Raw genomic sequence first — 72,089 nt, 5'->3', positions numbered from 1 at the left:
ATTAACTCATCATCCTCATGAGAACTCTATGAGGTAAATATTATTATTCCTATTTTACTGGTAGTGTTTGAGAAAAAAATTATTCTGACACTTGTTAAAATGGTAAGGAAGACAATTTGGGACAATTGTAATAGGTGTCAAGACTATTGCAATAGGTGAGAGAGATTGTACTCAACTCCAAAAATAGCAAGAACACGTGGGGATTTATAGCCAAGGAGCTGTGGATGGGAAATTACTAAGAGGACACATCAGGGGTCAGGGGATTCTTGCTAAACTAACTTAACAGGATTCCTGCTGAAGGCAGGTCAAGGATTTAGACATCAAAGGTGGAGGTAAAGAACTTGATCAGATTAGACAATGATCAGATATCAAGGGTGGGGGGAAGCTCCCTAAACTGACTTAGCAAAATGTGTGCTACAACTGGACTAGGCTGGCCCAAGACAGTACCCAAGAATGAGGCTGAGATGAGAAGCAGGCTCATAGGAGCCTGACTAAAGTTTAATCAAGGAAACTCTTTGTCAGTAGGCAATTGCATGTGAAGCCCTGATCATTTGGTTCTAGGCTCATTGCTTTCCATCCTTCTGATATGATGGGCAGTATCGCTGGCTGTGGGGAGTCTTCTTCCTGATAGTAATGGGAATGAGACTCAGTCTGCACTATTTACTGTGATATTTGCTGAAAGTTTCGCTAAATACCGTTTATGTAGTTAAGGAAATTCTTGTACATTGCTGATAAGTTTCTTTTTCTTAATTTGAAAGAAATTTTAAATTTTATTTAATAATGTTTCTACATCCATTGAGCTAATCTTATGACATTTTCCCCTTAATTCTGTTAATGTGGTAAATGACACTGATAGATTTTCTGATACTGAACCATCCTCGTATACTTAGGATAAACCCTAATGGGTCATAGTAGAAATAAATTTATTATAAATCCTAAATATCTTAACCTAGCTTTGATTTTTGAAACATGTTTCCAAGTTTTTTGTTTTGTTTTCCTTCAAGAAAAGGAAAGCAAAACTTGAGAAGCTGTTGACTAAGTATTTTTGTGGCTGCAAGACACTAATTTATCCTTATCCATTGCTTAGAAAGGTCAGAAAAAAAGTCATTGATTATTTACAATTTAATGCTAAGGTAATATTTAGTGTTAATCTATGTTGATTTTGTCACCATCAATTTGAGTAAAAAGGCAAAGAGCTTTTCTCTAATGTTTAAAGATTTGCTTGATTAGTTCCCGCATCTGTTGATGGTAATGCGGGAACTGTAGGGTGTTTTTGTCATTTTCTTTGTGGAAATTGTACAAGCATGCTGGGTTTGTAGGTCCTGACAGTATATTAAGGTCTGAAGGTCTGTTGCTTTGTGTCACTTGTTGGAGAGGTCCCTTTAGCGGCGGGCCAGGAGTCCTACAGTTTGGGGTTTAGGAGACCTGGATTAGAGGCTTCTTTGCCAAAACTATGAACTATGTGTAATCTGGTGTAACCTCGAACACTCAGCATTGTTGGCTGTAAAGTGAGCACAGCAGCAATCATCGCCCAGCCCAATGCGTGGCATGTTGCTAGGAGATCGGCATGTACATAAAAGCCCTTCGAAACTCACTCTTCAAATGTAAGATGCCACCTTTACCTTGGACATGCTCAACAGGAGGAAAAGCCAGCAGCCTGATGACCGAGGATCAGGTGGACAGACAAGAACCCTCCCATCCACATTCCTACTGACCGCTCTCTGCAGCTTGCTCCCTGCTGCAGAATCTCTGCTCCTGGGCAGTCAGGGGGTTGAGACGTGTTTCATTCATTTCGCAAAAATGGTCCTGAGATTGAAATCCTGGTCAGACTCTGTTTGCTCTTCTGGTTGGATTCAGATCCTATGAATTGAGTTGATCAGTTTCCATACCCTATGATTACCTTTCCTTTCCCCGATTCTCTTTCTTTTCTCCTCCTAAGGCGTATTTGAGGGGTGCATGTGGCCCTGTTCACAGGAAGTTCCGCCTTTGAGCTGCCTTCCCCCGGGACCCCAACCCTTCCTAGGTCCTATTCCTGTCATCTGAAAATGTCCTACTCTGATCTGACAACTGGGACTCTTATAAAGGGGCTCAATTGTATTAATTCCCATGCTCTGGTCTTGTTTGTTCAAAGGGAAAGAAATGAAAAGAAACTCACTTTCCAGTCGAAAAGCGCGACGAGATCCTGAGTCCAGAAGCCCTTGGCACACAGCAGAATTTCCATCTCTGTTTAGGTGTACGTAGACCAGGCTTCTCTCCACTCACCGCCATGCCTGTCACTTTCCAATGGTGAGAATCCTCTTCCCAGAAGGCTGCAGTGCTGGAGAGTTACCTGCTACCATGTGAGCCTTCTCCTAATGGCTTTTATGATGGTTGATGTCGGCACAGTACCCATGTGTTTTAACGGGGATGTTTGTCTTCTCGCTGTTTGTCTACATCACAGATCTGAAGGGGAAAATTACAGAAAGAGAAGGGCGTGTGTCTTTACCAGTGTGCTTGGAGCCAAGCCAAGTGGTGCATTTCTCTTCCGATGCTTTTGGAGGGGGTGGCCTGGATAATCTAAATTAACGAACAGCCTAGAATACATTCTACTTTCCCCCCTAAATTCATCAGGATTGCTGTTCTAATTCTACTACATGGGGCTAATATTGAAGCGATCATGAAAGTTGATTTTGGGGAGAGCAGGACGCTAGCACAGGGAAGAGAGGCCATGCCTGCCAGGTATGCATTCGGTACCTTACCTTGTTAGCTTTCTGAAATGTCACAAATACCTGTGAGGAAGATACCAGGAACCATAGTATAGATGAGGAAACCGGTGCAGAGCTGAACGACTGTTCAAGGTCATTTCCTAGAAATTAGTAGAATAAGTGGTTGTATGTTCCACAGCCCAACCCACATGCTGAACAGAGGAAAAGATATGTTTTAATGAAAATTGCAATGTGTTTTACCCTTAAGAAAATCGTGTAAATTCTCTTCTGAATGTATGCTGTTTTCTTTTTTAGCAAAATTCTTCTGTGGGATCATAGCATGGCTTGGAAGGAAACAGCAAAACAGAGATAAAAGTACACTATTTTGTGCAACAAAGCGATCACTGAGGCTGGGGGCTGGGGTGGGGCAGAGAGGCCTATGCAGGTGAGGGTACCATAGCTTTTATTCCAGCCTCCATAGAACTTCTGAGAACAAAGGCATCTAAGGAGTCAGTGTTTATGTTACTAGCAGGGAAGTTCACTGATGTCACAAAGCATCCTTCACCCCAAATCTTCAGCAAAGTGCGCCAGGCACAAATACCGGGCGTCGGTGGAGACAGTGGATTTGCCCTGAGTCAGAGGACTCTGGGAGGTCTGATGAGGCGAGGAGTGGACAAGAGCTGCATGTGAGTCAGGCTTCTCTGGAGAAACAGAGCTGATAGGGGGTCGGTATATATATGGAGGTTTCCTATGAAGAATCGGCTCACGTGATTATAGAGGCTGAGAAGTCTCACCATCTGCTGTCTGCACGTGGGAGGCCAAGGAGAGCTGATAGTGCGGTCCAGTCTGAGCCCAAAGGCCTGAGAAATGGACGGAGGGGTGATGGGGTGAGTCCCAGTCTGAGGGCAGGAGGAGAGGGGAGGAGACATCCCGGCCAAATCAGGGAGGCAGGAAAACAGGAGCAAACCCCTCTTTCCCCAACCTCCTGTCTTACTCAGGCCCTCAGCGGATCGGATGATGCCCACCCACACCGGGGAGGGCCATTTATTTTAGGGAGCCCACCCATTCAAATGTTCATCTCACCCGAAACACAGACACACCCAGAATAATGTCTAACCTGGACGTCCGTGGCCATTATTCATGTTGACACATACAGTGAACCATCCCAAGCTGCCTGGGAGAATGTGAGCCCCAGTGAGTTAGGAGATGCTGCAAAGAAGGTTCAGCTACTGTCTGGGCCGGCAAGAGTGTGGCCAGGGCTCCTTGCTGTAAATCTTCCTGGGCAGCATGCATTCGGCAGGCACGTGGACTGCACAGTATAGACAGCCTGACAAAGTGACGGGTTACCTGTAGTTACCCCCTTACTTTCAGCCAGCAGATTTAGAGCCATGTAGATACCACCCTAGTGCATCCTAAAACCTCGCTACTTCAAGTGTGGTCCCTTGGCCAGAGCAGGGGAACCATCTGGGAGCTCGTTAGAAGTGCAGGATCTCAGACCTACCGAGCCTGAATCTTCATGCAAACACATCCACTGAATATTCCCAGATAACTCATCTGCGCATGAAAGTCTGGCGGGGAACATGCAGATGTTGGGGTGAAACGTGGCGAGGGGTGAGTGGAAGGTTGGAGTGAAGGTCACGGTGGGGGGGGACAGGAGTTGAATTGAGGTTTTAAACATTTGCCGGGTGTCCCCTCCGGAACTTAGGCGTTACTCAGAGCTGAGGGTGGAAGGTGCAGCCCCTGAGTCCAGCCAAGCACAGCCCAGCACGTTCACCTTTCCCTTGTCCTGAGCCCCCTGCCTCTGGACTAAAGCCCTCACTCCGGGCTGGTCCGCGTCTGGGTTCCCTCTCTCCCCACGTTCCTCTCCAGCAGCCCAGCCTGCGGGGGGAAATATTTGCCCTCTTTCTTCCTTCTCTTCGGCACCTTTGCATTCAAAGTGTATCTGTGTGGTCACGTGTACTGTTCAGCTCACGTCGTGTCATGTCAGGGGAAGTCAGGGGGGTGAGCACGACCCGGGGAGAGTGGACCCTCTGATGCTAGAATAGTGGGGATGGGACGTTGCCTCGGGACCTACTTGGCTTTCCTCCATCAGGGAGGGGAGTGTTGCCATCACTGTTTCACGTTCGGTAGAGGTACCCCTGCATGCACGGGAGAAGGTTGTGTGGTGTGTGTGTTGTGTTGTGCTTCCCACGTAGCACAACGACAGGAAGCACTTGACTAACTTTTGGGGTGCTTCCTTATTTGGGGGGAGGCTTCATGGGGCACCGAGGATAGGCCTGTCCTAAATGACCCTCCTCCTCTGAGCAAGGCCAATTCGCCCTGACCTTATCTGGGGCACACGCCCCCCTTGAGGGAGGTGAACCGTGGAACGAGAGGCCCTTTGGGATGATTGCGCCAAGCGCACCCATCACGTGATACGACTTCTGTCTGAACAGCCATCGGGGCAGGACGACAGTTGAGAAGATCCTAGTGGACCCTTTGTGTGCCAAATAGACTGGGCCCTGCATTTTCCATTCAAGACATAGTTCTGCAACGTTTACTGCAAGCTGGTTCCTGTGCTAGAACCCAGACCTGACCTTTGCTCTTCGGGAGCCTACTGTCCAGTGAGGAGCATGGATATTGATAAAAAACCACTGAAACCGGCAGGGGCGCTAAGTGACATGAAAGGAAGGGTGCACAGAGCTGTGAAGGGTGTAGAAAGGGGAGTGAGCCCGCAGGGAGACCCAGGAAGCATCCCTGAGGAGGTGGCAGCTGAACTCGGTCTGGGGGGTGAGTGGGAGTGTCCTGGCCTGGACGTGTGGGCGGGGCTGCAGCGGGGGCGGGTCTCTGTGTATCAGAAGGCAGGACCCCTGGGGCCGAAGCCCAGACAGCCCAGGGCAGTCAGTGGGAAGGCACTGCGATGGCAGGTGGGGCCGTGCTAAGGACTTTTTAAAAGCAGCAGTTGGTGGCTAAGGGTGATGGGTCAGATTTGTCCCGAGATGGGGAGGATTAGGAAGGAATAAGTAACTAAATATATAGGGTGGCTTTAAAGATCAAGGCAACAGTGTGTGGTAACTAAAACAAGCACTCACCTGGGGTGTTTATTGCTAGAAACACACTTTACACAGGGATGGAAAGATGAAACGCTACGAGCTGCTGGTACAGGTTCCTAAAAGGCAAGTGAATAGCGTTTTCAGTGAGAGATGGAGTTTTCAGTGTTAGCAAAATCACAGCTATATGAGGTGCATTCTTCTTTTTTTTTCAAGTAAAATAGGAAGAAATTTTCTTTCGCCAGGAGATCCACAACTTCATTTTTCTAAGCAAAAGTCAAGGTTTGATCATCGTTTCAGGATGATTATTTACGGCTTAGCAGACAAGCCTGCAGTGCCCTTGGCTCTAGCATTGCCTCTGTGCTATCTCTGGCTGTCTCTTGAAGTTATTGATTTCATTAGAAGATAAGAATCACAAGAATGGCCTCTAATACTGGGGAGAAATGTAAAACCATTAGCAGGTCCTTGTTGAAGTCGGGACATGCCCTGGTAAGGTTCTTAGGAAACCAGTGGCAGCCAATGATACAGGGATTAAGTTGGCTGTGTGTGTGTGTGTGTGTGTGTGTGTGTGTGTGTGTGTACAGGCCGTGCACTAGGCCTGCCTTGAAGGACTTGTGTAGGATAAGTCGTGACACAGAAGGGATGGATCCATGGGTTATTGACATGAACAATTACTTTTTCCTTGCCTTTCCTCTTTCTTTCTTCCTAAGTTTGAGGTTCCAGATGCATCTGTTGGACGTGAGGCTGTGTTACGGTGGGCAGGGGAGGAGGATCTGCCAGCTTGGCCTCTGCTTACCAGCTGGGGTCACAGGGTGTCCTGGGAGTGACTACTGGCTGCTCCTGCCCAGTCCGCCCCAGGGGGTCAGTGGGTGGCACAGTGGGCTATAATGTGGCCTCTGAGAGGTTGCCTCCGATGCTGTCCCCTCAGAGTAGCAACTGTGTCTTCACCTGGTGAAAAGACCAAGAGAGGTCTCCGGAGTCTCTTTATGGGGCACTAACCCCATTGCTCGGTCTCTCCTGACCTTTCTTCATGGGACAAGACGGGGAGGCAGGCTAACAAGTGTGGAGTTAGTCACTGTTAAGTCCTGGGAACTTAAGGCTTTAGAGCTGTTAAGAACTGTTAAGCCCTTAAACAATAGAGAAGCGATATTTTGTCAGGACTGAAGGTGATTAGTGCTTGTGGTGAGGTTGGAGAACAGGAAGGGGACTTATTCACCTGTCTCTCACTCTTGTGCTTTCCTCTTGGTGTCGGCAGTGTGACAGTTTGCTAGTACCTCACTTGGATGCTTCAGAAGATCACGAGGTGAAGGGACTTTAAAGGACTGTCTGATGCAAATATGTGGAGGTGGGGTGGGCAGCTGTTCGCTCATGTTTCCGAGGACGGGGCAAGAGGGAACAGACCCGCAAGGACGGCAACCAAACACGGAGCCCTCGTGCAGAAGGTGGACAAGGGACGTCTGCCTCAGTCAGCTCGGGGCTGCAACAACAAAAACACGAGGTGCCTTACACAACACTCATTTCTCACAGTTCTGGGGCTGGAAGTCCAAGATCAAGGCTCCCACAGATTCGGGGTCTGGTGAGAGCTTGCTTCTTGGATCACAGAGGGCTGCTTCTTGCTGCATCTTCCCCTGGTGGGAAGGGCAAGAGAGCTCTCTGGGCCCTCTTTATAAGGGCACTGATCCCATTCATGGGGGCCCCACTCTCATGACCTAATAAACCCCGCCTCCTAACACCATCGCTTTTGGGGTGAGGCTTCAACATGAATTTGGGGGATACACACCTTTCGTCCATAGCACACACATGGAATCCTGGCTGGGGGCTCCTTGGTCCGCCTCCCTCCTCACCTTCCTGAGTGAGGTCAGCTGAATGCAAGGCCAGGATCCCAGCTTTCTGAAGACCTGTCTTTCCTTAGGGTGTGATTTTATAAAAGAGGATTATTTTAATTATTCAGCTCACCACTCATTCACTGGCATTTTTAAATTGCAGACTTTAGATATGAGAGATTGAAAGCTAAGAATAAAGCTCCACCATAGCAGCACTGAGGACACATCAGCATAGAAGCTGAATTATGTGGCTCCCAGCCCTGACCTTTGCCATGGGACCTTCAGTAATTACCACTGTGAGTGCTTGTCTTGTCTGCCTGCAAACTGAGTAATACCAAGCCCTTTTCTCCTACATGGTGCTTATGAGAACCAAGACATCACAGCCTCTAAAATGCACTGACAAATCTCCGGTGCAGTGCCAGGCTGGACAGGTAGACTTATTAGGCAGTTAGGAAGAGCCATTTTCTGGAGGTCTAGAAAACTCATCTGTCTTTATCTTATGCACTGTGGACCTTCTGCTTGTTATTCCTGTTACATAAGTGACTCTTGCAGGAAAACTGAGCACAAGAGGCAAATCTAATGTAATAATTCGAAGGCGTTATCTAGGAATTTGCTCCTAATAACATAAGACGGCTCTAGTCTTCAGTTTGGCATATGATGATTTACTAGAATAGGGTAGCCAGAAAAAATGCAGAGGGTCAGTTAAATCTGAATCTCAGATAGACAACAAATAATATTTCAGTATAAGTGTGTCCCATGCAATATTTGAGATATACTTATATTAAAACATTTTTAGTTATCTAAAATTCAAATGTAAATGGCTTCCTGGATTTGGTATGTCTGGCCATCTTATCCTGGAGATACCTCTTCCAGCAGACATACAAGGGTGAAATTCCCTTCCCATATAAACTAATTTTTAGCCTTTTTAAAGTTTTTTGTTTTTTTAACATAAATAGGAATTCCTGAAGTAACAGCTGCATGTTAGATAATTTCCTTAAGCCTCTCTTTCTTTATCTGTAAAATGGAGAGAATGGGAAGATGTGGGCCATATGGGGTCAGTCGGGGTGAGGAGTGGTCAGTGGGATGTAAAGTCCCCATAGCAGGCATCTCATCCATCTTACCCATCTTGCTCAGTGTTGTATCCTCCGTGCTAGGAACTGTGCCTGGAGCATAATAGGAGCTCAATCAATGGTGCTGGTTGAAAGATTGCATGGAAAAAACAAAGGGAAAGCACAACAGTGGCAGCGTGGCCTGGTGGGACGGGCAGCGTGGTGAAAGCAGTGCTGTCCAGCCCTGTGCTGACCTCAGGTGCTGCTGGACAAATCGTGGCCCCTTCGAGGCCTGTTTCTCTTTTCTTGAATGGAGGGCATGGCCTCCTAGTGCTAAAGTCCATTGAGAATGAAATTCTTCTATTCCTGAGTGAGTCAGTGACTTTCTTATTGATACTGCACGTCCTTGGTGGAAACTCCCTTGGAGCATGTTGGTGTTTCAGTGAGTTCTGGAAGCTGGGCCCCAGACTGCAGAGTCATGGTTGCTTGCCGGGGCAGCTGGAGGAATCTCAGCCCACCCTGAGTCAGGTGTCCCCGGATGGGCTGTGGATGGACCAGATTCCCAAGAGTCATTTCTGGAGTGTAGGTAAAAGCAGGGTGCTGGTGGGGAGGGGTCTGGGGACACCGTGGGCAGCCGAGGGGCTCCCGCTGGGCTCTTGTCTCAGCTGCTGGGACTCGGTGCTGTGGCTCCCAGCAAGCTGTTTCAGCTGCCTGCGTCTTAGTCTCCTTAGTTGTAAAATGAGGCATTAGTGTTAACTCTACAGACCATTTTCAGCTTTCAACTGCTATGATTACATACTGTGATCTTGGGTTTCTTTTATCTTTATCTCTGTGTACCTTTGTTTCTGGAAGACCCAGGCCCTGATGACCTTTTCCCTGCCCTGTGCCTGCAGAGAAGAGGGTGGGAAAGCTGACCCTGCTCCTCCGTGGGTCCTGAGACTTTTACTCAGAAAGAAGGGAAAGCTGGATGGGTTGTTTTCTTTTTTTTCTTTCTTTCTCTTCTTTAACAGATATTTTTAGCTTTTCTAAAAGCTTCTCACTCTGAGCCTTAAAAAGAAATAAGAATCTCTTCCAAAAATGCAAATGCTCTGGCCAGAAGCTAGAGGGGTGCTTTCAATCTTCCCCGAGCAATTGTTTTCTCCTCCATGGATGCTCACGGTGTAAAGGGGTGAAGGCTGGGGTGCAGAGGGAGAGGTGTCAGGGTGTTGTGACAACCACCATGACACCGGGGCCAGCAGGAGCCCTTTCCGGGGGCTGCCCAACGGTATGTGTGCTCTGGCCGACTTCCCTCGATCAGAGGTTTGTTCAGATCGCTCCTGAACCCTTCTGGGCTGCCTAGTGGGCTGCTGTCTATGTTCAGAATGTTGTGAGTCCTGAGAGCCCTGCAGTGTGGAGGGTTCTTCCTCCCCAGCCAACCCCCAGACCGACACAGGCTTAGGAAGTCAGCAGGAGTGGTTGGTGATGCCCCAAAGGGGAAATGAGAGCAAAGCAGAGCTCCGGTTGGCTTCGTTTGCGTCCTCAGCTTTCAATGTTCCTCACTTGAACCCCACGGTGTCCCTCTGGCTATCTGAGGTCTCTTGTCCCCCACTGTGCCTTTTCTTCCTTTGTCTCTCCTAGCACAGGGTTCACACCACAGAAGAACACCGGCCAAGGAAGAAATGATGAGTTGTAGCCCATCTATTTCCTGAGGGGAGGAAAGAACAGGGATGAGGTGTTGACCACTCTAACTTGGTGAATGCTCTGCTAAGTACCTTGAAGTCTGTTGCTTCACTTTCTCTTTACGATAAGCTTCAGTTATGCCTAATTCATATTTTTGATTCCTTGGCATCTAGCTTAGAGTATATACTCACTATCTGTTCAGTTGTCTGATCTAAGGCTTTTTATTTATATCTTTCGGAGCTAATTCAGTTTGCTTACATTCTGAAATAATGAACTGGCCCAAAACAGTGTTGAAAAAACACCCAGTTTGGTTCTGTTTATGTTAAATTCACAGGACATTTGTGAAGGCAGCCTCTTTAAGGGGACATTCAATACACTCCAGTTTGCAATGGGATTGTGCAGAAAGTGATTACATTGACATAATGATCTAAAAACGAAGGGTACACCCTCCCCTCCTTCCATACTCAGCCATGAGTCCCAGGATGTTAATGGTAGGGGTAGAAACCATCTGAGTAGGGAAACTAGGCAATGTGGCCACTTTTGTATACAGCAGCTTCTGGAAGCACAGCTCAGCTTGCCTGTAACTGAACCACAGGCCTAATGTCCATGGCCAGAGAATCATGGGTGAATCAGGAAAAGCACACAAGAACTTAGACTTTTCACTCGTTTTCTTAGAGAGCCTGGAGCCCCACTATTACAACAAGGAAACTGATGGCTGCAGAAGGAAAGTGATGACTCAGATATTAATGTTGTCTTGGCTTCTTGGTGGCTGGGACCAGAGCTCCTATTTCCTCTCTTCTGTCTTCTGCTCTGCCCACCGTCATTGCCTGGCCCTGCCATTGACTTGGATAGATTGTGTTGAATTGACCTTCCTGGTATTGCTGGCTTCTAATGTACTCCCCTGTATTAGAAGGCTCTGAGAAGACAGACATGAACCCAGGCATCTCTGAGTACCGAATATGAGTTGAAGCAACCCTCCCTCAATAATTTGGAGGCATAATGGACAAAGATGTCATACTCATGCTGGGTGACACACAGATCTTTTGTTTCTGTCAACAGTGCCTTCATTAAATTGGAAAGGAACCATGAGAACGAACACAGTAACATTCAAACACTGATTCCTTCTTTTTTTTTAAAAAAAGTGTACTTCCATAATGTGACACCATAGTGTTCTAAATAACGATGTGTGTAGAAAATGAACGTTGACTAGTGGGAAAGGAACATTGGCTAGATGGGATGAGAATAAGTAATGGAATTGGAAGTAGAGTCAAAAGTATGTATTGGACATTGAACAGTTACTGTGAACTGTTCACAGTAACAGTTCTGTAGCTGTTCACAGTAACAGGCTTTTATGCATGAGCTCATTAATCCTCTCACGACTGAGAAGGGTGATGCAGTTATACCCATTGTACAGTTAAGGAAACTGAGGCTCAGAAAAGTTGAACATCTTCCTCAAGGTCATGAAATTAGTGTCAGACTCACAATTGGAATCTAGCTCAACCTGACACCAAAGTCTGAGCTCCTTCTACACCTGAAGAGAAATACTCTGGTGTTCCCATGGGCACTCACCTTGATCAAGGTTAACCTTAGCTCATCACAGGGCCAAGCACTTTGGGGCTCCAGGAAGTATAAAGCATTGTCCATGGCCTCAAGGAGCACAATTGTGACCTAGCAGAAAGTGGGCTAGATCCACATGACACATTCAGTTGTAGTTTAGCCAGGTCATCATTAAATGCTAAATTTTTGGTCCCAGACAGTGGGTTCAGAGAGGTTCATGGAAATCCCAGTCAGGAGATGTGGCCTCCATTTGTTGGTATAATTAGGGTCTGGATCTGGACAGGTGCGTGGTGGAAGTGATCCTTCTAAATGGGCAGTGAGACCAACCCAAATAAAGGAAGCGGTGGCTAAAAATAGGGCTTTTATTCAACAAAAGGCCCCCAGATTTGTTCAACGTCTGCTAGGTGCTGGCTGTTTGGAAGGCATGGGGGGAGAAATGGAAAAATGTGGCTCTTGAAACAGTGCAGTGTGAGTCTACAGCCCTGGACTCCTCACCTTTAGATGAGAAAAGAAAACCCTTGGCAAGAGCTATTCCTCATCTTCCTTGAGTCACAGGAACACACTCAGAAACTGTAAACTGCTGTGAAGGTCAGTCTTCCGATGACTGGTATCACCACAGTATCATTACTGTCATTTCATGGTAGTTAACGCCACATCACTTTGCCTTTTGGGACTGTATTTTACCCATGAGAAATTTAGGGGAATAAGAGATTTCATGTTCTTTCTATGATTATCCAGACTTTGATCAGTTTTCACAGTTGTATATTGTTTAAATTGTGTATCACTACTAGAAAATTATTTTTGACCAAAGGATCCTATATACGTATAATAGTTTATTTATAACTTATATGCTATATCATTGTGTTAATATATAACGCTTTTAAAATATATGCCAAAATAGAAGTCTTAAACTAATGAGATACAAAGGAGTCCTAGAGCTTTCTTCCTCGACCTCAATGAGTCTCCATGTGCATCTTTGGAGAATATGGGTCTAAACCCTAAGCCCTAGGAGAACGTCTTCTGAAGTGGCAAGCCTGGTGCGCTGGTGTTCTAGACCGCCATAACAAAGTGCCACAGAATGAGAGTCTTAAAGTACAGAAATATATGGTTTCACAGTTCTGGAGGCTGGAAGTCTGTGATCAGTGTGTAGGTGGGGTGGGTGCTTCTGAAGGATGTGAGGGAGAATCTGTTCCAGGCTGCTCCCCTGCCTTCTGGTGGTTTGCATGCAATCTTTGGTGATCCTTGGCTTATAGAAGCATCATCCTGATCTCTGCCTTCATCTTCCCATGGGGTTCTCCCTGTGTCTTTTCACAGTCTTCCCTCTGTGCACCTCTGTACCTGTCCAGATTTCCCCTTTTTATAAAGACATAGTCATACTGCATTGGAGCCCACCCTAATGACCTCATTTTAACTTGATGACTTCGATAAAGACCCTATTTCCAAATAAGGTCACATTCCGAGTCCTAACTAGGGGCTAGGACTCCCACATATCTTCTGGGGGAACATAATTCAAAATCTGTAACACCTGGTAAACCTATACTTTGTTTTAAGCAGTTAAGTCGTGCCTGAAAAAGTTGGATGCAATTTATGTATTTACAATCACGTGCTAGTGTAAATCACGGACGTGTTCTTAGAAGCATTATTTATAATCTGGTCTCTGTGAAGCCACTCCAATTTTTTTTTCCAGTGAGAATTGTTTCTTCCTCTACCTGTCTACAGAAAGTGTCTTAAACTTTTCCTTAGCTTGTATTTATTTTACCTTTATAACGGTTGCCATGGCAGATTCTCATATAAAATTGAAAGCTTATCAGGGAAGGAATGTTTTCATTGACATTTTTGTCCATTTCCTTTTATAACAACTTCCTACCTTCCCACTTGCCAGCTCCAAACATTTTTTTTTAGAATCTTCTTAGACAGGGTGGATGATCAATAAACACATCTTGAGTTACATTGACCTTTGTGTGAAGTGTGAAATCCTTGTATAAAGTTAAGGGTAACTTCCTGATCAATTATCTTTTCATCAACTGCCTTCCAGTCAAGCAAGGTTGTGAGTGTACAATCCCTCCCCCACGTCTATCATTCTTTTCCCCACAGTTTTTAAAGGAGAACTGAAAGCATTGCTAGTACGTGTTCAGGCTCACAGAACTTTACTTAATTAAGCAGAACTTGGCTAACATCTGGGGTGGAGACACATCTTCCCCACAGAAAATTGCCTTGTTCCCTCTGGATGAGTCATGCCCCTAGGTCTTGGCCCGGGAGCGGATGTTCAAGAGAGTTGTGTCCTGGCCTCCAGAGACCATGAACTGCTCTTTCTGTAAGTGGCAGAGTTTCTGGATGATGCAGAAGCACCTGCATTTCTTTACCAGCTTTAGAGGAAGTTGTATTTTCCTGAGTGTTACGGAGACTTTATGTTTAAACCTTCAGAGTTCCTGCTTATCTGCTGACGTGGCTACAAGGCAGTGAGAGAATATGTGATGAGTACCTATGCTGTTTGTTGGTATTATTATTTATTTTGGCTTTATTAAATAACTCTGGTTGCTGCTCTGGAAGAGGCTCCAATTTTCTAGCCCACTATTGATTAACTGTTTTTCTAGACATCAGCCTTCAATCAACTCTAGCAGATGTTTGTTGCTATGTATATTATCAAAGGTTAAACCAGTAAAGGTCAGTTTCTTTCAATCTGTTACTTCTATGTCACCCATCAGCTGGATTCACTACATAATCTGGTCACCCCAACGTCCTTTTGTTCTCTTTGAGGACAAGGTAAGTCAATGAGCCCTTCTGATCAATGGACTTTTGCCGTGGGAATTACCCCTGCCTTTTGATTTTGAAATAAATTGTCCTAGAGAGTTGGCCAAGGAAAGTCACTCTCCATCTTTGATCAACCAAGATGTTCCATGGGCAGTGTAGCAGTGTGAGAAAGCTACTTGGACTTTCACTTCTTTTTCAGTAAATTGGGTACAAATAGCATTGTTCTTACCAAAAAGTGGCTGCTTGATAATTGGCTGAAATCTTTGACACCAAATAAGTATCTAGCAAAGTACCCAACTTTTGTGCCAGACACTTCACAATTATCTCATTTAATAATTATCCTTACAATGAGCCTTAAAAAAATATTTCATGAATAAGGAAATTGAGGCACAGAGAGATTAAGTAACTTGCCATAGGTCACACAGCTTTGAGGAGCAGACCCCCAGATCAGAAGCCAAGGACGACCAAATCTAGAACTCTTTCTCTTTGCTCTATTCTAGTGCCCACAGACTTTCAGCAGATTTTGCTCCCCTCTGCCCATTTCAAGAATTTAGGAGTTTGCCCAGCACGTTGGAATTTCAAAATGGATCGAGTCTGATGTAAATAAAGATTGCCAGCCTGCCTCGTGGCACAAGGCTCATCTCTGTAATGTACTACCACATGCTGGAGGAGTTGCTTCACACAATGACATGATGGAAATATTCCATTTCCCTTCAACAATGACCTTTTATTAGTCGGAGAGAGTGGCTTACATATCAGTGATTCAGGATCGAAAAGCAGAATTATCTATTTCTGAGAAGACTCACCACCCACCTGCGTGTTCCCTTCCGCTAACCCCCCTCCCTCAGACTTCAGACAGCGAGTTGCAGGGAATAAAACATACGGCCCATGTTAATTGCCAATTAATAGTGCCAGGAATTCATGCAGATGGCACCTGAAGTCAGTTGCTGACGGCATCATATTCTGGTTATATTTTTCTTTCCTGTAAGGCAATTGAGCACCCAGCAAAGGCAGAGTGGTCTCAGATTCTTTGTTTTTGTTCTGTGTTTCTGAAGGATGGAATAGTGTTCCTGGCTGGCCACTGTTTGTATCTTATGCATTCAGTGGTTTTTGCTTTTATTTACTCATTAATTGTAACCAGTTCCGGGCTTTGGCGGTCACAGGACAGAGATGTAACTCTGGACAAACATTCTGTACATATTAGACTACACTTGCTTAGCTGGTAAATATTGTGCTGCGTTCCTTCGCTTATTCTCCAGCAATCCAGAGGGAACCTCCAGTGTTGTAACAGGTCCATAGGGAACATTTGCGCTTTGGTTGGCACTTAGGTTAAATTCATCAAATAATCTTTTTTTTTTCAAGGTTTACATTTCAGTACATTTTTTTAAATTTATTTTTTTATTAGTTTCTGCTTTATAACAAAGTGAATCAGTCATACATATACATCTGTTCCCACATCCCTTCCCTCATGCATCTCCCTCCCTCCCACCCTCCCCATCCCACCCCTCCAAACGGTCACAAAGCACCGAGCTGATCTCCCTGTGCTCTGCGGCTGCTTCCCACTATCTATCTACCTTAGGTTTGGTAGTGTATATATGTCCATGCCTCTCTTTTGCTTTGTCACAGCTTACCCTTCCCCCTCCCCATATCCTCAAGTCCATTCTCAAGTAGGTCTGTGTCTTTATTCCCGTTTTACCCCTAGGTTCTTCATGACATTTTTTTTTTTTAAATTCCGTATATATGTGTTAGCATACGGTATTTGTCTTTCTCTTTCTGACTTACTTCACTCTGTATGACAGACTCTAGGTCTATCCACCTCATTACAAATAGCTCAGTTTCGTTTCTTTTTATGGCTGAGTAATATTCCATTGTATATATGTGCCACATCTTCTTTATCCATTCATCCGATAATGGACACTTAGGTTGTTTCCAGCTCCGGGCTATTGTGAATAGAGCTGCAATGAACATTTCGGTACATGTGTCTTTTTGAATTATGGTTTTCTCAGGGTATATGCCTAGTAGTGGGATTGCTGGGTCATATGGTAGTTCTATTTTTAGTTTTTTAAGGAACCTCCATACTGTTCTCCATAGTGGCTGTACCAATTCACATTCCCACCAGCAGTGCACGGTGTTCCCTTTTCTCCACACCCTCTCCAGCATTTATTGTTTCTAGATTTCTTGATGATGGCCATTCTGACTGGTGTGAGATGATATCTCATTGTAGTTTTGATTTGCATTTCTCTAATGATTAATGATGTTGAGCATTCTTTCATGTGTTTGTTGGCAGTCTGTATATCTTCTTTGGAGAAATGCCTATTTAAGTCTTCTGCCCATTTTTGGATTGGGTTGTTTGTTTTTTTGCTACTGAGCTGCATGAGCTGTTTATAAATTTTGGAGATTAATCCTTTGTCAGTTGCTTCATTTGCAAATATTTTCTCCCATTCTGAGGGTTGTCTTTTGGTCTTGTTTATGGTTTCCTTTGCTGTGCAAAAGCTTTGAAGTTTCATTAGGTCCCATTTGTTTATCTTTGTTTTTATTTCCATTTCTCTAGGAGGTGGGTCCAAAAGGATCTTGCTGTGATTTATGTCATAGAGTGTTCTACCTATGTTTTCCTCTAAGAGTTTGATAGTTTCTGGCCTTACATTTAAGTCTTTAATCCATTTTGAGCTTATTTTTGTGTATGGTGTTAGGGAATGATCTAATCTCAAACTTTTACATGTCCCTGTCCAGTTTTCCCAGCACCACTTATTGAAGAGGCTGGCCTTTCTCCACTGTACATTCCTGCCTCCTTTATCAAAGATAAGTTGGCCATATGTGCGTGGGTTTATCTCTGGGCTTTCTATCCTGATCCACTGATCTATCCTTCTGTTTTTATACCAGTACCAGGCTGTCTTAATTACTGTAGCTTTGTAGTATAGTCTGAAGTCAGGGAGCCTGATTCCTCCAGCTCCTTTTTTCGTTCTCAAGATTGCTTTGGCTATTCGGGGCCTTTTGTTTTTCCAAACAAATTTTGAAATTTTTTGTTCTAGTTCTGTGAAAAATGCCAGTGGTAGTTTGATAGGGATTGCATTGAATCTGTAGATTGCTTTGGGTAGTAGAGTCATTTTCACAATATTGATTCTTCCAATCCAGGAGCATGGTATATCTCTCCATCTATTTGTATCATCTTTAATTTCTTTCATCAGTGTCTTATAATTTTCTGCATACAGGTCTTTTGTCTCCTTAGGTAGGTTTATTCCTAGATATTTTATTCTTTTTGTTGCGATGGTAAATGGGAGTGTTTTCTTGATTTCATTTTCAGATTTTTCATCATTAGTGTACAGGAACGCCAGAGATTTCTGTACATTAATTTTTTATCCTGCTACTTTACCAAATTCATTGATTAGCTCTAGTAGTTTTTCGGTAGCATCTTTAGGATTCTCTATGTATAGTATCATGTCATCTGCAAACAGTGACAGCTTTACTTCTTCTTTTCCAATTTGGATTCCTTTTATTTCCTTTTCTTCTCTGATTGCTATGGCTAAAACTTCCAAAACTATGTTGAATAAGAGTGGTGAGAGTGGGCAGCCTTGTCTTGTTACTGATCTTAGTGGAAATGGTTTCAGTTTTTCACCATTGAGGACAATGTTGGCTGTGGGTTTGTCATATATGGCCTTTATTATGTTGAGGAAAGATCCCTCTATGCCTACTTTCTGCAGGGTTTTTATCATAAATGGGTGTTGAATTTTGTCGAAAGCTTTCTCTGCATCTATTGAGATGATCATATGGTTTTTCTCCTTCAGCTTGTTAATATGGTGTATCACATTGATTGATTTGCGTATATTGAAGAATCCTTGCATTCCTGGAATAAGCCCCACTTGATCATGGTGTATGATCTTTTTAATGTGCTGTTGGATTCTGTTTGCTAGTATTTTGTTGAGGATTTTTGCATCTATGTTCATCAGTGATATTGGCCTGTAGTTTTCTTTCTTTGTGACATCCTTGTCTGGTTTTGGTATCAAGGTGATGGTGGCCTCGTAGAATGAGTTTGGGAGTGTTCCTTCCTTTGATATTGTTTGGAAGAGTTTGAGAAGGATGGGTGTTAGCTCTTCTCTAAATGTTTGATAGAATTCGCCTGTGAAGCCATCTGGTCCTGGGCTTTTGTTTGTTGGAAGATTTTTTATCACAGTTTCAATTTCAGTGCTTGTGATTGGTCTATTCATATTTTCTATTTCTTCCTGAGTCAGTCTTGGCAGGTTGTGCATTTCTAAGAATTTGTCCATTTCTTCCAGGTTGTCCATTTTATTGGCATAGAGTTGCTTATAGTAATCTCTCATGATCTTTTGTATTTCTGCAGTGTCAGTTGTTACTTCTCCTTTTTCATTTCTAATTCTATTGATTTGAGTCTTCTCCCTTCTTTTCTTGATGAGTCTGGCTAATGGTTTGTCAATTTTGTTTATCTTCTCAAAGAACCAGCTTTTAGTTTGGTTGATCTTTGCTATCATTTCCTTCATTTCTTTTTCATTTATTTCTGATCTGATCTTTATGATTTCTTTCCTTCTGCTAGCTTTGGGGGTTTTTTGTTCTTCTTTCTCTAATTGCTTTAGGTGCAGGGTCAGGTTGTTTACTCGAAATGTTTCCTGTTTCTTAAGGTGGGATTGTATTGCTATAAACTTCCCCCTTAGAACTGCTTTTGCCGCGTCCCATAGGTTTTGGGTCGTCGTGTCTCCATTGTCATTTGTTTCTAGGTATTTTTTAATTTCCTCTTTGATTTCTTCAGTGATCACTTCGTTATTGAGTAGTGTATTGTTTAGCCTCCATGTGTTTGTATTTTTTACAGATCTTTTCCTGTAATTGATGTCTAGTCTCATAGCATTGTGGTCGGAAAAGATACTTGATACAATTTCAATTTTCTTAAATTTACCAAGGCTTGATTTGTGACCCAAGATATGATCTATCCTGGAGAATGTTCCATGAGCACTTGAGAAAAATGTGTATTCTGTTGTTTTTGGATGGAATGTCCTATAAATATCAACTAAGTCCATCTTGTTTAATGTATCATTTAAAGCTTGTGTTTCCTTATTTATTTTCATTTTGGATGATCTGTCCATTGGTGAAAGTGGGGTGTTAAAGTCCCCTACTATGATTGTGTTACTGTCAATTTCCCCTTTTATGGCTGTTAGTATTTGCCTTATGTATTGAGGTGCTCCTATTTTGGGTGCATAAATATTTACAATTGTTATATCTTCTTCTTGGATTGATCCCTTTATCGTTATGTAGTGTCCTTCTTTGTCTCTTCTAATAGTCTTTATTTTAAAGTCTATTTTGTCTGATATAAGAATTGCTACTCCAGCTTTCTTTTGATTTCCATTTGAATGGAATATCTTTTTCCATCCCCTTACTTTCAATCTGTATGTGTCTCTAGGTCTGAAGTGTGTCTCTTGTAGCCAGCATATATATGGGTCTTGTTTTTGTATCCATTCAGCCACTCTGTGTCTTTTGGTGGGAGCATTTAGTCCATTTACATTTAAGGTAATTATTGATATGTATGTTCCTATTCCCATTTTCTTAATTGTTTTGGGTTCGTTATTGTAGTTCTTTTCCTTCTGTTGTGTTTCTTGCCTAGAGAAGTTCCTTTAGCATTTGTTGTAAAGCTGGTTTGGTGGTGCTGAATTCTCTCAGCTTTTGCTTGTCTGTAAAGGTTTTAATTTCTCCATCAAATCTGAATGAGATCCTTGCTGGGTAGAGTAATCTTGGTTACAGGTTTCTCTCCTTCATCACTTTAATTATCAGTACATTTTTTAAAAGTTGCATGCCAGCTGCCAAACTCAGTTAAGCAAAGGCAAAACCCAAAATTTGTTGGGGAGAGTGGTCGATCATTGTAGTAAACTAGATGACCTGGGGTGACATAAATCATCCTCTTGACTTTCTTCAACTGGATGGGAAGAACAGTTTTAAACTCTGACTTTGACTTATATATTTAGGATGAGTGGTAGCACAGCTTATGATACTTTGACAGACCTTGGGTAGGTGGCTGGACCCTAGACCACCCTGAGCTTCTTAAGTATAAGGTGGTCTTCTCAATCTTTGTGATTAGATCCTTCTAGAGAAGAAGAGAGCAGAGACGTCAGACCCATGTCTGTCTGGCTATAAAATCTTAGATCTGGAGGGACAGTTGAAGTATCCTATTATGGTAACCCCTTCTTTTCTAGGGAAGCAGAAGTCCCTGCCCGGCACCCCAATTATTGAGCTTCATGACAATGTGCCAGTCTAGGAATGGGCGCAGGTGCTAATCAAGGCCAGCTTGGTCCTCTGTTGTGGCTGGACGCAACAAGACTGGCCAAAGCGACGGGCAGCAGGTTGGAAATCTGAAGACAGGGAAGACTTGGATTCCACTTACCGGCACTGCTGAACCATCCATGCCCGCCTCTCAGGATGTTAAAAATGGAACCAGTAATGGTGCCCTATGGGCGTTCATTTCTTGTTGCACTGCTCTAATTAAAAGTGCTACCTAAACTCTGAATAGAGGCAGGAACAGAAATTTAAATTCTGGGCTTTCCTCCAGCTGGGGGCTCCACAAACGCCCTTTCCACGTCTTCTCCTCCAAGGCCCCTTTCCAGTGTGTCTCTCCTTTTGCTGTGTGGGTGTATCCTTCCCAACCATCCACACTCTGCAGGAGCTGATTACAATGGTGGGAATCAGCCCTGGGCTCAGGTCCATGAGAGGCATTTGTGGGCAGGAAGCCTTTGGCCCATCTAGATAACCACCTACCCCACCATCCTGTACCGTGAATAGACACAAAGCTCTCCTCCCTGAGCAGTGCTGTGCTCAGAGGGAGGGAGGGGAATCCAGGGAGCCAGTACGGCCCATGTGGGGTGGGAGGAGTTAGCACGGTTGCCCTGCTTGATAAAGCAACACATGCGCCATCTTCTTGTTTGAACGATGCTCCTACGTTGCCGTTGCAGGACATTGATTAGCAAGACCTCATGGGATTAAGGCCTGCAGAAAGGAGGGCATTAAAGCAGGATGGGGCAGAGAGAGAAGCAGACCTGGATGGGGGCCCAGGGAAGGTTCAGCTGAGCTCCTGGAGGGCAGTGGACCTGGGCTGGCCCTTCAGAAAAGTCCTGAGTTGCAGCCACTGGCAGGGTCTGGCGTTGATTAGATGTTGGATCCAGGCTGTCTTGGGAAGAAGGCATGAACATGGGAGAGGCATGTTTGGCTGTTGCCATATACACTAAGTGTAGTGCAGTCTGGGTGCCTTACTCTGGGGCTGAGTCGCCTTCTAGGTATCTTACCAACAACTGAAATTCAATTAGCATTAACTGGACATTTACCATCTATGAGAACTCTGTCAAGTGCTGAAGGGCATATTTTTTAATAAGTAGGAAATACAGGCTATGCAGGGTGAGTAGGACTTAGATGGGAAAGGGGTGGTCAAGGACATTCCAAACAGAAGGAATGGTGCATGCAAAGGCACCTATATTGGAGAATATGGAACACGCTTGAGAGAATGTGTGCTGTGCCTGCGTGTCAGGAGGAGGGGATGGACAATAGCTTAGTTTGGCCAAATAATTAGGTAAGAAAGTAATAGGGCAGTGGTAGGGCAAGTTCATCTCTTTCATCCTCCCATCTCCTTCCCCTGCTGGCCCCTCATTCCAAACTGAATGTCCTCAAAGACTGTCTTACTGATCCTGTACCAGACAAGAGGGGGGCAAACACCTGTTGATTCCACTCAATCAGTGGGCTTTAGTACCTTTCTCTAAATCACAATAAAAGTAGATGGGACTTGAAATATCTGTCCCGTTGCTTCCCTACTGCCCTTGGAGGCTCTTCTTGACCCTATCCTCCAAGAAGAGAATAAAAAAAATTTAAAGCAGCCTCTGCTGAATCCTACAGCTATTTGTAAAAGGAATCTGAAATAAAGTGCCAGCTTCACACACCTGGGAGAAGTCGACATTCTCAGTTTCTTCCAGGCTCTTCAAGGAAAGATTGCCACACGGGCCTGAGACCTCGGGCTGTGTAATTGTGGACTGGTCCCTCACCCTCTGAGGGCTGGTTTCCTGAGCTATAACATTAAGGATGGTAATCCTCCAGCAGACCATTGCTGTACAATTTAACGGAAAAAAATGTGTGCTAATGTGTACATAAGGGACTTCAGAAAGGCAAGTTTATAATTGGAAAACAAATGCCAATAATAGACACTTCATTACTTTATTACTAGGGGATACCAGTTTCCTGCATCACATCCTTCCAGAAGACAAAGGAGCATGCCTATGGGCCACCAACTCAGTCCAGCGAATGGTTGAGTCCTATTACAGTGTTTAGCTGGTGCAATGATCACATCTTGGTGACTTCCATGTGCTTCTGACAGTCTATCAGGAACCAGGCAGAAGCTCATCGGTGACGGGAAAGCAGTCAGCCAGCAGAGAAAGCTGTCTCGGGCCGGGTCCAGGCCCTCATAGCAGAGGATGCTGTGCAATCCTTGCGGGGAGGTCCAGCATGGCGGTGATGCTGAGCCCTGACTCTATATTCACCTTGGTCCCTTTGACCACAATTTCTCCACCCAGGTGTCCAGAGAAAAGATGTACTATTATTCATGTGCAGGCTTTTGGTCGACAATTTAAAAAGCTGGAATCTGTATCAAATACCACACAAGAAACCTTTAGGTAGGATATAAATACTCCTCCCATCACCATGACTGCCAATCAGAGGGATATCAATATTTAACCATTAAATGAGTGAGTTTAGAATTGGGGAGTGGAGATTGGGCAGGAATGATCAGGAGAGGCTCTTTGGAGGAGGTAGAGCCTGCACAGTTGCCGAGAGGTGGAAAGAATTTGGGTGAGGGAGTGAGAAGCATAGCCTTGCTGCACTAGCGCTGCAGACTCTAGGGCTGGGGCAGCTGGGAGGTGGACTAAGGGCGGGTCCTACTCATTTCAAGCCTTTGGGGGATTTCCCAGGCAGCAGGGAGCCGGGCAGGTCTCTATGGAGATAAGGAAGGAGCTTTTGCTTAGGGAAGACTGTTCTGTAAATAGTGCACTTCATAGACTGGAGTCAAGAAAGGTCAGAGGAATCTGATGTGAATTCCCAGTTTATGGTGTTTTCTGCCACACATGGGGGTCCCAAAGCATGGAGCTGGAGGACAGTCCAGAAGTGCCCAGATGTCACTCTTAGTTTTTTCTTATAGACTCTATGACCCATTTGTCTCAAGAACTTCCAAGGGCTCCTCACCCTGTCTTTTTATGCTGGAGATTTTCCAGACAGATGGGCTTTGTTGTTTTCACCTTTGAGGAGAGAGTGACTAGCTGACATCCCCAGGGTTCACTCTCCCTTTCTCTGCAGGGCTTTGTTTGTGCCCAGATGACTTTGCTTCCAGTTTACAAAACGCCTTTGTTGAGTGCTGGCAGGTCATTTAATCCCTTTGTCTTCAGTTTTTCACCATCAACAAAATGTACCTGCCTCCTAGGATTGCCATGGGGTCATGGTGATCATTGATATAAAAGTGCTGTTAGCCCATGTCAAGAACAACTTTTCAGGCAACAAAAGGGGTCCTTTCCTTTGAAGATGCTTTCCCGGTTTATTCTTTGAAGTGCTCTTTGCAATGACTTTGAGTGTGCCCTTTCAAGGGGATCTCAAGGTGGCTTGGGATGAACCTTTGAGAGGGAATTCCTTTAGATCCCTGTGTGTAGCTGAAGGTTTGAAGGTAGTCAAGTAGTCAAGGAGGGAAGGAACACTGTGAGAAGATTCTGTTGCAGAGATGAGCCGAGTACAAAGCAGGAAGAAGAGGAGGGAAATCTGTCTGCGTTGCTGAGTCTCTGGGCCCCTGGCACCTTAGGGTTGGGGTCCTGTTTGAAAGTAGTTGTCTCATTGATCCAGGAGAGCCTGCAGAGCTAGTGTCACCGCCATTCTAAACCATGAACAAATATGTCTGCTTTCCTGACGGTTATGGCCAAAGACATTTGGGAAGCGCTTTCAAATATATGCAATCATTTTTATTGTTATCACATTTTGATCCTTTCCACGGCCCTTTGGGCATGTTTCCGGGGATTACACTATACCTCTAAACAAACCTGGACAGCAGACACTGTAATGACCCTTATCTTCAGATTCGAAAATGGAGGATTAAGAAATGACAGCACGGGGAGCCTAAGGTCGGTTGCACAATTAGCATGAGTCTGCCGGGTTGGACTTGTCTTCCAGGGAGTCTGCCCGGTGGTGGTGGGGGAGGGCGGGGTAACCCCCCCCCCCCCCGCAGCCTTCTTGGTTGCAGGTCAGCGGGAGAGGGTGCCCTGACACAGGGACGGGAGACACAACTACTTACTGTTCCTGATGCCTAATTAGATTCTGGAGGAAGAGGCTGGGGCAGGACCGAAAAGTCTAGAAACTTCTGTCTCTCCCTGCCAGCACCAGCTGGCAACCTGAGAGCAGTTTGGCCTCGGCCTTCTTTTCTCGGGGCTCGTTGGAGCAGCGCTCAGCATCCGGCTCTTTTCTGGGCACACAGGCAGGTGTGGACCAGACCTGGGGAAGCACTGCATCCCTGGATGTAAGCCTGAGCATGGGCCGCTCAGAGCTGACAGCACAAATAATGCACAGCCTTCAAACACTCCCTGAGCGGCATTCCTCTGCACTCAGGGCCCTAAAATCCCTTTATAGAGGCAAGTCCTGAATATAATACAACCTCACTCCAGAATGTCCTGGAATTTTCCCCAATCCAATAGAGAATAATTATACTGTTAGGCTGCAATTCAGCTGCTGATAAGGCCAGCCCCTGTGCTGGTCAGGTAGTCTTTTCCTCCAGTAGTTATAGAAAATCCTAAGAGGACTGCCTGCATGGACTGCTTTAAGCCTGGCAAATGGAGTGATAAAATCCTTAGCATAAAGTTCAATTTTGTCCTTTACCGCCTTTCCACAGTCAAATTAAACTTGAAAGGGCTTTTTCTCACCGTGAGGAGGAAAAGTGCCATTGAAAAAAAAATAATCTCACTGACAAATTAACAGATAAGGGTCTACCCTGCTGACGCAGTGCCAAGTAGAGGTAAAAATTCAATCTCTTTATCACAGAAAAGTCATTTTTCCTAAATCAGGGAAATAAGTGTAGGTCAGAATATATGAACAGTTTCTCCCTCTCGATGTCTTTTTGAGTTTGAGATCTAAACCTAAAATGGAAATTGGCATTTGTTTGTAAATGACAACCCTATTTTCCTTCAGATGACACCATATTTATTAAATTTTCTATGAGAATTTATAAATTTGCCCAAGGAATAAAAGTTATGCTCATGATAGCAGAGCAGAGCTATGGAGCTCTTTCTAAACAACATATTCAGCATGATAATTGTTGCTTAGATAAAGTCCTATCTCTTCAGGGCCTCTGGGTTTAACATCAGAGCCGGCAAATTAATACAGTCATTGTAGAGCCAAAGCTGTATCACTTACCAGTTCATTATTTTTCAAATCAAAATTCATACTTTTCTGGATCTCCCTAGGGTTAGCCCCTAGATAGGGAAGTTTATCATTCTGCAAAATAATCTCTCCTGGTTCTCTCTCCACTGTGCCAAGAGAAACAGCCAATCATGTTTTTACCTTAATTTTCATATTAATGGGTCTTGTGCTGACAAGCTAGGAGAGGCTCCTTATTTCCTGGTTCCATCCAGCACCCCTTCTCCGACTCTTCCACCTGCACGGAGAGGAAGAGTGGAATCCCTGATTTCTTGCCCGTCCCCAAATCTCACGTCAGGGTCACGGAAATTGCTCAGCGTCCTTGATAGTCAAAATACCAGGCTATTTCCTAATTTTCAGGTTGTGGTTTCTCAAAAGAAGAGGCAATCTTGCAAATGTGGACCTTGCTGAGGGAGCAGCCCTGCCGAGCAGGTGCCCGTCTAAAGGATGCTGACCAAGCCCTCTGGACAGTGTGGGTTTGGAGGATCTGTAGAGAGGGAGACTGGGAAGCTATTAAAGATGATAAATTCCAGTTTTTTTACAGACTAGGACATTTTCAGTCAAACATAGCTTCCCATGTCATGTAACCAATTTACTCTTTTTTAAAATTAATTTTTATTGGAGTGTAGTTGCTTTACAATGTTGTGTTAGTTTCTGCTGTACAGCAGAGTGAATCAGCTATACGTATACATACATATATCCGTTCTTTTTGGATTTCCTTCCCATTTAGGTCATCACAGAACATTGAGTAGAGTTCCCTGTGCTATACAGTAGGTGTTCATTAGTTATCTATTGATATTTTATGCATAGTAGTGTATATATGTCAATCCCAATCGCCCAGTTCATCCCACCCCCCTGCCCCCACTAGTATCCATACATCTGTTCTCTACATCTGTGTCTCTATTTCTGCTTTGCAAATAAGTTCATCTGTATCATTTTTCTAGATTCCACATATAAGCGACATTATACAATGCTTGTTTTTCTCTTTCTGACTTAAGACGTGGATAGACCTAGGGACTGTCATACCGATTTACTCTTATTCTAATATTTAGCTTTTAATAATTTTGATTAAGTGTTTTATCTGAACCAACAATGTTGCCCACTTGAGGTCAAAATTGGAAGTTTTTTTTTTCTTTAGAATTATGAACTAGGAGAGGGACTTTTTTTTTTTTCTAACATCTTTATTGGAGTATAATTGCTTTACAGCGTTGTGTTAGTTTCTGCTGTATAACAAAGTGAATCAGCTTTATGCATACGTATATCCCCATATCCCCTCCCTCTTGCATCTCCCTCCTACCCTCTTTATACCACCACTGTGAAAGAGAAAAAACAAATACCTTATGCTAACACATACATAGGGAATCTAAAAAAAAAAAAAAAAGAAATGGTTGTGATGAACCTAAGGGCAGGACAGGAATACAGACACAGACGTAGAGAATGGACTTGAGGACATGGTGAGGGGGAAGGGTAAGCTGGGACGAAGTGAGAGAGTAGCATGGGCATATATATACCACCAAACGTAAAATAGATAGCTAGTGGGAAGCAGCTGCATAGCACAGGAGAGGGACTGCTTGATTTCCAAGTAGATTCTACGGTGTCTGAATCCCTGAGCAGCACCACCTTTCTCTTTTTTTTCTGTTTTTTCTTCTTCTTGCTAGCATTTGCTGTCTCCGTCTGTATCTGATACCCACAGGACGTTTAGAGAAGCATGACTGTGGAAGGACAGATTCAAATCACAAGAAACACATGTTTCAGATGGAGCATTTTTTTCCCCCAGAATTTTTCAGCAGCCGGAGAAACAATATGATCATTTCACTCCTACCACCCAGTGAGGGGCAGCCGTGGAAAGTTCCAGAGAAGGTGCTACTGGCTCAATATGCAGGAACCCTAGCTGATGTGTGTTTTGGGGACAGAATCTTCACACCTTTCTGAAGCCAACATGTAGTTTTCTTAGCTGTGAACACATGATGCTCAGATGCTTCATTTGATCAGGACTCCTCGTTCTGGGACACCACCTACATTTTGGCATATGATTTACGGAATTGAATCATCAATGTGCTCCCAGAACTCTCAACATCACCTTAGTTTCAGAATCCATGTTTCTTATTTTGACAATCCATGATTTCCTCCATCGCTTTTATAGTAAAATTTTGTATCAAACACTTCATTGTATGAGTTCCTTTTCTAGAAGGGCAATGAGTGTGAAGACCCTTTCCATAAAAGCTATTCCAGGGACTGATATGCTGTTGGGGACCATGAGCATGCCACCCCCTGGGGACAAGTTATAATGGCTTAAATCAGTCTACTTTGCATCATTTTCAAATTTATCCAAATGGCAAAAAATTCTTTTTAAGATGAGACAGGATTCAACTCAGCCACCCAAGCTGGCGTCAATGTGCTGAGGCTCCATTTGATAGTTCTCTGTAAATGAAAGTATTTATAACTTCTCTGAGCTTTCTGCCCCCAGTTACAAGAAATGAAATTCCACTTGGGTTTCTCAGTGCTGTGGTCGCTCCTTTGCAGTGTAGAATGGCTGCTGGGCTGCATGGGGATAATAACTTAGCTGAGGAGTTTATACTGATGCAGGGTTCTCCTGCCCACATCAATTCGGGGGCACTGGAGCACAGCCAAACATATTTTTCTGCTACGTGTTTTGTTACGAAGAAGTCTCCTTTTCAGAGATCTGTTCTGATGGGCGCTATTGTTTTTATTTACATGTGGAATGAGAATCAACTCAAATGAAGGTCCAGCAAGATGCATATGGTATTGGTAAAAATGTAGATCTGGACTAAATTCGTTTTAAAATTGAATTGGATGTTTTCTTTATGGACTGGCCTGGAATGCACTTGATTGAATCACTCATTTTCTAAAAGTGTTTGTTCTTATTTTAGTGGAGATGGAAACAGGGGTGCCATGCGGGATCAGAGAGTGGTGTATTTTGTGGCGTTTCATGCGCTTGGAAGGGACAAAAAATAATTGGCAAGAATGGACACAGGCCTCTCTTCTTTGGTGCTGTCACTGCTGCAGAATCAGATCATACAAACCAAAATTGTCTTCACTTCCCCTCTCTTGTTGATAAAAGGGAAGAGGGGCACGGCAGACGGTTTTATGCAAGTAGATCCATTAGTGAAAACACTCACTAGCTTCATTAGCCTGGACTTAGTTTCTTCAACCATGAAATGGGGATACAATAAAAATTAGACCTCACAGGGTTGCTGTAAGGCTAGTTGATGGATGTAAAGAGTTTAGAACAGTCCCTGGCACGTGGTTAGCATAAGTGCCTGCTAACTCCATGCTGTTATGATGACTAATCATCGTTATTATTAATCAGACTTAGATCCCTTTTTGGCAGCTAGAGGTATTTCAACAGAAGCTGAAGAAATTCATGACTCCAAGTGCATGTCGAGTCAGACAGCTTCCACTCCTGCCTTCCTGGCTCTGTGATTTGGGGCAACTTAAGCTCTGTCAACCTCGGCTTCTTCAGCCATAAATGAAGATAAGGACATGAAGATAAGGACATAAATGGAGATGAGCCCCACCTCATGGGGCTGTTGGACTTTTACCCGATTGAGCACATCAAGCCTTGTGTCCACGTGGATTACCTGTGATGGTTCTGGGCATTATTCCATTCACATTGGGACCATTTGCCATCCCCTGCCATTCTGTAGCTCCTACTGTGATTCACTCCAGACATAACTTAGAGTCTCTTGTTTGTGGCAGACACTTTGCCTGCCTCATTTCCTGCCAGTTTCTGACCTAGACCTACACCTTGACATTTACCTGAGATTTTATAAATCGGAGTGAAGCCAAGATAAGATGAAGAATTTTCTATATCCATGACGTATTAATTAACTATAATTAATTAACTATAATGGCCATGTTCATGCTTCTGAATTTAAGAGTGACAATTGGCTTCTTTTGTTTGGTCATCATGACTGATTATCCCCACAAAATTTAACATGGTGACATTCTTCTTTTCCTGTAAGGATGCTAGGAGTTAAGAGTGGGGACTTATAGGAGAAAAGCAGAAGAGATAGGATAACTGTTCCAAGGGTAGCCTTGGGCAAAAGGCCATCCCCTCCACTGAGTGGTGAGTGTGAGCAATGCCTCTTGGTGTCTCTTGATGGCCCTGATTAGAGAGACTGAAAATTATAATTCTTGAAGTCATTCATATGCCTCCTTCTAACCTGTTGCTAAAGCAGGGAGCCGTAGTAGAGACCTAGCATGGGGCAAAAAGTGGTGCTCATGAATGTTTCCTGAACAGGCATTTCATAATCTAATCAGAGTTTTGATTCTAGGGATTCATTTCAGAAGACATAGCATGACTTTCAGGGTAAATCCAAACCCCTGTCATAATAAGCTTGGCAACTTTTGTTTCTTTCTCCTCATCCATCTCCTTTATTTAAAAATAGGTGCCTTGAAGCTTTGGAATCTCTGAACAAGAAGGCAAATGGACCAGATTCTATTCCTGGCTCTGCTGCCCCAGCACTGCAGTTGGTTGTTCACTTGACCTTTCTTCCCTTCCCTTCCCTTAGGGAAGATGCCTGCTGAGTACAGACCCCACGGGGGCGTTGGGAGGGTTTCAAGAGTGAATACAACCATCTTGGATTATAATACGATGCTGCCAGCTACTTTGGGCTCTGGGATGAATGATGCTGCATGAAACAGCATTGTTATTACATTTTGCTAAAAAATATGGATCAAAGGCTGGCTATACAGTAAGTGCTAAATGTTAATTATTGTTATACTATCATAACAAAGCAGATGCCAGAATGCGAGATTCCATGAGAAAATCTATTATAATAAGCCAGTGTGAAATGTACATGTTACAAAGGTATTTGGCAAGGAAGCAGATTTGGTTTCCAAATCTCAATGAACAATTAAGCAGAATAAAAAAATAACTTTTAATGCTATGAAAAATATAACTGTCTTGACAACTCTTTAACATAAAAATAAGAAGCTGCCTTTTCCTCATAGAAAAGAGGGAGCGTCATTGCTTTTTTTTGCCCCCAGAACAGAAGATATATTTGTAGCATTTTTGGATACAGAAAAAAAGCAACATTCTTCCTTACAATGACCCCTAAAATAACTCTCTTTGTGACAAAGATGAATTGGGAGAAAATTCTCTTAGTTTATAATACAGCGATGAGTACATCTAATGTTTTTTAACTGCAAATGAGTTTATGTTCATGTACTGCCTGTTTCTCTTTCCTCCTCCAAATGCTTGTTCTCTTTGGTGACATTAGAGGATGGACTTCTGCAAGCATTTATAAATGCCACCAGCTTCTCTTAGCCCAAGCTTTTCACGTATTTTCAGATCTAGAAAGCAGAGTACATCATGTAATACCAGCTGGGAAAAGGAGGAGAGGGAGGGAGGAAAGACATAGAAATATGGGTTTGGAAGGAGAGCCCTCTCCTAAAAACCTCAAGGTCAAGAGAAAGTAACTTCTATGTCCTCATGCTCTCTACGAATGGACGGTGTGTGAAGCCACCTAGCACACTCAACCTTTTTTCCAGAACATGGTGAGAGGTGAGTAACCAACTCTCAGGGGAAAGTCAAAGCATATCTTTGTACTGGGAATGTTTACCTTTGGGGAAGAAAGGGAGAATGGAGGCAGACTGCACAGCTCAGAACAAGCTTACAGCAGTCCGTGCACCCTCAGCTGATGGCATCGTGGCCAGACTGCAGTTCAGTTATCTTGTGTTTATCTGCTCTCACACACACCCAGACACCTGCCAGCTATTAATCCATTCAACACTAGCTCCAGTTTTTCCTTTAAACTTTTTTTTTTTTTTTTTTTTGCGGTATGCGGGCCTCTCACTGTTGTGGCCTCTCCCGCTGTGGAGCACAGGCTCCGGACGCGCAGACCCAGCGGCCATGGCTCACGGGCCCAGCCGCTCCGCGGCATATGGGATCCTCCCAGACCGGGGCACGAACCCGTGTCCCCTGCATCGGCAGGCGGACTCTCAACCACTGCGCCACCAGGGAGGCCCCCTTTAAACTTTTTTTTCCTGTTACTCTAACTTTTAAAAATGCATCTGTTAGAAATAAACAGGCGCCCTATCTGTTGGTGCATTGGGTCATGCATTCTTTTGTCTGCAGGGGAGAAGGGGAGAAATCACAGGTAGTAAAAGGAACTGATTTGGGTTTGGGGTTGAAATGTGAACTAATCTAGACTTTGCCATCAAAAAATTTCAAGATGACTTGCCTTAGACCCCAAGGAAAACCCTTGTGCCCATGACTTTCAAAGGGAACCAGCCTCTAAAATACACCAGTCCTTGGAAGGAGGTCGCCACGCCCAGCAGATGTGCACTCCAGCTGGCCTGCCTGGGGCTTGGGGAGCAAGGACATCTTGCTTTACTCAGGACACAGTTGTTGTTTTCCCAGCCCTGTGATGTCAAGGAGCTTTTATGAGAGTGCTGCGGCAGCCGCTTGTTAAAAAATAACTGGAGGCTGGAATGACAACCTGTCATCAGGATTTTGGAGAGTGAAACAGGTATGAGAGCAGGGCAAGGTGAGGCATGCAAGCAGATAAGGAGAAACAGAAGGTCAGGCTGGAAGGGGCTCCCTCATCTCACCTGGCATTTTCCATTGGATCTCAGCCTTTTCTGGGCAGGTAATTCCAGAGAAAATGGCCTGGAGTTACTGGATAGCAGAGAGTAAAAGCCATTGAAATATCTTTTGTGTCTCCACCATTTACAACTCTATCTCTCTGCTCAGCAATTGGTTTAAAAATTAGGGATTGTTTTGAATGACAATTTAAGTTTTGATTCTTAAAGTATTTCATTCCTTTTATAACCAATGTAGTCTGTGATAGAGCATCTATCATGTGCCAGGCAGAAAGGATAAAAGTTAGGTAAGACCCAGCACTGTCCTTGATCTGCTGAAGGCTTAAAGGGATATAGAAAATCAGTAACTGCAGCAAGTTTCCAGAGGTCCTGAAACAAGAGAGAATGGGATGGGTTAATTGTACTTGGAAGGCTGGAGGTCAAAGAGGAATGACTTTTGATCTAGGTCTTACAAGATGAGTAGGTGAGTTTATCAGGTGTTTCAGGTCCTATGATGGACGTTATGAGCTGAATTGTGACCCCTCAACTTCATATGTTGAAATCCTAACCCCAGTAGCTCAGAATGTGCCTGTATTTGGAGATAGGGTCTTTACGAGAGGGAAGGAAGTTAAGATGAGGTCTTTAAGGTGGGACCTGATCAAATATAACTGGTGTCTTTATAAGAAGGGGACATTTAGACACAAAGACATGCACAGAAGGAAGACGATGTGAAGAAACACAGGGAGAAGATAGTCATCTCCAAGCCAAGGACAGACAGATCTTTCCCTCACAGCCCTCAGAAGGAACCAACCCTGCTGACACCTTGATCTTGGACTTCTGGCCTCCAGAACTGTAAGATGATAAATTTCTGTTGCGTAAACCACCCAGTTTGTGCTACTTTATTAGGGCAGCCCCAGGACTCCCGTGCAATGGGACCAAACAGTTTGGGCTTCTCACACATTAACTGTGTCTATACCACCTGGCTGGCATCTGATAAAACTTAAGTCTGGACTTAGTAGGTCTGGGGTGAAGTTCAGACTGTATTAATAACAAACCCCCAGGTGATGTCTATGCTGCTTTTCTGAGACCACACTGAGGAACAAGGCCACAGACTTATGAGTCTAAAACCAAGCTTCGTATTAGGATCTCCTGGTGACATTTTAAGAAGTTCTGATGCAGGCCTCCACCAAGACCAATGAGACACAGGCCTCTACCAAGACCAATGAGATACGGGCCTCCACCAAGACCAATGAGACACGGGCCTCCACCAAGACCAATGAGACATGGGCCTCCACCAAGACCTATGAGACACAGGAGTCCCCTGAAGACCAACCAGATGTAAGACTCCACCAAAGACTAATACCATGAAAAGTAGGCTAGGGGCTGGGCCCCACTCGTTCCCTTTCAAGCCTGCTGGGGCATCTAGTGCACAGAGGTGAGACTTACTTGACTTGGGGAATCACCAAAGGCTACTGGTTAGCAGAAGAGACAGGCTCAGAGCTGTGTTGTAGGTGTGTCACCTGGAGTCTGGCTGTGTGGGTGAACGGCAGGGACAGCAGATGGTTCGTCCTTTCTAGCCTTCCTGTTTCACCTCAGAGAAAAAACATAAACTAACAAACTCGTAAACAAAGGACACCGCTTTAAGGAAATTGATTAGGACCACTACAACCAGGGAAGAAAGTAGGGGAAGGAAAACAATAATAACTATGCCCCTGAGAAGGCAGAGAAACACCACAGTCCAAGACCCACACCCAGGCTGGATCCTGAGGAGTTTAAGAAAAGGGAACCATTGTGCACTGTTGGTGGGAAAGCAAGCTGGTGATGCTACTACAGAAGATAGTATGGAGGTTCCTCAAAAATTTTAAAATAGAACTACCACATGATCTAGCAATCCCACTTCTGGGTATACATCTAAAAGAAATAAAAATTGGACCTCAAAGAGACAACTACACTACAGGTTCATAGCAGCATTATTCACAATAGCCAAGATATGGAAACAACCTAAGTGTCCATCAACAGATGAAAGGATAGAGAAGATGTGGCATATGTACAATGGAATATTATTCAGCCATGAGAAAGAAGGACATCCTGCCATTTTCAACAACATGGATGAACCTGTAGGGTGTTAATGCTAAGTGAAGTGAGACAGACAAATACTGTACGGTATGTATCACTTATATGTAGAATCTAAAAAAAACTTTTGAAACTCATAGAAATAGAGAGTAGAAAAGTGGTTGCCAGCATTGGCTTGGGGGAAATAGAGAAAGGTTGGTCAAAGAGTACATACTTTCAGCTCTAGAATGATTAAGGTCTGAGGATCTAACGCAAAACGTGGTGACTATAGATGATGACATTACTGTATAATTGAAATTTACTAAGAGAGCAGAACTTAAACACTGAAAAAAAGATTATAGAACATGCCCCTCCCCCACTTCCTATCCCCAGCATGCAGCACGAGAGTAGATTAACTTGAAAGATTTGTCAGATACAGACTCTCTCTGAGGGTCAGTACAAAGAGAAGTCTCAGAGTCAAGAGGGGAGACACAAAAAATACTGGAGGGATGTGAAGCCACTGGTATGTCCAGCTACAACATGTGTTAGACGTGGCCCGACTCCTGGCAGGTTAACTGGAAGCTGAGATTGCTCTGTTAGATGCCAAAAGCCATGTTCTTCCTGCTGTACCAAATTATTTCAACAACCAAGTCTCTTTCAATCATCACAACAAAGATAACATGAGATGTAAGCAGCCTCAAGAATTCCATTAACAATGATACAATGGCTGTTTGGTGAGTGCCACCCCTATTCTGGACGCACATGGTATCATATTCAATCATCATCTGTGGTCATCATTTTCAGTTTACTGGCAAAAGTCACAGGTAGGGAGTAGTTGTTGGAGCTGAATTGGAGACCAGATTTACTGTGTGTAAAGCTCATGTAGCCCATAGTATCTACTGTTTTTGCAGGACCTTCAGCTGTAAGAGGCAAACAGTCCTATTATTTGGTAAAAATTATGGAATCCAAACAGTGATACATGTTTTCTCTGCAGCTCTGATGCTTAGACAAGCCCACCCCACACCTCTGGTAAGAGGGACCCAGCATGTGGCAAAGAAACTGAGGGAAAGTGGGCTTGTTCTCCCAGTAAATATTGGTTCTGAGGAAGCACTGAACAAGCTTGTCCTAGAGAGAGAGGAGAGTCTCTCCAGCACTGGTTGCAACTTGCCTTTCTGTGACATTTCCCTAAGAAGAATCAAGTACTTGGGTTTTCCTAGGAGGAGGACCCTTTGCATAGAGTTATGGGGTCCCATTGTCATATGGGTGGAGATTGTCCAAGTCTGTGGGCAAAAGTCAGTCCCCGTGGCTGTCGTTAGCTTTTAGGATTTTTTTCAATTAAAAATGCCCTGAGTGAAAACAACGCACAGCATTTTCTGAGCACTAGGTAACCACTCATCATCTGGGATCCCGGGTGCATGTGATGCATGAGATTATAATAAGGAACAAGGGCCTTGGTGTTTTTCTTGAGGAGACTCAGATGGGAACTAAAAGATGTAGGGTTCAAGGGTTAGGTTCTTCTCAAACAACCCAGACTAGCATTGGAAGAATCTGCTAGCAATGACTTTTACATTGATATTTGAATATGTAAAAGCATCTGATACTTTTATATTTATCTATTTCTTTCTTGGTTTATTTGTCTTCCTCACTGAATGCTCAGCTTCATGAGGGCCCTAGGGACCACTGTGGTAGGCTGTCAGCCTGGGGGTGGTAGTAGCTGTGTTGGAAAGGGACTGGTGAGGGGGGTGGGAGCTGAGCCTAAGGCAGGGGACCAAGAAAATATGCTCATGGGGAGGCTTATATTGTTGAGTAAATGTTCTTGGTCCTGTCCAGTTCATAGCTTTTCTGGGCGTCAAAATTCTTTTCATGTAGGGATCCAAAATTTCATCTTTGGATGAAAATTTTATCTTTGGATGAATTTATTTTTGGATACTGGTTCTACTATTTCAGTAGCAAAGGAAGTTCGACTACAAAATTTAGTTTTCTAAAAACAAGGAGTAATAATTCTTTCCTTTACAATTCCGATATGCAGAAATCTATCACTGAGTAGTTTTCAGGGTATTTGTTTATAAAATCAAACCGTTTACAAAATAAGGATTTACTCTGGTCATAATAACTTCACAGTGGGTAAAAGCAGGGGCCGGCTGTAGGATAGGTTCGGTAGTGTTTATTCTTTTTACTTAAGCACCAATTAGTGGGGTAAGACCTTTCTGTCTCTGGCAAAACCCAGTGAAGTGCTTTCTGAAGGATGTGAATCCTTAATGGGATTCAGAGTTGAGCTTAGCGAGGAAGCTGCTCCATCGTTACCCGAGAGTTCCGTTTAGTCAGAAGGCAGCTCATGGCAGGAACATTTGACATCACCACTCAGTCTGGCTTGGCCAGTGACCCAGCTCCACTCTGGCCAGAGGACCAGTGGCTGGCAGAGACGTGCCCTCCGGCACATCGCCCTCGACTGTTAGAAGAATCATACTGCTGGGTCCTCTATGACACAGCCTGCTGGATGCGAGGACTTGAACTTCACAGGGGCAGCTCATCCCCAAAAGCCAGTCCAGAGTCGACACGTGGACACAGTCAAAAGCACATTAATTAGGACAATTAGATTGTATTTGATTCATGGCCCTTGACAATATTCCACTCAGAACTGTGGTGCCTGGACCCAGGACCTGATAGGCCAGCAAGACTCCAAAATTCGCTGTTTCCTTCAAAACAATTCTAGGAAAGCCGACACTCACTGATGGCTTCAAAGAAGAAACAAGTGTCAGCTTTCCATTTCTAAACCAGCCACACTGTTGGCTGACGCGTCTCTTTTGCTTAGAGAAGATGTCATTGATAAATCCTGAAGCTAAATGTAGACACTCTGGAGAGAGAGAAATAATGATTGGATCAGATCTGTTTTTAAAGCTCGAGAAAATGTACTGGAAAATTCCAAGTCACCAAAACAAAATTTTGTGAAGCCAGGAACTGCCAAACTAAACAGTCCTCTGCTGAGTAATTCTTCATGAATTGATTTGAGTGTCGGGATCCAATAAAACCTAATCTCTGCCATGCAAATAAGCTAAGGCTTTTATGGGTGACAATAAAAGGAAGTTTCTCTGAGAATCAGGTGTTAGCTGGGTGGAAGGATTTGCTTTTTTCTTTTTGGCAGGAAAGCTTCATGATCCCAATAAACACTGAATAAGAGTGAAGTAACAGAGAGCGTCTGCCCTCATGGCTACATTCTTTGATGGGAACGTAGACTGGATTCAAAAATAAAATATGCGTTTTATTCAGTGAGCCTTTGCTGTCTGTGCTGTGTTGTGTAGAGGGAAGGCATGTGGGCAGCGTGCGGGGATGGGGTAAAAGGTCTCTATGTGGACGACCGTGGGGCAGGTGTGCATAGCCAGCGTTTATAGGGAGGGCTGTGGATGATGAAAATCCAGCTTGCATGTGGCCGAATGCGGAGAATGGGGGCCAGGGTGAGGCTGGAGGGAGGGAGGCTCACGTGTCAGGGAAGACCTGAGACCCCCTGTCTTCCAGAAGCCGCCTGGTTTCCCCGGGGCACATTCCTGCAGGTGGTGTGGCCTGGGTGTGAGCCGCCACCTCTTCCCACTGTGTCAGCCTCCTCAGGGACCCCTTCCCTGGACCCCTGCCTGGCTCACCTGCGTTACAGCAGTGGGTGAAGCGAGCTCTCCCCTCCAGTCCATCCCTGCTCCTTCTCTACCCAGGGGAAGATTCAGCACACGCGAGGCTTCGGGCCGTCTCCACGACTTCTTTATATCTGAAGCGCCCCCTCATCCCCACCCTTGGGTGGTGCTGGTGATGCTGGTCGCACTGCTTCTCCCTCTCAACTGGCTGCAGCCAGGGTGGTAGACACTGGGGCAGCTGGCGTAGCATGGGCAAGGCCCAGCCACCAGAACGGGCGCCAGGCAGCGCTAAGCTTCTGGTCCCACCATCCTGGAGCATCCCAGGATGTGTGCCCTGACCGTAGCCTCATCTCATCTATTTGGGAACAGAGGACCACGGAGACCTCCAGCCAGGCCTTCAATCTCGCCGCTTGCTTCAGTGTTAATTCTCCTAATCAGGATGCAGTGACACAGAAGTTGCATGCTTAGCCGAATCATGAGACTCTTTGGGTTTTTGTGAGGTCAGGTGGGATTCTGATGGGCTCAGGCTGGCAGCAAGGGCCCCATCTGGCCCCCGGGCACCTCAGAGGTTAAGGGAGGGAGCAAATCTGAATCCAGGGGGGATGTGGGTAGAAGTACACTGAGGTTAGAAGTCTGACCCCAAACAAGGCTGTCCTGGAACAAATTCTGGTAATTACGGGCTTAGAGAGCCTGGGAGATGCAGCGTCTAGGGTGGGCGGTCTGGGGTGATACCTGAGGCAGGGAGCGAGAGTAGCAAAGGGTGGGGGGCATGCTTCAGTTAGGGGACAAGCCACAGCTGGTGTTCTTCTGGCCGGCTGTGTAGACAGGCCAGCCTGGTTTCTCTTAAGCGCCAATATAAAGAGAACATTCTTTCTGGCTCTGTCTGGACAATGTGCCCCTAACTGAGGATGGCCCACCCCTTTTCCTTAGACGTGGATGATAACCTTTCCAACGTACACCTCATCTGATCCTTTGTGTCAATGTTTACAAGGAAAAATCAGCTTGTTATTTCAGCTCCAGTGTTTATACCCACCCATAAAACCGCACATGGAAACCACAAACAAATTTATTTGCCATTTTTTGAAAATTTGGCCCTCAAAGGGCATTAGCAGGAACATTGTGCCATTAGCACAGATTGTTTTTAAAACACTTTAAAAGATCCAAATTCTGCTGAATTTGGGGGCCAAGTACAGTGAAAATTTTATCTTGTATCCCAGGAGCTCGTGCACTGCAGCTGTACGTAGAGAGTCATTTAGCAATGACCTGTGTCCTGCACGGAGGTGATCTGACATTTCTATCAGTGCATCCAGCCGTCCCCTGAGCCACAGACACCTACCTCCTGGAGGAGACCAGAGTGGCTGGTGGCCTGAGTCCTCCTGCGGGGGCTGGGCCCTGGAGAGGGCGACGTGTGGGCTCGTTTCCGGCTTGAATGCCTCACGATGTCTTCAAGGAGCCACCTCAGACCTGTGTCTCAGCAACAAGGCTCTGTGTCCCCATCTTAGCATTACTGCCCACAGGAGAAAATCCAAGCTCCTTTCCATCTGCTACTCCCCACACAAACCCCAAGATCCAGCTCTACCAGGCCTCCTAGGTTGCTTCCAAAGTCATGGTCTGTCAGTGTCCTTGTCTGGAATGTTCTTGCAAAGTGCCATGGCTGAGCCTCAGTCCCCTCCTGGGGCCTCAGCCTTGTGACCACGCCCTGCCCCAAGCTGGCCAATCAGAATCTCTCCTGGGAATTGCAAAAGTTGCTGGAGCCTGGCTTGCAGGTGTCTGGAGCGGAGCTGTCCAAGGGCCAGGCTGTATGAACAGCTGCCCAGCTCCCCCCTCCTGGGACTGGATTTACAGTCTTCCTTCTGCTCTGGGATCTATCTTGTAAAGTGCCCCCTTTTCCTTAATAATAATGTAAAGTTATTTAGAGCTTATTACATACTTTGCTAAGGACTTCATGAATAATATTTTGTTTCAAAAACTCCCATTACGTCTGTATCACAGATGAGGAAATTGAGGCTCAAAAGGTTTGCATAATTCCCTTAAGCAAATACAGTCTGTGTTTTAATGCTGAAGCCACACAGACCCTTGAGTAATTTGAATCATGTTGTCGTCTCTTTCTACAACTCCTGCCGTCAAGACTAGGTTCATACCACCTCTGTGATGTCCTTCTTGACTGGGTCGTGCTGTTTGGACGGTTCCCTCTAGATCCCAATAGGACTGGTTCATCTTTATCACGCATCATTGGTTAACTTCTCTCTTCTCTGAAAGTCTATTACTTCATCAGCAGTGGAGCCCTGGGTTATGTATGTCCATCTCTGAGAGCTAAGCAGGAATTCGATGAATGTTTGTTGGATGGATGGGTGACTCCTTCTTCCCGGGGACAGATGGACAGGAGGGAAAGAGAAAGGAAAGAGCAGGTGAGGACAGCTCAGGCCACCATCCATATGTTTCTATATACGCTGGAGCAGGTACGTGGGCTGAGGAACGAGAGTTGTTTTGAGAGCTAAATTCTAATAAGATCAAATAACTTGATTTGAATCATTTCATTAAATTAATTCAGGAAATATATGTTGGTGATCTTAACAAGTCTCAGTAGATACTGGGACACAGGAAGGTCAGAATGAGGAGGGTCTCTGGACCCCGGGGATCTCTGATCTGCACGTATAGGTGTAGGTCAATGTCAAAGGAGGTCTGGCAGCGCCCCTGGAGTGGAGAAGAGCAGAGGAAGGAGTGGCTCGTTCTGATGGGAGCCCCCGAAGTCTCCCCTGAGAAGTGCCATCAGGGGTCAAGTTCAAGGGCAAAGGGGCTGAAGACCTCACAGACAGAGGAGCTGGGAGGATGCATGGAGAGGGGTCATGTGTGCTGGGGAAGGTAAGGGGGGAGGGTAGGTGAGAGTCGCTGTACTTGGAAAGTCTGACTTTGCTAAGGGGACGTCACAGAAGATTTTATCAGTTTCTCTACTTATTCATGCTGTTTTTATGCAGAAGGAAGTACTGCTCTTTTCAAGGTTGGCTGCAGTTCGTGCTGACGCCTTTCAAACTGTGGCTCTAGGTTACCAGGATCCTTTTAAAGTGCAGGTTCCTAAACTTCTCCTACAGAAATTGTAATTCACCAGGCCTGGAGCAGAACCCAGGGATCTGCATTTTAATGAAACGTCACAAGTGATTCTGATGCAGTGGGTTCTTCCAACCCGATTTGTAAGCCCTTTCCTAGAGTCTCTGTGATGAGGACCCACAGCTGTGAAGGAACCTTTCGGTTATTTGATCAGATCATAGTTGTGGGGAGAGTCTAGTGCTGGGAGGATGAAATCACGGGGGTTTAACTCTTTTTCATAGAAAGAACACAAGGTGCCTCCCTGGGGACTGGAGGTCTTTCTGCTATAAAATAATCAGGAGCTTCTAGGCAAATCCTAGAAATGGGGGTTGTAGCTGGGAATGGTGGTGGGCAGTGGGAGAAGCTCTCTGGGGAAGGAGCTAGCCTTGCAGCCAGGTGACAGCCTGGGACCTCTGCCAGGGTTTCTGCTAGTTTTGCTGGTTAAAAGCTTTGACAGTAGGCACGTTGGATATTATCTCTGGTTCTGTGCAGTCATTTCCCTCTTTTATGTCCAAACCTTCAGTAAAAGTCTATTCCACAAGACAGCAGTGGGTTAGGAATATTCTGGGGAATTAAAGACCTGGATCCACATTTACCTTTAGAGCAGAGGGTAAAGATGTAGCTGAGATGGCATATTGTTTCCTGGAGCTGTGGTTACAAAGAATCCAAAACTGGGTGGCTAAGTACAACAGACACTTATTCTCCTGTGGTTCTGGAGACTAGAACTCTAAGATCAAGTTGTCGGCAGAGCCATGATCTTTCTGAAACGTGCCGGCAGATCCTGCCGTGCCTCTTCCAGCTTCTGGCATGTCATCTGTGGCTGACAGCAGCATCACTCCAATCTTTGCCTCTGTCATCACATGGCGTTGCCCCTATATGTCTGTGTCCAAATTTCCCTCTTCTTATAAAGATACGCATCATACTGGACTAAGGCCCACCCTGATGACCTCATTTTAACTTGAATTATCTGCAAAAACCCTATTTCCAAGTCAGGTCACATTTACAGGTACTGGAGGCTAGGAGGGGAACATATCACTTTTGGGGGACATGATTCAGCCCATAACACATGGTCAGATTTGAGAGTGGGTCCCCTTCTATCACGCACTCTCTCTTGGAACTTTCAGCAATATTTTGGAGGGGGACTGAATTATTGGAAGAAATATTAGCAATTTGTGAGACTGATGTTTGCCTTATTTTATCAGGCTATTACAAGACCAGGTGACCCCAGATGAACCTGGGCTCACTCTGGTTACATATGTGTCAGGAGTGGTTAGTGCTCAGCGCTGTTTGTCAAATGCATTACCTCACTTCACTTGCACTGCAGCCAATTCTGCCTCACCATCACAGGATCCGAGTCTGGCTTGTGTTGGGCCAAGCTGAGTTCTCAATGCAGAGAGATACTTAAAAAATGTTTTCAGTGTTCAGACAATTAAATGAAATATCTGTGGGGCTCTTAGGTTTTCAGACAAAAAGATTGCTATGCAAAGTCAGAGCCTTGTTACTTTACTAAAGGTTGGAAAAATAAGAAGAGACTTGGTTACATAGTCCCGTTGGCTGGCACTTGCAGTACTTTGGACACGGGTCACATTCTGATGTCTGTTTTTGATCGTAAACACCTGGTCCTGGAAGCATCTGCAGTTTGTGTCATTTTTAGAGACCGGGATGGCAGATTTAAAATTCAAATTCTCCTGAACAGCAGAGAGGACGTAGCTATAAAAGTGTTTCAGACCACAGTGTTTTAAATGAAGGTTAATTTTCTGATAAAATAGGAAATGAAGGAAAAATTATCTCCCCGCACGCAAGCATGGGTTAGAATACTATAGCTCAATTAGACGTTCTGATTGTGCAAACAATCAGCTTCGTGTCTTGTTAAACTTCTCCTTTTCAAATTATGAAGCTTTTCTATACTAAGATTAGCAGGGGTATTAAGGGTACAACAGATAAAAGATCCATCTGAGCTAGAAGGAAAATTATAACTTGAGAGGGTTCAAAACTAAATGAGAACTTCCTAAAATCCCATGGTGTATCCAATGTTATTAAAAATTGTCCAGCATAGAGATTAACTGCTAGACTCAGAGGAAAGAAAAGTTATTACTCTTTGCCTTTTTTCCCTGAGATATTGAATACTTCTTACTCAGTGGAATTTTGCTTTGCATGTACGGAAATATACATCAAGCTTGTTAATCAGACCTACATAATGTCTTAACTGCAAAATAGTTTTTAGTGATACACAATGTTTACTGCTTATGGGCTGGGTTTCGGGGAAAGGGAAGCAGAAACCACTCGAATTTTCTAACTTTTCCTGCAAATCAAATGTGATACCATAATTTTATAAGTACATCCTTCTTCTGATTCATTCTCAAATCTTTTTATTCAGTTCTCACTGGGCTGTATCCAGAACAAAGAGATGTGCAGTCGCTTTATGCTGAGTCTTTTCTATTTCCAGTCCTGATGGTAAAGGCACAGATGTGTTAACACACACTTTATGGCACTTAGTGGAGTTTGTTCACCGAGTGAAGGAATGAACCCTCATCTTGGTAAGATGTTTGGTATCGGTCATGGCTATCTCCCTTCTCATTCCTGTTCTCAGGGTCCGATTCTTCCCAGTACCTGTGCTGGGACTGTGGCAATGACCGCTAACTGTCCTCCCTGCCTCTGAGATCCCCTCTGATCCCCCTTCTTCCTGCAAGAGCTGAGCCCAGCACAGAGCTCAGCCTGTGCCCTGCTGCCCTGATGGCCAGCTGTGCATCATCGCCCTGCCTTCCTGTGTGGCCCTCTTGAACTTTCTCCTGGGTATATCCCCAGGCTTTGTGCAGCTCAGAGGTTGCATCTTCCAGGAAGCTTTCCCTGACCTCAGGCTCCCTTGATGAGCACTTTGCACAATGTGCTGTCGCCTGTCCCTTGTCCGTGTCCTCCTGAATCATAAGGTCTAAGGGCAGCATCTGGGTCATGTCCCCCCTGATACTCTGGCCTGTAGTGCAGTACCTGACATGTACTGGGTGCTCGATCAACGTTTGTTTGCTCCTCATGTGAGTGATAATTGAATATATTGGGGTTCCCGGGGAGACACAGGCTCTTCTTTGAAAATGAGATCCACTTTCATTGAAAACCTAAAAAAACGTGACTCTACAAGTCCGGGACTGAAGGGGCTGTGCTGAGGTTGCCTGGGACAAAGGTTCATCACACTCTGATTCCCAGGTTGCAATAGGGTTGTGCCTGTTTGAGGGGAAGGAGAAATCTTAGGTGGATCAGTGGCCAGTAGCTTGGCAGATTCTGTCACCTACATTTAGTCCAATGCAATGAATTACTGAAAGTGATCGTGGAGGAGATATCATTTTATCTCAGTAAAAGGAACGAAGAAACACTGTCCTGCATCCCTTATTCATTAGTATATTGTTTTCTGAAGGGGATCCAGTTACTTGCAATGTCTAGTGAAGGACTTTAGGATAATGGTCAAGAGAAGAAATTTGTAGCCATACAGCCTACACATCAATCTCTTCACATTTATTAGCTGGAAAATCTAGGAAAAGGGCTAATTTCTGTGTATCTCAGTTTTCTCATGTGTAAACTGGGATTAAAACAGCTTCATGTAGTTGTAGTGAAGCTAAAGTGATTTAATATATGTGAACATTTAGCACAGTGCTGAGTGCAGAATACATGCTTCATTGATAACTTATTTAAAACAGAGAAATGAGGTTTGAAGGATTAAACCCCTGATGTGATCCCTTAGCTAGGGACGAGTGACTTAGCCAGCTAATCACTTAGCTAGGGAGGATTTTGAATCCCAATTTGTTTGTCTTACAAAAAAATAGGATTTTTCCTGCTCTACTGGACCTTTCAGCTAGAAACCCACTGTTACACATACCATTGACATCAGCGCTTTGAGCCTTTTGGCCTCCTGTATTTTGCTGCAGTGATTTTAGGGATGTCGCCATCCACAGAGGACTGTTCATATGTTGTCTTGTCAGTTACCTGACACCATAGACATTTTCATGGAAATCCAAACTATATATGTTGTTGTTTCTAAATTTTTAGTTTCAAAAAACATTCCTGGACCTGGCTGCAAAATCCTATAACTTCAATTGAAATCAGTCACATTTATAATGAGGTTGTTAAAAAGCTGTAAGTGTTATGAATTTATGACTCAGTGCTCATATTCAGCTGTTCCCTGCTTCTGCTTCTAGGTCTTTCTATCCCTTGTGGGATCAAATTTATATTTGTGGGTGAGATCATTATAAATCTTTAATGCAACACAAGTGCAATTTTAAATGTTTGCAAGCATGGAGAACTAGACCCATGTGATATCTGTTCTATTTTATGGATTATGGTTCTTGTATAACCAGCAAACAAACAAACAAAAATCTCTCAAACCCAAACCTAAACACTGAACTTTGTAACCAGCTTCTAGCCTTCACCTAAGAGTGGCTGCCTTATGATGAAGCTAAACTTTGACTCCATGGGTGTTGTTTTAGAATCGTCTTCTTTTTCACATTCAAAAAAAATAACTCTCATTGATGACCATCCTTCCAAGTGTCCCTTACAGCCTTCTTTTTTTTTTTTTTTTTTTTTTTTCTGTGGTACGCGGGCCTCTCACTGTTGTGGCCTCTCCCGTTGCGGAGCACAGGCTCCGGATGCGCAGGCTCAGCGGCCACGGCTCATGGGCCCAGCCGATCCGCGGCACATGGGATCCTCCCGGACCGGGGCATGAACCCGTATCCCCTGCATTGGCAGGCGGACTCTCAACCACTGCGCCACCAGGGAAGCCCTCCCTTACAGACTTCTGAGTTCAGTGAGAAAAGAACAGTTCCTCTGCATTAGAATTTTTTGCTCCTTTTTGTACTAATCAGTAGGAAAAGCAAGGCCAGCTGAGAGCAGCTAGTGGCCCTTTCTTCATTATCTTTTGGAATCTTGACCCTGAACTTGTGTGTCACAGAGGTCAAAGTGTTAAAGAAAATGATAATATCTGGGGAAACCTTAAAAAAAAGTATTATGAAAATGAAAGTGTATGTCTGGGAGACCTTCAAGATGGTGGAGGAGTGGAGCCTGAACCAAGATGGCAGAGTAGAAGGACGTGCTCTCACTCCCTCTTGTCAGAACACCAGAATCACAGCTAGCTGCTGGACAATCATTGACAGGAAGACACTGGAACTCACCAAAAAAGATACTCCATGTCCAAAGACAAAGGAGAAGCCACAGTGAGACAGTAGGAGGGGTCCAATCACAGCAAAATCAAACCCCATAACTGCTGGGTGGATGACTCACAGATTGGAGAACACTTATACCACAGAAGTCCACCCACTGGAGTGAAGGTTCTGAGCCCCATGTCAGGCTTTCCAACCTGGGGTTCTGGCAACGGGAGGAGGAATTCCCAGAGAATCAGACTTTGAAGGCTAGTGAGATTTGATTGCAGGACTTCGACAGGACTAGGGGAAACAGAGACTCCACTCTTCGAGGGCACACACAAAGTACTGTGCGCATCAGGACCCAGGGGAAGGAGCAGTGAACCCAAGGGAGACTGAACCAGACCTACCTGCTAGTGTTGAAGGGTCTCCTGCAGAGGCGGGAGAGGGCTATGGCCCACCGTGGGGACAAGGGAGCAGAAGTTCTGGGAAGTACTCCTTGGTGTGATGTCACAAAGAAAGAAAACTACAGGCCAATATCACTGATGAACATAGATGCAAAAATCCTCAGCAAAATACTAGCAAACAGAATCCAACAGCACATTATAAGGATCATACACCATGATCAAGTGGGGTTTATCCCAGGAATGCAAGGATTCTTCAATACATGCAAATCAATCAGTGTGATAAACCATATTAACAAATTGAAAGATAAAAACCATATGAACATCTCAATAGATGCAGAAAAAGCTTTTGACAAAATTCAACACCTATTTATGATAAAAATCCTCCAGAAAGTAGGCACAGAGGGAACTTACCTCAACATAATAAAGGCCATATATGACAAACCCACAGCCAACATCGTTCTCAATGGTGAAAAACTGAAACCATTTCTTCTAAGATCAGGAACAAGACAAAGTTGTCCACTCTCACCACTATTATTCAACATAGTTTTGGAAGTTTTAGCTGCAGCAATCAGAGAAGAAAAAGAAATAAAAGGAATAAAAATTGGAAAACAAGAAGTAAAACTCACTGTTTGCAGATGACATGATACTGTACATAGAGAATCCTAAAGATGCTACCAGAAAACTACTAGAGCTAATCAGTGAATTTGGTAAAGTAGCAGGATACAAAACTAATGCACAGAAATCTCTTGCATTCCTATACATTAATGATGAAAAATCTGAAAGGGAAATTAAGGAAACATCCCCATTCACCATTGCAACAAAAAGAATAAAGTACCTAGGAATAAACCTACCTAAGGAGACAAAAGACCTGTATGCACAAAACTATAAGACACTGATGATAGAAATGAAAGATGATACAAACAGATGGAGAGATATACCATGTTCTTGGATTGGAAGAATCAATATTGTGAAAATGACTATACTACCCAAAGCAATCTACAGATTCAGTGCAATCTCTATCAAACTGCCAATTGCATTTTTTACAGAATTAGAACAAAAAATCTTAAAATTTTTATGGAGACACAAAAGACCCCAAATAGCCAAAGCAGTCTTGAGGGAAAAAAATGGAGCTGGAGGAATCAGACTCCCTGACTTCAGGTTATACTACAAAGCTACAGTAATCAAGACAATATGGTACTGGCGCAAAAACAGAAACATAGATCAATGGAACAAGATAGAAATCCCAGAGGTAAACACACACACCTATGGTCAACTAATCTATGACAAAGGAGGCACGGATAGACAATGGAGAAAAGACAGCTTCTTCAATAAGTGGTGCTGGGAAAACTGGACAGCTACATGTAAAAGAATGAAATGAGACCACTCCCTAACACCATACACAAAAATATACTCAAAATGGATTAGAGACCTAAATGTAAGGCCAGACACTATAAAACTCTTAGAGGAAAGCATAGGCAGAACACTCTTTGACACAAATCACAGCAAGATCCTTTTTGACTCAACTCTTAGAGAAATGGTAATAAAAACAAAAATAAACAAATGGGACCTAATGAAACTTAAAAGCTTTTGCACAGCAAAGGAAATCATAACAAGACGAAAAGACAACCCTCAGAATAAGAGAAAATATTTGCAAATGAAGCAACTGACAAAGGATTAATCTCCAAAATATACAAGCAGCTCATGCAGCTCAATATCAAAAAAACAAACAACCCAATCCGAAAATAGGCAGAAGACCTAAATAGACATTTCTTCAAAGAAGATATACAGATTGCCAACAAACACATGAAAGGATGCTCAACATCACTAATCATTAGAGAAATGCAAATCAAAACTACAATGAGGTATCACCTCACACCAGTCAGAATGGCCATCATCAAAAATCTACAAACAATAAATGCTGGAGAGGGTGTGGAGAAAAGGAAATCCTCTTGCACTGTTGGTGGGAATGTAAATTGAGACAGCCACCATGGAGAACAGTATGGAGATTCCTTCAAAAACTAAAAATAGAACTACCATAGGACCCAGCAATTCCACTACTGTGCATATACCCTGAGAAAACCATAATTCAAAAAGAGTCATGTACCACAATGTTCACTGCAGCTCTATTTACAACAGCCAGGACATGGAAGCAACCTAATGTCTGTCAACAGACAAATGGATAAAGAAGATGTGGCACATATATACAATGGAATATTACTCAGCCATAAAAAGAAATGAAACAGTTATTTGTAGTGAGGTGGATGGACCTAGATTCTTTCATACAGAGTGAAGTAAGTCAGAAAGAGAAAAACAAATACCGTATGCTAGCACATATATATGGAATCTAAAAAAAAAAGAAAGAAAATTGTCCTGAAGAACCTAGGGGCAGGACAGAATAAAGACTCAGACGTAGAGAATGGACTTGAGGACACAGGGAGGGGGAAGTGTAAGCTGGGATGAAGTGACAGAGTGGCATGGACATATATACACTACCAAACGTAAAGTAGATAGCTAGTGGGAAGCAGCTGCATAGCACAGGGAGATCAGCTGAGTGCTTTGTGATCACCTAGAGGGGTGGAATAGGGAAGGTAGGAGGGAGACGCAAGAGGGCGGGGGTATGGGGATATATGTATGCGTATAGCTGATTCACTTTGTTTTAAAGCAGAAACTAACACACTATTGTAGAGCAATTATACTCCAATAAGATGTTAAAAAAAAAAAAAGAGTGTATGTCTATCTTTTGTCAAGGGAATAGCTGGGGGCTGGGTGCCAACCACAACCGGGTGACTTCAGCTCTGTGGTGACAGGGCGAGGACTCTCGGCAGTCCTGACAACAAACTGGGAATTAAACCCACTTGACTGATGTGACCAAATTAAAAGGGATAAGAGAATGTGATGAAGTATCATTAAAAGCAAATAATGAGATTGATGTTAATATACTCAAACATTTTGCGCTGACTTTGGGCTTTGGAGCACGAGGCTCTCAATTTTGCTGTGTTGTCAGTAGGAAATGATTCTTAAATTAATCCAGGCGACAGAATCATCTGGAGGGACTTTAATTAAAAAAAAAATACACTTTCAGGACCCCGTCTCAGATCTGAATCAGAATTCCTGCAGCCACAGCACAATTTCTCTGTTTTTACTGAGATCTGTGGATTGAATTTTGGGAACAAGAGCATAGTTTGAGACTCACAGTTTCTTTATAGCCTTTTGAAAATGGGTGTGAATGACTTTGGGCTTGTCTCTTTATAGGAATGAATACTAAGTAAGGTGTGATTTTAGGGAATCTCACATCCCTTTTATAAATAGAGAACTGAAGCTCAGAGAGGTTTACTACTTGCCTTAAAGTTGCACAGCTTGTTGGGGGCTGAATCAGGACCTGAACTCAAGCATTCCAGGCTGCCCAGCCCAGAGATCTTTCACTAGACCTGTGATTCCCTTTCTAAGCTCTGGAGCACCCCAGCGTGTTAAAGTGAACTCACATGGGCCCTGCAGGGTGCTTAAAATTTTCAATTTTCTAGGGAAACACAGCGATGCTCTGTATCTATCAGACAGTGTGTGAACTAGTAGCTTGAGAGACTTTGGTCCCCATGTTGGGCCATGCCACATTCATTTAATGACATACCTTTGTAGAGCTGGGGTTTGGGAAACCCCAGAATAAAAACAATTATGTCATGAAAAGAATAAAATGGCATGCTAAGAATAAAAACAACTATGGCATGAAAATCAGTAGGAAACAGGACTTGAGGGTGGGCCATGTCCACTCTGAGTCCAAGGATTGAGAAGTTGTGCTGAGCCCAACAGGGGCCCACACCCACTAGTAAATGGCTATTTTGGAATGGAAAACAAATGTTATTTTTCCTTTCAATTAGTGTATTATTGTTTTAAACAGCTACTAACTTCCCAGGACACGAATACTTATAACCTAATTGCTTAATAAATGGAACTATTAACTGTTTCTTTTGGCACAGGGACACTGTGTAAAATTACGGAGACACTAAGGACACCATGAATAAGGCAAGTTAAAGAACTAGATCCCACTGTCTTCCCGTCATCACACGATGAATTTTGACTGGGACCATTCCAAAGCTTTGGTTTCCTGAGTTTTGAAAAAAACTGGTATCTTCTCTTCCTTTGGTGCCATTGGTCTTGCCATTTACCTCAGACTCCTTGCTTTCAGAAGAATCTTTTTATGAAGGAGTTTCAAATGATGGTAGTTTTTGTTTCAGCAGCAAAACCATACATTTCTATTGAAATGAGGTTATATTCAGGGCTGTCTTATGGAGGAGTAGGGTGCTGATGATAGGAATGGAACAGGACAGTTCATCCACCCAAAACACCAACCCTACCGCATGTTGTTCTACCACCACAATCCCATTCCTTTGGGTTCTGTAGACAGTATGGGTTTCTAGAAACCACCATTGAAATGCAGGTGTTTCTTGGCAGGCTTGTTTTGTCCAAACTTATTTGTTACTGAAGAGTCAGCATGTGGTTACCTGATCCTGGAGGCAGAAGACATTGGGAGGATGAGGATGAGGACGGATGCACATGTTGCTGATGGAGCCATATCCTGGGACTGGCTGGCTCTGCATAAAAAGCTGGGGAAACCAGCACCAAGGACCTAGTGGAGGGAGAGCTCTGATTCTTGAGCTAATTCAGATTTTTCTGAGATAATCCATTTCACTTTTTGGTCATTTTGTTTAATTGGTAAAAACAACCCCTTCTATCTGCCTCAGTGTTTTACCATTCTGGAAGCTTTTTTCTTCTTTTCTTTTCTTTTTTCTTTTTTTTTTTTTTTTTTGCCTAATCTCATTTGGTTCTCCCTACAACCCTGGGAGGTAGGAAGTCAGAATTATGATTCGCAATTTTAACAGATGAGGAAGCTGACACCAAAACAGGTGAGATGCCTTGAGCAGTAGAGGAAAGAGAAGCAATAGGAGCCAGGCTTCTGGTTCTTGGTTCAATGCGCTTTCCCTCTGCCACATTTTCCAGGTTTGAGGACATTTCATGATGAGTGTTGTCAGCACCATGGGGAACAGTGAAGAGGCCAAAGGACATCGTGGTGCATCTCCTCTCAGTGTCATGGCTCAGTGCTGCAGGTACCCTCCGGGTCCTTTGTTCAGTGTGCATCTTACCCTGTTCCTTCTGCCTCTGCTACAGCCGCTGCTGCTTTTCACTCATCACCTACTGCGCTCCCAGCACTCAGGGTCTTCTTTTTATGTTTCTTCAGTGCAATCGTGAAATGTGATCACCAGCACAGAATTCAGCTCTCTGAGCCATTGTATTTCCCCAAACGTGAGTTCAGACCCTTTCTGTGTGGTCTCCATCCATGACGTGTAAAAGTGATTTGCAGCCTGTTGTCGGTCTGAGAGCTACGGGTTCTTCTTCCAGTTCTGAAAGCCCTCTCCTCATTCGTGCACCATACAGGTGTGACACCTAGGCAGGGGCAGACTTGTTTTGTTGTAGGGGAGATGACTGCATTTCGGAAATGTTTTCACAACTGCAGGGCAGGGAGAACAATAAAGCCAATCCCACAGAGAGGAAGCATCCAGGGTGCTTCCAGGTCTCAAATGGAGTGAATCATCTGCAAGGGCTGTGGTTAATGTTCAGTCTGAACGAGGCCCACACAGCTGGGACACTCGGTACTTTTGATCTGGCCTTTCAAGCTTGGGTGATGCCAGGAAATTACATTTAATGGACTGAAGGCTGCAGTATAGAAAATGAGAAGGGATTGCTATAAAAACAATAGAGACCATTTCACCACCCCTCCCCCTACACCTGTTGTTCCTCTGGGGTCCGTGAGTCTCAGCTCTGCAAGGGGGAGCCTGAGACTGGTGGGCTGGGAGCCCCAGGGACACGCAGCCCCAGCTGGATCTGCTTGTGGTTAGAGACCTTCCCCAGAGCCCCAGCCCACTCTGACTGTTTCAGATCACCACGACACATGCCACTGAGTCATCCCCACCCGGCTAGTCATTAAGCACAGGAAGCCAGGCACCTGCACTTCTTTGCGGTGAAAATAACTAATTGGGGGGAAGTGTTCAGCCAGCCTCATCAGAGTTAAACTGATGAACTTCATACTCATGGCCACACCCAAGCCTTGAGCGCTGTGGGTGTATAAATAACCCCAGAAGTGACACTGCAAGGCTGGCTTTACCTCTTCACTATAGAACTGGAGAGTTCATTTCAATAAAAGGGGAGGGAGGGAAAGCCACCCCCCGGTCATTGGGTGCCCACACCTGTCAGATGGGCCTGAAGAAGCGCTTCCTTCCTTCCTCTCATTCTTCCCATTGGAACTGGGCAGGGGGTGGACTTTCCACATGGCTGACAGCGTGGGGAGCAGGTGCAAAAGCAGAAGCGCGTAGAAAACAGCTGATTCGGCTGCAGAGATTAGAAATTCTTGCTCGCTTCCTATTTCCATATGACTGTATGTCATCAGGCACTGACATATTTTCAGGACAAAATCCCCCTCTTGTGATAGAAGGAATGACACTAAGTTGTTCCACATCGCCAGGGCAGTGGTTCATGCAGAGGTGGTTTGTTCACTGCAGAAGGAATTCTAGGACTCAATTGCATTTGGTCTTCAGTAATCCTTTGACACGGAGGAAGCAAGTATCAGTCAATCTCCTAACACTACAATGGGAACACCAAGCCTTAGAATCTCACAAAGCAGGTCAGTGAGAGATGGATTTGGAGCTGGAGGCAATACATTCATACCTGGCACCCAGGCTAAATTACATGGCCAAGGTGTTCAACTAGAACATGACACCAGAAGTGGTCGGGGGCTAAGGAGAAGAAAACCACTTGTTATATGAGATGTCGATATGTTCTGTGCCTAGAGTAGTCAAAAGTAGAGACATTAGATAAAAGCTAGAGTCCTTGGGGCAATTCTTATCTTGGTGTTTTAGTTTGAGGGATGTAATCCCGATGGCCTGTTTTCAATTATTTCTATGGCTATTTAAATCTTTAAATGAAGGGATGCTTGATTGTTCTCTTAGCCTCATCATTTACCCTTCTTTACAAAATTATTTGGCAAATAGCGAATAGTAAGGAAGTCACAAATCTACTCCCTATCAGTTTTCTGTTGAAGGTCTCTTTTCCTTTCATGTGCAGGGCCAGATTTGCTCAGGGCAGATGTGATGAAGATCTTTACTGTTTGCCAATACTATTTTAGGGTACCGGGAAAACTGAATGGGGATTTTTACCTTCATCATATTCTAGGGGCTTATATTGGACAAAAAAACTAAAAGCTACATTAAAAAGGCACTATTGTAGGTACTGAAATGATTCAATATCCCATGAGGCACCTGGCCCTTTCTACAGAACCGACATGGAAATGACTTTCATATGAAAAAACTATTGGACTGATGAGCTCTGTCATTTCCTCTTCCTGAGTGTCAGTTTCTGCTTCAGCATCTGTTAAGGTAACACCAGCTGCTGTTACAGGTAAAGCCCCCAAGTCCCAGTGGCTTAACACAGAAAAGGGGTCCTGTTTGTGTCGAGGAAGACTGGGTGATCTCCTTGCTCAGCTCACCGAATTTCCACCTGATCTTTCAGTGATCAAGGATACTTCCCTATTATAATGCTGTCCTCTCCTCCTTGTCATTGAGTTGGTGGATGAGGAAAGAGTTGAAGATTATGTGGGAAGTACTTTCAAATAGGCAGGTGTCACATCTGTTCATATTTCCTTAGCCAGAACTCAAACACGAGACTATACCTAATTGCACATGAGGCTGGTTAATGCATTCTAGTTTTGTGCCGAGAAGACAAAACAGATTTGATGAACAGCTAGTTAGTTCCCACACCACCTTTAAAAATGAGACCTTGGAGCAGATGAACTCTTAAGTTCTTTTTGCTGATCTAAATTCAACCACTGCAAGATTCTAAGATCCTTGCCCTTCATGGACTCATGCCCCTGTGTGTGAATTTACCCATATATGTCATCCCAAAGATGAAATATATCCTTAGTGATGTGAAAGATGACCAGTACCTGAAGGGTGAAATTTAATGAGAACACTTCCATCAAGAGAGTCCAGTGAGTCCAGACATATCAATGACCAGTAAAGTATTTTTTAAAAAATTTAGAAAAAAAAAAAAAGCTGTCATGATGGAGTTCCTGGGACCATAAACAGGTAGAAAATTGGATCAAATATGTGAAACAACTCTTTGCAGGCACTGGAGAACAGACTACAGAAATTGGATACAAGTAAGGTGAACCAATAGCCCTGGATTTCTGCCTCGTGACACTTCCTAGGCCAGTGTGAGGAGGGGTTCCAAGCAAAGATCAGTGGTGTTGACAGAGATCAGGGCTCAGAGAGGTGGAGGTGCTAGAGTTAGTGGTACACAATACCAGAGAGGCAGCAGCCATGCAGAGAAAGCCTGCCTGGATCCACATTGTTTTTCCCTTGGTTCTTTTGCTGATTACTAACCCAAATGTACAAAATATGAAATTCCATGACTCCAGGCAAGAAGGACTGGGGAGATGTAAGGTGAATAATCCCTAGAGGTTACATGGGGCTCGGAGATGTTCAAGTTCCAACCAGCCAAAGGAGATCCTCCTCTTTGCATAGCTGGGGCATTCAATAGAGACCCCGAACATGTCCTGCCTTGGTGGTAGGACGTGGATGGCTCTGAAGTAAGTGCACCTGAATGTGTATTTTCAGTTGTTGAGTGTGGGGTTCTATGTATTTTAACTAGATAATTTATTGTTTGTATTGTTCAAATTTTCAGTGTCTCTACTGATATTCATGACTCCTTATTCTTTTAGGTACTAAAGAGGTGTGTTATACGCTTCAGCTGAGATTGTGGATTTATCTTTCTATTTGCCTTTAGTTCTGTGAATTTTTAAGATTGATGTATTTTGAAGTTATATTATTAGATGCATTCAAATTTAGGCTTGTTGTAGCTTCTTGTTGGACTGATCCTATTATCCTAATGAAATATACCCCTTTATCTCTGCTGTTATTAATATGATTAGAACAGCTTTCTTTTTATTAGTGTTTGCATCCTGTATATTTTTCTGTTTACTTTTAAACTTTGTGTATCCTTATATTTAAAGTATGTCTCTTGTAGGTAGTGTACATACATGTATACTTATATACACACTTATATATATTTTTACTTATACATACATATATTGTTTTGTAAATTCAGTCTGACAATCTGTCTTTTACTTATAGTCTATTAATATTTAATAACTTTATTAGGTATTTGGCTGTAAATCTTTTCTTTTATTAAATGAATTTCTGTGGCATCTGAGCCAATACATATGTTTGGATTTATGTATTAAAGCATTTAGTTTAACCTAACGAATATAGGAGAATAACCTTAAAAAGAGAAAAAAATAATAGTTACATTTTTTAGGCAAGTTGTGAAATGAGATACACTATTATTAGGTGGTATTTTATTCTGGATAATTGGTGGGAGATCATATTCTCCAGTGAGCGTACGTCCTTTGCTTTGAAGGCTGCTCAATGCCCCCATCATCCCTTGAGGTCCTCCCACTCTCCTCCAGGCAGGGGGAGGCACCTCATCTTCTGTTCCCACCTTCATACCTCTCCAATTCTTGCATCGTATTGAATCTGCTCATTTACATATCTTGAGAGAATACGAGCTTCCTGGCAGGGATCATGTCCTGTGGACTATTACATCTCATAAACAGCTCTTAATATTGATATTTTTTGTTGAATAAATGATGCATGCATGGTAGGTTTTAGATTAACCCCAATGGCATGAGTTTAGACGTGAGGAGTGTTAGAGGTCGGCTAAGGCCAGGAGTGGCCATACAAGGTCCAAGATGGCCCTGAATGTTCCATTCTTCAAAGGGTTCTAAAGGGCTTTGGGTGAAGCCAAGGATGGGGCTGCTCCCTTTGGTTGACCTAAGCTCACAAATGGGCCCTAGAATCAAATCAGTCTCTTCTTTTGAGATGACAGACAATTCGCTTGGGAAAAAAAAAATGTTTCAGGAGGCTTTCCCATTATTTATCAATTTTAGGGTCTATGAATAGCTTTGAATACAGAATTGCATGTGCAAATCCTTGTGTCTGCTATCTAATAATTGACTGGTCTGTCACTCACGGCCTCTGAATGAGGGGTCCTGGCTAATTGCACCCGCAATTAGGCAACCGTGGGGACAGTTGTTCTCTTTCCGTTTAATTGCCTGGGCGAAAATGGAGAACCCCCTTTACAAACCGGGCCTATTATCTCATTGTGAGCCTTTGCAAATATAAGATGACCCCAGAAACAGATGGAGAAAATATATAGTTTTATTTGCTGCTCACCAATTAATGCCAGTAATATAGCCAACATTCCTGCACTTTTCATTCCAATAAGTGTGTATTGGAATCAGTCAACGCCCCCATAATGTACTTACCACTTCAACGTCTAGTTTTGCAATTTTATTATAACACATATATCCAAAATGGCTCTGATTCCTAAAACGTTTCCAGGTTTATATTGTACTTGTCAGAGAACCTTCTGAACGTGATTATTGTAGTTCTGTTGCTTTTGGAGAGGAATATAAGACCTCACTGGGAAGATTTTGTCCTTTGACTAATTGACTTCATAATATTTGTAGTTTCTGACTCGGAGTTGTAAAAGTCTACTCCACCAATTATGTAAAATTACTTCTTTAACAAAAGTACTATGTTAAAATTCAATGGGACTTTTAGGAGATTTTGCCTATACTTACTGAGTTTTTATTTTTGATTTTTTGGTCATATTTGCTATGTAGTTGATACAGAGATGTGCTGCTCAAATGCCCTTTGGAGAACAGGAATGCTTCCCACTGCAATGAGTATGGCTGGCTGGTAGCCTCCAGCTGTTAGTTTCCGGAAGATCTGCCTCAGTTTTCCAGCCACAGTTTTGTTGATGCCCAAGTGAAGTGGTGGAGGAAGGGTCTATCCATTTCTGCTCAACATGACTTTCGGAAGGCGATCTTTGCCCTGGACCTCCCTGGGGAGACTTGGCCTTGCCCTTTGTCATTGCAATCTGTCAGCTCCTCTGCCCAATCCTGCTTCCTCCCATTTCTTTCTTAATAGATGTTTCTCCCCAGTAAATCTTTTGTGCTTTCAATTCCATCCCAGCATCTGCTTCCTGGAGACTCCAGTCTGCAACCACCATCAAGTAAAGATGAATTAGGAATAGCTCAGAGGATGTTTATGTTATTGGATCCAAGGCTTAGCTCCAAAAACAGCTTTCAAGGAAATCTATTTTGCTGTGCAGTTGTATAAGAATTGCTCCTTTTCAATTTCTTTGTTTTCTTTCTTTTTTCTCCCCACCAATATCAAGAGATTAGATATATAAAATACTTTAGAGCAAAATAATAGAATGCCTTTCATAAGTGTAGAACCTACATTTCAAAGGATTTATTTTTATTTAAATAATAATTATAAATATTAATTAATTGATTATTAAGATTTTTATTATTTATGGAGACCAACTCTTCGAAATATTTCTAAGTGAAATAGAAATTAGCTCTAAAGAGGTGCTAAAAATTGGAAGAGATGTTTTACCTTTGTATCATTACATCACCAAAGCAACATGGCTTTCATTTTATATTTACAATTGATTTGTCTTTCGATAAACTTCTTTGGGATACCTTTTCATATTTACTTATATTACAGTGGTGGAGAGCATTATCTCACAAAAATTCTACTTCCTGTCGTACAAAATCTACATTATAAATTGGATCCTCTTTCTACCTTAACCATTGGGCTTCATGTTTCCAAACTTCCAACAAATCTTTAATTAATATTAACATTTGGGATCTGAGAATAAGAAATTGAAATTCTTGGGAATTCTAGGGAATCCCTGAAATCATGAGCTAGGCTGTATTTTTCATGTGTTATATATGTATTTAAAATTATGAATGATTTTTATTGTAATAAGGTTATAATAATAACAATGAATAAACAATGAATGATTATTATAATAGGGTTATAATAAATAATGAATGATTTTTATTGTAATAGGATTATACTAACACTCTCAGAAGATTTCTGTAAGCAAAATTTATCATAATAAATGTATGATTTATAATTATGAACTAATGCATTATGGTAAGGTTACATCCTTTGATAACATGTAAAAGTGATCTTTTCCTGATAGAGATATTTGATAACAGGAAACATTAAAAGAAGAGAACTTTAATACAAAATATATACTGAATAAAAATCATTTCAAAATGGAAAGACATTATCCCAAGTATCTAAGTTTCCATTTTAAAAATAACACGTAAAGCATCATTTGCCTCATGTGATACTCTCAATCTTTGTTTTGTAACAAATATTCCAGACATAGACAATTTCCTTACATTTTGTCTTGAGTTGGTCTAATTATTCTTTGTGCAAAAGCACCTTCAATTTGGGCATTACCACATATGTCACTGGTTTTTCTTTTTTAACTATGAAAATGAAAAAAAAAAAGAAGATATTTTGTCTATTTGCCCTGATTTTGGTGTTGCTGTTGAAATCACTATCACTTATGCTAATTCAAAAAATTTTTTTTTTGCTAATTCAAATTTTACATCAGTTTCCGATTTCATATAGTAATCCATAGCACTGTCATTTTCTCTTTGCATTTCTTCTGTTAAAATATTTACAGAGAACTGTAGTCTATAGCAAATACTTAAACACTAGAAAACACTAGAGAATATTATTGGGTATGTTTGAATAATGTAACATTTAGCTCTCTTAGCGTGGTTCATAGCACCAGAGAATCACATGTCAATATTCCCAATTTAAGTATTTATTTTTCTTCCCAAACTTGCTATTTCTTGGAACACTCATAAGATTTGTGTAAAGTATACTCTGTTCTATACATGTGTTAATATTTATTTTATTTTTAATAATGGTGCACCCTTAGCAGCACACAGGGCCAGAACACACATGGCAACGGCCACAAGCAACACAGACTGATTAAATCACGAGACCTCTCTGCTCCTTGCTCTGCTCCCAGTTTCCAGTAACTTTGATCTTAAACCTGGACTCCACACATAACATTTCTTGCTCTTGCTTTTGACTTGAATCAGTGGCTTCCATTGAACTAATAAGGTCTTGCCTGTTAACTCTATTTCTTGTAGGAAAATTATAATTATTCCCATTTTCCTCGTGTGTTCACGATTGACTTTTCTTAGGATTTGGGGTTCAGAAGAACATAAATTTCCTGAGAAAAACAGGGAAGAAATTCTCACCTAGAAACACTGGTTGTTATCTTTGGTTGAATAATGAAATTTGCTGGGCGTTTCACTAGGAGAAGACTGGGCTTTTCTCCCTCTGGCATCTGTGGTCAGGGAAGGAGTTACCATGAACATTGGAGATGTCTATGAACAAGTGGAATGGTCTTTGTATCTCCTGGAGCCCTCGGCTGGACTTGTGGCACAATCACAGTTAATGCTGTGTCATGGATGCCAAACCAGCCAAGGGTGGAATTCCTGTTCAGATATATTTTTACATACTTTGGGTCCTGATGTTTTTTAATCATTCTGAAGCTGAATGTTATGGAAAGTTTATGATAGATAAATGTCATTTTACATGGTAAGTTAGCATCCTTCTCTCATAAATTGGTAAACATATACAGAGGAGAGGAGGATAGTATTCATTTTAAAGTGTCTTGTTTGCTTATTAATATGAAGTAATTTTTGTCAATATACTGTAATTATATGAGTCACTTGTGAGGGTTGGTAGAATATGTATTGATTTGATTAAATTACTCCAACTATGATAAGCTAATTTGCCATATATTTTATTATAGTGATGTAGTATTTGGAGGTGATGATATGTTTGTGAACATGAAGAAAGAACATTTTTTTTTTGCTTGAAACTGGTAATTTGCTGCTCACTCAAATGCCATAAATACTGGTTTTGGCAAGGGGGAAATCATGGAATTTATCTCTGAGCTAAACTGTGAGTGAATTTTAGACCAAGAAGCCTTTTTATATAGTTGCAAGTTATAGCCTAATGGGTTACTTATATGAGTCCTCCCCAACAATAACCTCTCTCAGTGATGGCAAACCACAGTGCATTGGCCAGGCTCTGGACCAGGGCTAGGAGGAGGCGACTCGGTTTCAGCGCCAGAACTACTCAACTTCGTGACTCTGAGCATGCTGCCTTGCCCCCGCTCCCGGACCTGCTTCTGATGTCTGGATGTGTCAGGTCATTCCAATTCAGAAATCTTGTAATTTTCTGATCTGAATTATATCCTTGAGCAAACATTAAATTCTCTGGACAATGAACTTTGGCGATCCCAAGCCTAATCCCTTACGATGTTTAAGACGTTACAAGAGAAATAAAGAGATAGACTACACCAGTGCTGGATGAGGCTGGCTTAGGGTCACTTTTAATTTGAGGCACATTCACATAAATTATTGATCAGACATTTACAAGAAGGTTTGCTAAACAACTTGTAAAATCCGTCTACCCTGTCGGTTTGCACCTTGTTTTTCTAGATCCTGGGGATCCTCATAAACATGGAAACCCCTGGAACAGACACCTGCAGCGGCTTCCTCTCAGCCTTGGCTGTTTCCTGAGGCAGAGGAGCAGTGGCTTGTTTCTTGGCAGGAGTTAATGCCTCCCGCCCTTTCCTATTCTGCCCTCCAGACAGTGATGTTCTTTGTAATGGGGTGTGAGCCAGGGCAGGGAGGGGCGGTTGGCTGGTCCGTGGATGGATGCCGTCAGCCTCTGGGGTCCACAGGGGAAGACTCAAAATAGAACAACAAATGCTTTTTTCCAAAAGTCCATTTGATTCAGGCCAAAAAGAGTTACACGTGGATTTTTTTAATTAAAAGATTATCTCTGAAATACAATAGCTTCTAAGTGATTATATAGAATCACTAATCTATCCATCCATTCCTTTACTTGCTGAGTATTTATTGAGCAGCTGCTAAGTAGCAGAGTCTCTGTGTAGGGATGGCACTAGAGGTTCACAAGAGAGACCTGGCCCTGTGGTGGTGGATAATTTTATATGTCAATGTGGCTGGGTCATCTGACCTAGATATTGAGAAAACACCAATCTAGATGTGGCTGAGAAGGTTTCTTTAGATGAGGTTAACATTTAAACTTTGAGGAAAGCAGATTACCCTCCATTATGTGGTGTGCCTCATCCAATCAGCTGAAGGCCTTAAGAGAAGAAGAGTGATTTCCCTGGAAGAAAAGGGAATTCTGCTTTCAGACTGCAACGTCAACTCCAGGCTGTAACATAACTCTTCCCTGGATCTCTAGCCAGGATATATATATCACCCTGGGCTCTGAGTGTTATCAATAACTGGTCCTCCTCAATAATTATAAAAATAGCACTTTTAATAAATAACTAATTTTAATTGAAGGCTTATGCTCTGCCAAGCATGCTCTGGGAGCTCTACAAGTATTGGCTCATTTAGTCCTATGAGGTATAGGAATTGGACTCATTACCTTTTAATGGGTGAGGAAACCAAGGTATACAGGTGTAAAGTAATCTCTCCAACTAGTCAACGGCTGAGTCGGGGTTAAAACACAGGCTGTGTCTTCAGCTGCAGAGCTGGTGCCTGGAGCAATGCACCGTGTGCCCTCCTCCTCCACTGTTCCTGCTAACCCTGCAGCCATGTAACCCCTTAGGTCCTATCCCCTGTCACATCCATTTCTTCGTTTGATTCCTGCAAGGATCCCATGGGATAGGAAGCCCTGCTGGTTCATTCCTCAGTTCACGAGTGAAGATATGGAGACTCAGAGAATTTGTGTGGCCGGTGCCAGGTCTTAAGGCCACTGGTCACTGTAGTTCCTTTGTCTCCTGACCAGGCTGGTATAGTTTCCACTGCCCTGTGCCTTTCTCTCCAAGGCTTGCTGTTTCCACTGAGGTTGGAAAATGGGCAATTTTCTCAGCAGATCAGACTCCAGGCCCTGGGACCACGTGAAGGAGGTAAAATTGCAGCCTATGGAGTGGACATACTTTTAAAAGTCCTCTTGTCTCCTTGCATCTTCTGAGGATGTACCTGCTGAGTATCCCTTTTGGAGAATTTAATTTCTTCTCTCTGTTGGCACTGTCCCTTGGTTTGTGGGTTCAGCTTAAATCCATCCTTCTAGAACATTCCCCGACAGCCCCTCTCTCTTTTCTTTCCTTCTGCATCAGATTGTCTTGGTCATACACTCATTTGATAAGTTGATAATTAACCATTGGCACAATCCGCATGTGCCTTGATTCTTTCAAAACCTCAGGTGTTGTGAGTCCCTTCTTTCTCCAAGAAGCCTCTCGAGGTTTCAGTTCCCCAGTTGAGCCCAGAGCCTGGTACACAGGAGACATAGAGTTTGTGTTTGTTGATTTGATGTGATTTAATATAATTGAAAACTCAGGCCAAATTTGGAAATGACAAATCAGCTCAGAGTACTCCAAAGCAAGGCAGCTCAGGAAGACCACGGGGCCTGGTTCCCACCCTTCCCACCGTGGGAATGCCTCCAGGCCCCTGCTGTGCCATCCTGCAATTCTTGTCCAAAGCACAATAGGACTTTTAGTGGGTGTAATCATGACCCCTCGATTCAGAGCTTCAGCTTGAACACAAGTAATTTCCTCAATTCAGCTCACCACCAGGGAGCATTTCCTGGGGACACCTTGGAGCTTGTTTTATAGCACCTACCTTAATTTGGGCACTTTTAAAGTCTACCCTGCAGGGCAGCCTGAGCTCACAGCACCTCTCTCTGTCCAGGCTGCTTAAAGAGGCCCTTGAATTTCATTTGCAGCAATTGTAGAAAAGGGCAAAATCAAGGTCATTGCTACATAAATTAGGAAGTAGTCTGGGGAGGAAGGATTGAATGGTGTATGCCGATGGCAGGGCACATGAGAAAATGACACACAGGGGATAGTCCCTAAGCGCCAGTCTTGGGAAACTTGTATGGGGCGTGTAGAACCACAGAAAGAGAATCAAGGAAAAAAGGAGCCACGATGTCACACAACCACATGCAGCGGGGCTGCCTTGAGACCCCAGTTCCCTCATCCTAGAAATTTTAGAACTTAGGTCAGTGAATTCTTAACCTGACAATGGTCTTGGATGCCATCAAAGCCAAGGCCTTTATTGGGGAAAAGGGATGGAAGCACAGGGAATGGACGGGTCCCTTCCTGACTGGGGCCAGCACGGGAATCCCTTCCCCACTCCCCTCCCAGCCTGGACTCCTCCCACTGCCCCAAAAAGAGGCCCACCCGGGGTTGTTGTTTGGCATCAAATGAGCCAACTCTGAGTGCAGATTGAGCAAGACATTTGTAGCTTCAGCTGTCAATGACCTGAAGCCACGTGGGGAGGGGGAATAATGATACTGGACCCTTAAGTAGCAACCTACAATTGTATGGATTTTACGTTGGCATTAAAAAGCACTTCTGAATGTCCTGAGTGTTTTTCTTACACATTATGTCATTTAATGCCCACAGAATCTTCCAAAAACAATAGTGTTACTATTTCCATTTTGCAGCCAGGTAAGGTTGAAAGCTGGACTGTCACCTGGGTGCCCTGAGCTCCCAGGTCACTGGCTTTGTCCCCACGCATGCCTCCCACATAGCACTGGGCTTTGTTAAAGCACTGCTCTCCCCCATGTGGTCGGATCCCCATCTCTCAGTTAGGTGGCCATCCACCCCGTCCTTTACGTGCATCAGCTGCTTGGAGTCCAGTTCATGGAAACTGTCAGGCATCCCTGTCTGTGATGCATCAAGGACCAAGTGGGAAGGTGAGTGGGAGCCACAAAGGGGAATCCAGAGGTCCTCTCCTTCTGGGAGTCAATGGTCCACATGACTAATTGGAAAATTGATTCCAAGGGGGCAGACAGTGGGGAGAAGCAGCACACGGATCTGCCCTTGATGAATAGGCAGGGTTGGAACAGAGGTGGAGGAGGGATGGAGTAAAGGCAGGCACCCAGAGAATGGAGCAGTGCGTGATGCATGGGGTTGGCCATGGCTCCGCGGGTTCCTGAACTGCCTGCTCCTTTCCTGTTGATTCATGGGGGGCAATGGCTGGGGCTTGCACTCTGTCATTGAACATGAACTGCAGAAAGCATGAGTGACACCAAGGGGCCGAGAGGTTATTTGGAGACTTTTCTCTGCTCTTGCTCTTTCCTCTGCCCCTTGCACCCTCCTCACCTGCTCATCCTCTTTCAGTCTTAGTAATGGAGCCCAGACACTCTGCAACGTCCGGTCCCCTCGACCTCCAGGTTGGGATAAAGGATGCTCTTCTGCACTTCCTTGTAACTGCCCACTTACCCTCTTCCTGACCAATATCTTGTCAGCTAGGTAGGCAGGGCACAGCGGGGTCAAACAAGTTAGAGTGAGTGAACAAACCAAAACAAAGCAAAGCACCCCTGGCGGTGGCCTCATACAGAACCGAGTGCACATTCTGGTTCTTTTGCTGATTAAAGCTGAGACTGTGGGGAACTTAATCATTTAGCTGAATTTCCTGCCTCATGGGATTCTTGGGTACAAAGTGTCTGCCCACAGTTCCATGAAGAGGTCTCTTCCCACAAGGACAGGCTCTTGTCTGACTGCGTCTGCAGCATCATGACATCTTTTTTTTTTTTAATTAAATTAATTAATTAATTAATTAATTTATTTGTGGTACCCGGGCCTCTCACTGTGGTGGCCTCTCCTGCTGCAGAGCACAGGCTCCGGACGCGCAGGCTCAGCGGCCATGGCTCACGGGCCCAGCCGCTCCGCGGCATGTGGGATCCTCCCGGACCGGGGCACGAACCCGCATCCCCTGCATTGGCAGGCGGACTCCCAACCACTGCGCCACCAGGGAAGCCCTATTTTATTTATTTTTTATACAGCAGGTTCTTATTAGTTATCTCTTTTATACATATTAATGTATATATATCAATCCCAATCTCCCGATTCCTCACACCACCGCCCTTCTGGGTGCATCCAGACTGTGACCTAAACCAGCATCTGAACTGGGCTTAAATCTCCGTGGGAATGTCTCAGAGCCTCTATGTCTGGTGTGCCAGCTGTTGGCCGAGTGTGGCAATGTTAAATATAACATCTGATGCTGTCCTAAGAGCCTGGTGAAGAGCAGGTTTGCGGCCCTTGACGCCTCATCTGCCCGCCGTCCTGTCTGCGCTGCAGTTGTGTCCAGAGGGACGCTTGGCCAGAGTCTCCGCACCTGTGAAGCGAGGGAGCTGGGGGAGCCTTCCAGCTCAGGGATGCTCTGATTCTCTCTCACACTAGCAGGAGGGCAGAGATACAGTCCCCGCTGGCTGTATCCATATTTCAGGCCCAAGGGCCATCTTCTCGTGGAGATGAAGCATTGTTGAAACACATGCTGGCTCCAAGCAGCTGTGGGGCCAGACCTGCAGTGAGGGTTAGAGCTATCGGGTCCAGGGCCAGCCCTGCGGCCTGGAGGGGAGGGTGGGTGGCAGAGCGAGAACCAGACCAGGTCCCCGGCCTCCTGGCCAGGGCTTATCAGAGGCACCCCAGCAGCACCCGCTTTGCTGGCCCGTGTCTCAGGACGTCTCTGGGCTGAGCCGGTGCACCCAGGGCCCCAGACTCCAAGTCTGGATTCCTCGTAGCTGCCAGGCCTTCTGTGCAGGGAAGGGCATAGGATGGGCCTGAGGGCAGCTTACCTCCCTGGGAGACAGCTTTGAAAAAGCTCAGCTGACCAGGAAGAGGCCCCTGTAATGTTTTCAGGTTTGACACCAGTAAAATAATACTCACCACCGGCCCCAGGAAAAACAGGTGAAATATGCTTTTTTTTTTTCTGAATCCCAAACGCTTTTTTTCTGAAAATGATGCTTCTGCTTATTGCCTTTCATGAAGCCACCTGCTCAACACTTGGGACCCACTGGACACCCCCCATCATTCTCTCATTTGCTCATGTCTTGCAAAGCCCGGCCTTCCAGGGCCCTGTTCTGGATGATGAAGTTGCTGAAATGAACCCTAAATGCTTTCTTCTGGTCATGGCCACTCACCATGTCCTCACTGTCCTCTTATACATTATCACCTGACTTCATTCAGTTCAAGCATTTACTGAATGCTTCCCACGGACAAGGCGCTTACTCAGTACCACCCTTTTTGGTGTAGGTTCCTTTGATGTTGCCTTGGACTTGGTTCTACAGCAGGAGTCTGAGTTCCCCGAGGGCAGATGCTTCCCCTTGTGTCCATATCCCAAAGTACCCAGGCATTAGGGGCTCATATTAAAAATTTATTTCAGTGTTTTTAAAAAAATAAGAATAACAACAAAATAATTGCTGAACTAAATAAAATGCCAGCAGCGATGTAGAAATGATGACAACTTTTACCGAAGGACAAGAAGTTTTCTTTCTAGTGGGTAAAGGACGTAACAGCCACAGCTGCTATTGCATGTGACACAGGGCCATTACCTCCGGTGATGTTAATGGTCCTTCTATTATTATTTTATTTTAAAGATGAGGAACCGGAGCCCTGCTCAGAGTAACAAATGTAGTAAGTTGTGATGTGATTTAAGGTGTGGGTGTAGGTCTTTTAGATTCCAGAGCTGTGGTCTTTCTGTTAAGTGATGCTGCTTTTTCTGTTCATTCGTTGTGCTCATCTACAGGTCAGATTTCATGTAACAGGTCACTGGACAGATGTTTCTGGCGCCTGCATCATGAGAGGACATAAACAAGCCCAAGTGGGATTAGATAGATCTTATTCTCATGGGGAGTATACATACTCACGGACTATGATTAAGTACCAAATAAGAGGCACAGAGGATGTGTGTGTTGCCTCAAAGTGTTTTGTTGAACATTTGTGTTTCTTTATAAAGCTAGTGGCACAGCTAGAAATTGGGGCCAGAAACATTTTTGAGAGCTGGATTTTGGTTCCCTCTGTCTTGCTGACAATTTTGACCTCCTGATCCTATAGTTCATTTTCTCTGAAATAGGAGCATTATAAATTGTCCACCTAAACTCAGCCTGATTATTTTAATGTTAGCTGAAAGAACCAAGTGTTCTTGAGAAAGCTCATCCAAATGGTTCCTGCTTTGGGGAGTAGTGTCAATGCTTCAGGTATCTTGAGGGTGAGCTGATCTGGGATGATAAAAAGACAGTATCTACCATATGACCCAGCAATCCCATTTCTGGGCATTTACCCTGAGAAAACCATAATTCAAAAAGAGTCATGTACCAAAATGTTCATTGCAGCTCTCTTTACAATAGCCCGGAGATGGAAACAACCGAGGTGTCCATCATCAGATGAATGGATAAAGAAGATGTGGCACATATATACAATGGAATATTACTCAGCCATAAAAAGAAATGAAATTGAGCTATTTGTAATGAGGTGGATAGACCTAGAGTCTGTCATACAGAGTGAAGTAAGTCAGAAACAGAAAGACAAATACTGTATGCTAACACATATATATGGAATTTAAGGGAAAAAAAATGTCATAAAGAACCTAGGGGTAAGACAGGAATAAAGACACAGACCTACTGGAGAATGGACTTGAGGACACAGGGAGGGGAAAGGATAATCTGTGACAAGGCGAGAGAGAAGCATGGACATATATACACTATGAAGCGTAAAATAGATAGCTAGTGGGAAGCAGTCGCATAGCACAGGGAGATCAGCTTGGTGCTTTGTGACCACCTAGAGAGGTGGGGTAGGAAGGGTGGGAGGGAGGGAGACGCAAGAGGGAAGAGATATGGGAACATATGTATATGTATACCTGATTCACTTTGTTATAAAGCAGAAACTAACACACCATTGTAAAGCAACTATACTCCAATTAAGATGTAAAAAAAAAGACAGTATTCCATTAGATTTGCAGCTCTTCCTGAACTCTTAACACAAACGCAAGAGAACATTAATGATTAGGGCATCCCCATTTAGTAAATGAAATACCCCCCCTCCAAGACCTCTACACATCCAAACCTTGGGAGTTGGAGGAGGTCACACACCTGCACATACTAATGAGAGTCATTAACCCCAGGAGACCAGTGAGGTCTGCAAACGGAATTTATCGTGGCTATTCTTTGCTTTGACAAAGGAGCCTCCTTTGTCACTATGCCTTCCTTCTGTCTGTGTCTATCATTAAAATAGTGTAGGGGCAGTGTTGGAGGGAGGAACCCTTCCGCTGATGGCTTCCTGGAAATCTAAGAGGCTCAGCTGTTCCATGGACAAAAATGAATTTGGCACGTGGCTCATAGCCGGATGTGTATTCTTCACCACTGGGAGAAACTGCTAATCCAGGCAGATTCTGAATCCTTCTAGATTCAGAATGGTGGTGGCTGTTTTGATAGCATGTCCTTCGTTAGTATAAAGACTTCATTTGGGTTTTTGAAAGTCATGGTGCGTGTTCCCTGTAGCTGGTGGGAGGAGGGGGCTCAGAAAGAGACTCCATTAGGGATGTTCCTGAAACTTCCTGTGCTCTCGATCATTAGGATGAAGGTGATGGATGGGGGCCTGTGATCAGGGTGGCATACCTGCAGGCTTAGCAGGAGAATCCAGCACCTCTAATATGTTGCCCAAAGAATGTAAGCCACTGAAAACAAGCTGAGCTTCTCAAACAAGGAGTAGGTGGTTTTCGTCTGCTGTGACGCTGGGACGTAGGACCTCCATCTGCCTAGCACTGTTAGAGGGTGTCTGGCCAAAGCCACCTATCCCATTTTTGTAGTTCTGATAGCATTTGCCATATAGAAATTTTCTTATGCTATTCTGTATGGAGTTCTTATCATTTTAAAATATCAAAGATTTTCAGTTGGGGCGATGGAGGTGTCAAGGAGTAAGTGGACAGATGCTGTGACTCAGACTTTTTGTTTAAAATGCTTTCATGGAGGTATTAGTCTTTTGGCTGCTGTTATTTTTCTCCTACTTACTTCTTTTTTGTAACAAAAGTATTTTAAAAGTAATATATGGTCATGGCAGAAAGTTCTAAAAAGCATAAAGATTCTAAGAAAAAAATAATCTGTGGTTGTACCATCAAGGGGCAGCCATAATGAATATTGTGGCTTATTCATCTTTTCTCTTTTGCAGAGAGAGATTACCAAGGGATGTGTTTGTGTGTGTGTGTGTGTGTGTGTGTGTGTGTAAATCATTTTTGCTAGAACTGTATTGTCTATTTAACTTGAATCCTGTCTTTTGAACTCAGTATTATAGAGTAAGCCTTCCTATTTTATTAAATTTTTTTGCCATCCTATATTTTTTTCTGGTTTAAAAATACTGCTTTCCCTACCACATGTTTCTTTGTGATTCCAAAACAATTCTACCTTGATGGGACTTTAGTCTGAATATAAACAAGTCCAGTTGTTTTAAAGCAGTTTTTTTTACCCTAAGGAGAGACTTTCCATTTGTTTCTGTTTACAAGTTACAAAATATTTCATCCTCTGTGACTTCTGTCTGGAGTAGGTGCAAGATTGGGAAACGATATGGGTTGTTTCATTTGATGGCGCTTGTCAGTGAAATTGGGTTGTCTATTTTCTTTCCAACAAATGCATTACTTTTCCCCAAATCTAACTTACAAATTTTCTCTTCTCTAAATTCTCATCATCCTTATTTGTTATTCTTCACAAAGCTGTTTTTTAAATGATTTTTGTGGAACATAAATTCCCTTTATCACATAAAAAATCTGAAACCCAGGTCAGGCTCCTTGCACAGCCCCCAGTGGGAGGGTCCACCTGCTTCTTTATATTTCATGTGATGCTTCTCTCCCTTATACACTTCGGCTGGAACAGAATGATTCCAAGCAGGTGTGTCCTAGCCCATAAGCCCGGGTTTAAGGATGCTTTCGTAAAAACAAATGAACAATGAACATATTCAATGCCATACAATTAGATCTCAAAATAGCAACTCTAGATTTTTAAAAATAAAAGATACCATACCTAATGGAAATGACATGATTCCAAAAACACCTACAGTATTACATTTCTACATGAGTCAAAAAAATAAAGATACAATTAAAGAAGTATCGGCAAAGAGAATAAGAAAGGGATGTGACTTAGGCAGAAGCTAACTCATATAGAAGAAAATTGACCAAAGAGACAAAAACAGTGGAAGTGACCAGAGAAGAACGTTCTCTTCTCTAAAAACACCTACACAATGAATGCCAAGGAATAGGGAAGAAAATGAAATAAGCCGCAGAAGTAATCAGCTTTTATCTCTTTATTGTAAAGTAATGCATGCATTGAAATAGAGTTTTAGCAATAGGAGACTTTAGTCAGTGACCACACAGCCTGGTTTGCTCAGGACATCTCTGTTCTTACCTCAAATCCTTCCATAATTATTCCCAGTGTTGCCTTTCACCCTCAGACTTGTGTCAGTTTGGACATTAAGTTATACGGTCTCTCTATAATAGCAAACTCAAATATTTGTGATATGGAAAATAATTAGTAAAGACAACGGTTTCCTTCAAGTTTTTTTGGAATGTGAGGTCAAAATGGCAAGACAAAATTCAACATGTTTACATCAACAGCTCAGATCTACAGTGACATGGAGGAGTGACTGAATGAGGATTTCAGGAGAACATATAGAATGCAGTGTGGAAGAATTAAGTTACTGCTGTCGCTATCATCATACATTTGTAGGGTGAGCAGTTTCCAGAGACCTTCCATATCCCTTGACTCCTGAGTTCTCCTGTAACTCTGAGTGGCCTGGAAGGAGGAGATAAGGATAACTGTGATGGAGGAGACGCCAGCCCACCTTGCTCTTGGGTTTGGTGACACCACCCTGGGGATGGACGCCACCCCCTACTGATTCTGGAGGGAAAGGAGTAAAAACAGACTGGAACACATTCCAAGGATTGGGACCTCAGAGGCAGGAATCTATTGAGAAAATCATGGGAAATGAAATTTGCAGGTCAACATAGAATTATGACTAATGGATCCCAGTAGGTCCAGCTTTGGAAGAACAGTTTAGGGGTTTTAGGGGCCTGCTTTCAGTGGAGATGAACAGTTTACATGATTAATAGAAAAAGGACCAAATGAGGAAAAGTAGCTCCTTAGGAGAGAATTTTGAGGTGATGGGATTGATCATCTGGAAAAAGGGGGTTTGGTACCCAAACTCTTTAAATGTGTCCTTGGAAAGGTCAATAGATTCTATAGTTTTTTCTTATTTTTTTCCTCCTTATTATCCACTATTAATATTAATATTAATAGGATAATATTATCTGTTATTATCATATTATCCAAAAAAGTAGCACTTCCCCCACTCCAGAGAAGTAATTGAAAAGAAATGAATATTCAAGTGCAAAGGACTTGACATTCAAACGTCTGTATTTGGGGAAGGCTATCAATTGCCAGCAATTAGCTAAGTGACTGAGTTATCAGTGATTACGGGCTGAGGAGTGGTTCACTTCCCATTGGCAGGAAGGTGGGTTCAAGTGTTCAAATCTAATCCCTT

This window comes from Mesoplodon densirostris, chromosome 14, assembly GCF_025265405.1.
Source record: "Mesoplodon densirostris isolate mMesDen1 chromosome 14, mMesDen1 primary haplotype, whole genome shotgun sequence".
In the NCBI taxonomy this organism is placed as follows: domain Eukaryota; kingdom Metazoa; phylum Chordata; class Mammalia; order Artiodactyla; family Ziphiidae; genus Mesoplodon; species Mesoplodon densirostris.
The sequence above is the reverse complement of the archived record's forward strand: the minus strand, read 5'-3'. Positions refer to the sequence as shown.